General features: G+C 45.5%; 1 protein-coding gene and 1 long non-coding RNA gene across 3 annotated transcripts; one reads left to right on the top strand and one right to left on the bottom strand.

The window, feature by feature from the left end:
- Window positions 1-26,124: 26,124 nt before the first annotated feature.
- On the top strand, window positions 26,125-52,637 carry MINAR1 (membrane integral NOTCH2 associated receptor 1). The gene is made up of 4 exons (XM_083411938.1): window positions 26,125-26,294; window positions 38,228-40,576; window positions 44,918-45,172; window positions 49,453-52,637. Exons 2-4 carry the CDS (start codon window positions 38,279-38,281, stop codon window positions 49,648-49,650), a joined length of 2,751 nt encoding a protein of 916 aa, XP_083268064.1. The 5' UTR covers window positions 26,125-26,294; window positions 38,228-38,278; the 3' UTR covers window positions 49,651-52,637.
- Window positions 52,638-53,293: 656 nt separating this feature from the next.
- LOC310663897 lies at window positions 53,294-71,011 on the bottom strand. Of its 2 annotated transcripts, XR_014504645.1 has the most exons (4): window positions 70,034-71,011; window positions 63,364-63,454; window positions 62,167-62,333; window positions 53,294-54,375 (listed from the first exon to the last, which is right to left on the bottom strand). It is a non-coding gene; the product is annotated as an uncharacterized lncRNA (long non-coding RNA). The 2 variants fall into 2 exon arrangements; XR_014504646.1 differs by lacking the exon at window positions 53,294-54,375 and having other exon boundaries at window positions 60,927-62,333.
- Window positions 71,012-71,776: the final 765 nt, after the last annotated feature.

Here is a 71,776-nt window from a genome sequence, read left to right as displayed (position 1 = left end):
ACAGTGGGTCTGTAAGTGACTGTGGAGGCCAATTCTGGATCCACACGTCCTTCCACAGTGGGGACATAGGTTTCTGGGCAGGAGTTGATCACAGTGGGGGTTTTCCAAGCACACCTTCGTCTTAGCACCTTTCTCCCTTTCTTCCTGAGTTTGAGCATCTTCAAAACCCATGATACCTTTGGTAAAAGCTGTTCTCCAGCTGGCGCACTCGCAGGCCAGTGTTTCCCAGTTGTCGGTGTTTATACTAATTTTTTTAAAATTTGCCTTTAGAGAGTCTTTAAACCTCTTTTGTTGACCACCGGCATCACGCTTTCCATTTTTAAGTTGAGAATAGAGTAGTTGCTTTGGAAGACGATAATCAGGCATCCGCACAACATGACCATTCCAATGAAGTAGATGTTGAAGAATTATCGCTTTGACACTGGCGATCTTTGCTTCTTCCAGTACACTGGCATTGGTTTGCCTGTCTTCCCATCAGCCATAACCACCACCATGAAACCACTAGCTAGGAGACGCCTTTATTTATCACCTAAGCAGTAAAACAGCACAACAGTAAACACACCAAATAAGCAAAAGACCCATTGCTGATTATAATAACAGTTTGCAAACAGGGCAGAAAGCAATTGTTTAACTCAGCTAATGTTGTGGATTAACTTGAACAAATTCCACTACCGTCACCCAGTCTCCCAGAGGAGAAAGGGGCAAGCAGCAGGAAAGAACAGGCAAACCTCCTTTGCATTTGGAAGGTCCCAGTTTTAGTCCTCAGCATCTCCAGGTACTTATGGGAAAGACCCCAAAGAACTGCTACTAGTCATTGTAGACAACAATGTGTAAGATGGACCACTGGTGCAACTTGGTCAGTGGTGTAGCATGGGTTGTCAGCTCCCAGGACCACACGGAGGGGTGGTTGGGCGGGAGAGAAATAGACAGAGTACACATGCAGATTCAACTGCCTACGGTGTCCGCGTCACCCAGGAGATCACAGCTGCATAGATAAGAAGAATTGTCCCTGGATCAAATATATGTTGGAAATGCAAGGGAAAAGAAGGCACCTTTTATCATATCTGGTGGACATATAAGGCAGTAAAAGGATTTTGGGAAATGATATATTATGAACTGAAGAAAATGTTTAAAATAACTTTTTCTAAAAGACCAGAAGCCTTTCTTTCAGGAATTTTAGATGCCAAAATCCCAATGGAGCAGAAAAGACTATTTATGTATGCAACCACAGCTGTGCAGATGTTATTGGCCCAGAGATGGAAAGAAGACAAAGTCACTACTGGAGAAGAATGGCAGGTGAAGTTGATGGATTATGCCGAAATGGCAAAAACAACCGGAAGAATCAGAAATCAGGAAGACCAAAATTTAAATAAGGAATGAGGGGAGATTATAATTTATCTTAAAAACCATTGTAAACAGTTAAAATCGTTAGCAGGATTGGAATAATACTTGTAGTTTAGCGGTGAACTTTGGAAATAATGGAGATGTAAAAGATTTGGATTATTATAAAAGATGCAGGAGGAAATGATTAACAACAGGACCCACAAAGGGCAGGAGGGAAGTCCAGGAGATTCTTTGGAATCTTGTTTTTATGTTGGATATATGATTGTAAAACTTTAATCTGAAAAATCAAATAAATAAACTTAAAATAAAATAAAATAAAATAAAATAAGAGTTGTTCCATTGTCTGGAAAGGTCATAGAATCATAGAATCATAGAGTTGGAAGAGACCACAAGGGCCATCGAGTCCAACCCCCTGCCAAGCAGGAAACACCATCAGAGCACTCCTGACATATGGTTGTCAAGCCTCTGCTTAAAGACCTCCAAAGAAGGAGACTCCACCACACTCCTTGGCAGCAAATTCCACTGCTGAACAGCTCTTACTGTCAGGAAGTTCTTCCTAGTGTTTAGGTGGAATCTTCTTTCTTGTAGTTTGGATTCATTGCTCTGTGTCCGCTTCTCTGGAGCAGCAGAGAACAATTCCTGGTTCACATGGAGATGATGGAAGCATGCAGCTGTATTGAGGCAGCACTGGGTGTTGAAATTTTCCACCTCTAAGAATTGTGCACCTGGGGCAACCACCCCTGTGGGCCTCACCCCCTGCTAGGCCACTGCTTGGTATGCAACTTCCTGTGTCTGCTGTCCCAGATGCAAAACCTAAACACAATTAACACACTAGTCCTCAGTAAGAAGATCTCAGTGGATTTGGAGATCAGGAAGTTTAACATGCTCTGTGTTAGAAATGCAACCTATCTGTGCTTGCTATATAACACCATGTCAAGGATTATTATGGTTACATAGATCAATGGGACTAAAGCATCTGTTGCGACTACAGGAGAGAATCATTTGGGTGTAACCAAAATGAGTAAGATTTTTATTTAAAAAGAAATAATTTCTTCTTCTTTGCCATAGTCACCTTCTTCCTGGTCTTTGAACAAAACAGGATGGCACCATGCCAAGAAACATTGCAGCTTAATACCGCTGTTTGCAAGCATGAACTTATTTTACTTTAAAGAAATCCCACTGGTCAAAATGGCACTTCTCCAAAATGACTATGTAAAAGCTATGCTGGCTTCGATACCGCATTTGAAGTCTGGTTTTTCTGAATTTCCAAACTCTGTGATGTTCTGGACACATTCAGATAAGCTTATGTTTAGATACTGAGCCAAACAGCAAAAAAGATTGAAAGCTAGGGGGGGGGGGGGGGAGAATGTGTGTACGTAGAAACTGTTACTGTTTGTAACAGAAATTAGCTCATAAATTTGATGGTGTACATTGTTTTTGTTTATTTAATTTATATACCGCCCTATACCCTGGGTCTCAGGCAGTTCACAGAATAAAATCAAGACATAAAACCACAACCCCCCCCAAAAAATAAAACAACAACACAATAGCCCCCCCAAAAAAACACATTTTAAAAGGGCATAGGATGTAAATCGCATCAACCAAAGACCTGGTTGAAAAGGAATGTTTTTGCTTGGCACCTAAAGGTGCATAATGAAGGCACCAGGTGAACTTCCCTAGGGCGAGCATTCCACATATGGGGGGCCATGGCAGAGAAGGCCCCGTTCTCATGTTGCCACCCTCTGGACCTCTCGAGGAGGCAGCACATGAAGAAGGGCCTCAGAAGATGACCTCAGGGACCGGGTAGGTTCATGTGGGAAGAGGCAGTCCCTGAGGTATTGCAGTCCTGAGCTGTTTACTATGTTACTATGCCATAGGAAGACATAGATACCCAGCACCTATTTGGGCTTGGATCAATATTCTACTGGTTTGTGTTAGGATGTGAATTTGCACTGATCTATCTCTCTGATAAGGGGCGTGGGTGGCGCTGTGGGTTAAACCACAGAGCCTAGGGCTTGCCGATCAGAAGGTCGGCGGTCGAATCCCCGCGACGGGGTGAGCTCCCATTGCTCGGTCCCTGCTCCTGCCACCCTAGCAGTTCAAAAGCACGTCAAAGTGCAAGTAGATAAATAGGTACTGCTGTGGCAGGAAGGTAAATGGTGGTTCCGTGCGCTGCTCTGGTTCACCAGAAGTGGCTTAGTCATGCTGGCCGCAGGACCCGGAAGCTGTACGCTGGCTCCCTCGGCCAGTAAAGCGAGATGAGCACTGCAACCCCAGAGTCGTCCATGACTGGACCTAACGGTCAGGGGTCCCTTTACCTTTTTATCTCTCTGATACTGTAGAGCAGAGAATTTCAGCTTGTGTGCCACCTCACCTTTGGGTGCCGTAATGACTGGTCAGGGGTGCCATCGGCCCACCTTCTCTCTCTCCCCTTCTTCGGGTCAGCTGCCCTTCCAGGATATCTCCAAATCTGCACCCTCCCTCTCCATGACTCAGCCAGGGTCCTACTGCATATCCTCCTGCTGTTTGCTCCTGGGAAGGAGTTAATTCTGCAGAGATGGCAAGAGCGCCTTTCCAAACCCAGCTTGTTGTGGTGAGTTTGTTTGAAGCGGGAACTTACTGCCCTCATCTCCTGCTGCCTACTCCATGTGGCCTTAAACTCGTTCCTCCCTCCCTCCTGGTCAATTCTGGGAAGGAGCAGGGTGAATCACTCTAGGGGCATCCACAAAACACCCTCCCTATCCTGAGTAGGCACATACAGAACTGCAGAAGGATATTCCCTGGTGAGCTCTTTAAAATGACTATTGATTGATTGATTGATTGATCGATCGATCGATCTACAGTGGAACCTAGGTTTTTGAGTGTCTCAGAAGCCGAACATTTCGGAATCCGAACTCTGAAAACTTGGAAGTAATTGCTTCTGTTTTTGAACACGCCTTGGAAGTCGAATGGCTTCCGCTGCATGTTTTTCCATTTTCTCAATGGAAATTGCCAACATTGCCTTTGCGCCTCGGTTGTCGAACGTTTCGGAAGTCGAACAGTCTTCTGTCTCTATCTATTTTAAAAAAGAAATGACTCACTCAGGAGATCCATTTCCAGACTGCTCTGGTTAACCTCAGAGAAGGGAGATAGTGAGATGCTAGAAGCAAGGATGGCTTTGAGACAGGGAAATATGTTTTCTATTATTGGCTATAGTGCTGGATGCTCTTCAAAAAGCCACTTAGGTCATAATCCCATAAATGTTTTTCTTTTTTCTTTTCTTTTTTAAATAGCAATGCAGCCTAAATGCTATTACACACAGATAATGCTCCCGACTTTCTGAAGCCTAAATCATATCAAATGCTGGAGGGATACAGTTTAAATCCACTTACGCTATCATTTATCAGAGTCATGGGCACCACAGGAATGCTGGTTGCTTGGTCCCCAAGTGCTCATCATTCCGAGTCCATCGCTGCCGGAAAAGCAGAAGATAAACAGGCTCACCTTTTCCGACATGGAAGCGCAGTGCAAGGAAAAGGCATAGATCTTGAATTTATTCCCAGAGGGGCAGGTGCGTTAGTCTCTTTCAGCAAAAACAGCAGACAGTCCTTAGTCAAAGAATTTATACACGTTCATGGTGTGTGTGTGTGTGTGTGTGTGTGTGTGTGTGTGTGTGTAGAATTGTAAACAGTGAGGTGAGAAGGAAATGAAATTCAGAAAAGTACAGATGGTGATAATTACGTTATTAACAATATGCATCCACACAGAGAGAGAGCTTTGTTGATAACACAGACATCCTGGCACTGGTAAGCCAATTAATGTATGATAAAACCCATTGTGTCAATCCATTCCACAAGTGACAGCACTGAACCTCTTGAGGAATTGCAATTCAGTGCTTTCATGTCGTGGTCTCTCTTTGAAGGTAAAGGTAAGGTAAAACGGGACACGGGTAGCGCTGTGGTCTAAACCACCGAGCCTCTTGGGCTTGCCGATCGTAAGGTTGGCAGTTTGAATCTGCGCGATGGGGTGGGCTCTTGTTGTTTTGTCCCAGCTCCTGCCAACCTAGCAGTTCAAAAGCACACCAGTGCAAGTAGATAAATAGGTACTGCTGCGGTAGGAAGGTAAATGGCGTTTCTATGTGCTCTGGTTTCTGTCACAGTGTTCCTTTGTGCCAGAAGCGGTTTAGCCATGCTGGCCACATGACCCAGAAAGCTGTCTGTGGACAAACGCTGGCAACCTCATCCAAGATATTAATGCAGCTGGGATTCCGCCACCAGGATCTTCATCCCCTGCAAAGCAGCCCTGCCAGCACTGAACATGCTCAGTGAGCATGGATGGTTGGGGATAACCCCCCCCCCCAAAAAAAAGTGGAACGTGGATGGGATATTGGGGTCTGGCTGGAATAAAAGACCAGATCAGACTGGTCTTCAGTATCCTGCTCTCACAATGGCCATCTGTATGCCAGTGGGAAGTCCTCAAGCAGGACATAAGCACAACGCTCTCCACACTTGTGGATGCAGGGAGCGCTGTGGTCTAAACCACTGAGCCTCTTGGGCTTGCCAATCAGAAGGTCGGTGGTTTGAATCCCTGCAATGGAGTGAGCTCCCGTTGCTCTGTCCCAGCTCCTGCCAGCATAGCAGTTCGAAATTATGCCAGTGCAAGTAGAGAAATAGGTACTGCTGTGGCAGGAAGGTAAATGGTGCTTCTGTGCGCTCTGGCTTCCGTCACAGTGTCCCATTGTGCCAGAAGCAGTTTAGTTATGTTGGCCACATTACCCGGAAAGCTGTCTGTGGACAAATGCCAGTTCCCTTGGCCTGAAAGCAGAGATGAGTGCCACACCCCATAGTCGAATTCAACTGGACTTGACTGTCCATGGTTCCTTTACCTTACCTCTCTTTGATGTCCCAGTATGGACACCTCAAAGTCAGTATAAGTTTCCCTCCCCACACTAACACATGCACATCAGACCTAATTTCCATCTTGCATCCAGAAAAAACATACATTGCCTGCTACTTTTTCGACATCGACACATCCCCCAAAGCCCCCCCCCCAACCATCCACCCAACTTCTCCAGCATTTCCCTTTCAGACACCAAACTTCTATCCCCAATCACTCCTTCCAGTCTACCTAAAATATCCTGCACTAACAGAACTGGAACTTTTCAATCCAGATTTGGACCCAGACAGTCCTTCATTCGATAGTCTGTTTCTGTGTGAAGTAAGTGGGACCAATGACCGCCCCACCGCTCTATCACAAATAAGCTTGTCGGAAAGCTTTGGATTTGGTGAACATTTGAAAAGGATTGTGGATATACTGTTGACTATTCATAAGCAAAGAATGAAATGCACAAATTAGGTCAATGAATCTGAAAAGCCTCGTTCATTACAGCTCAAAAAGAGGCCGTCAAATTAGCCCGGGCTCCCTACTTAGCCATCTGTCTGCCTCTCCACTAAAACAGTCCTCTCTCCATATCTGCTCAGAAACTTAATTATACTTGCAAAGTTCTCTATTCCGAGTGATTTAACTCAAGTTTGTGCAACTTCTCATTCAACATCTGGGGAATTACCTGAGCTCTACACATAAAGACGCAGGAGTGTGCATGACCAGATGACTTTATCCATAGCAGTCTTGAGCCATGTGATAGTTTAGAAGCAAAAATTGGCACAGCAAAAGCATTCCACCTAGCAACAAAGAGAAATGTGGTGGTTTTTATATCAGCAAAGCCAGTTGAAGTTAAATTAAGAAGTTTGATTCAGTGGTTAGAGGGAATGTACTCTCAGAAAACAAAGTCCCATATTCATGGCAGCAGAGGAATGGAGTTAAAAGGTAAAAGTAAAGGGACCCCTGACCGTTAAGTCCAGTCGCGGATGACTCTGGGGTTGCAGCGCTCATCTCGCTTTATTGTACAGCTTCCAGGTCATGTAGCCAGCATGACTAAGCCACTTCTGGCAAACCAGAGCAGTGCACGGAAACACCGTTTACCTTCTCGCCGGAGCAGTACCTATTTATCTACTTGCACTTTGAGGTCCTTTCGAACTGCTAGGTTGGCAGGAGCAGGGACTGAGCAACGGGAGCTCACCCCGTCACGGGGATTCAAACCGCTGACCTTCTGATCGGCAAGCCCTAGGCTCTGTGGTTTAGACCACAGCGCCACCCGTGTCCCTAGGAATGCAGGAAGCGGCCTTAAATCAGACTATCGGCCATCTGGCTCAGAAGTGTTTCCACTGACTAGCAGAATCTCTCCAGGATTTCAGATAGGTGTCTTTCCCAGTCTACCTTGAACCCAGGACTTCATACATGGGAAACAGGTGCTCTGTCAGTGAGCCATAGACTATGCAGCTCAGCTCTGAATGTGTTTTCTTCTTTTTGTTTTGTTATGGTTTAAAACTAAAGGAATAAACAGCTCTGGACCTTCCTCCTGAAGATAGATTCTATTGCTTTTCATGCAGTCCATATAATCCTCTTCTTCCAGTTCAGAATCCGTCTCTCGAGAAGCCGGAATTTGTGCTCTTCAAGTCACACAGCGTTTTTAATTTAAAATGCACCGATTCAAGATGGCGTACAAATAATAAAGGCCGAGCTATAAATCAAATCGTATCACTAAAGCTTTTGTCTGAACCTTTGACTGGCGTCGCTGGGAAAGGGGTGGGGGAGGGAAATCGGTGGGATACGTTTGAAGAAACCCACGGCAGCCCCCACTTTTCATATCACCCACAAGGCCAGTAATTAAAGCAGAGCAGCCCATATGCACACACAGGCCTCTGCTATTCGTCAAACGAAAGCTGTGAGCCAACCAAGGCTTCACAGACCTGGTGTGATAGATGAGCACGTTGTAATTGAATTAGTCGAGAGGCATTGACCTTTCTGATGTATCATGCCCCGAAAAATGAACAACAAACCCCAAGTAATGCTTTTATGAATGTGTTGGCTAAGGCAGTCATCAGTTGGCTGATGATAAATAAGGTGGCACGCATTTTCACAAGAAACAAAGTGTAATACACAGGCAGCAATACGCTGAACTGAAAGTTTCCGGGCTTTCTCTGAATCGGAAATTCATCCACAGGAACTTTTGACAGGTGAAGGTTATCTAGGGCTGTGGCAATCAATTAAAGGATTTTTTTAGTTGATGAGGATGGCAATCATTTCCTCTGTGGGAATGTTCAGGGATGCAGGAGAGGATATATTGTCTGATTATATCCTTATCCAACTTGTGTTAACAAGTTCCACAATTTCAGCAGAGTAACATTCCCCTTATTTTAAACTTTGCAGCGGCTGCGTTTGCTCAGGCTCGCTAAAGCCTCTATAATAACTGTTCTGTTATTTTCCCCATTTTCCCTCATAAAAGATAAGACACGACACAGTCTTCTACAAAAGTATAAAAAGAGTTTACTCACATTCTGTTCACAATCAGATACCAGAAGGCAGACTTAGCTTAATGAAGTAACATACACTTGGAATCTATCTCATAAGAAGACAGTCCCTTTGTCTTCTCGTGGCTGGATGCCAAGAGGGCATCTTTGGCTTAGTGGATGTTGTTTCTTCGATGCATGTGGTGAAAGAGAGAGAGATGGCTGCCCTGCCCTGTGCTTTTGTCATTACCTGCACAGGTGAGGCCACACCCACCTCTAGTCACATGCAGAGGAAGTCTGTCCCAGCCCAGAAGGAAACAGGAAGTTTACCTGCTGGCTGGACAAACATTCCTCCCCATGTGCAAACATGTTCACTCTAGGAATGTTGTACTTGACTGCTCTTGTGTTTCACATCCTACATCCTCATCCCCCAGGAGGGCATCCTAGGGACCCTGTTCCATTGGGTCTCCCTCTCTGAGGTGGGAGAAGGAACTCTGATCTTGGAGAGAGAGATCTGAGTGGAGTTCCTCCTTCTTCACTGCTGTGGAAAGGCCTGCAGTTCTGGCCTTGCTGGTGTGAGAGCTTAGTTGGGCATGTTAGGAGTGGGTTGGGAGTGTGTTTGTGGTGGAAGGGCCATGGTTGAGTGGTAGAGCACAAGTTTGGTGTGCAAAATGCCCGGGTTTAATCTCTAGCATCTCCATATAGGGCTGGGAGAGAACCCTGAAGAATCAGCGGTCATCCATTAAAAACATGTTCCGTGCCCTCCAAAATCTGGGGTGTCATCTTCCTGGAGGCCATCTTCCCTTTTTTAATCATGAGAGTATGGCAGCCATTTTGGTTGCCATGATCTCGCGCTATTTCATGTATGCTTTGGGCATGGCGCTCAAAAACATGTGTCTGGGGGCACTGCGCAAGATCGCAACACTTTTTCAGGGGGGAATCGTGCCATGAAATCGCTTGAGATCACAGCAACCAAAATGGCTGCCGTACTTTTGTGATAAAAAACAGTATGTCCTGGTTTTTGCAGGACACTTGTGGGGTATGCATGTTCTCGGGGTGGTGTACTGCACCAGGCAGTGGGGCAAGGAATAAACTATAAAATATAAAAAATATGGCAGGCACATTTCATGCATTCATTCTTAAATCTATAGCGCAGCCTTCCTCTCAAAAGGCCCAGGTTGGAAAACAACAGAAATACATCTTTTAAAAAAACTATTCCAACACACAGACAGACTGGGAAAGAATTCTGCTTTAATAGGCTTACTGGAAGAAGAAGGTCTTAAGTAGGCACCAAAACGACAACAGAAATGGCACCTGCCTAATATACAAAGAGAGGGAATTCAAAAAGGTAGGTACCACAACACCAGACCTTCCAAGTGTCCCTATTTTCCAGGGACAGTCCTGGGTTTACAGAAGCCTTCCTGGTTTCTGATTTGATCCTGGAATGTCCCACCTTTTCTGAGGACGCCCCTATTTTCATCGAAGAAATGTTGAAGGCTATGGAGTTACGTGACCTCCGAGCCATGAAATTAAGTAATTATACAACCTTTAGAATACATCTGTAGAGGGAAGTTTTTAATGTTTAATGTTTTAGTGTGTTTTAGTATATGTTAGAAGCTGCCCAGAGTGGCTGGAGCAACCCAGTCAGTTGAGCGGGGTATAAATGTTGTTGTTGTTGTTGCTGTTGTTGTTATTGTTGTTGTTGTTGTTGTTATGGAATTGGACATCCCTATTTTCATCAGAGAAATGTCAGAGGGCATGCAACACTAAAGGCCTGATTCTTACGTTGTGGGTATATAAGGGCTGAGATGATCTTTCAGGTATCCTGCTCCCAAGCTGTATACAGTAGTACCTTGGAACTCAAATGGAATCCATTCCAGAAGTCTGTTCGACTTCCAAAACGTTCGGAAACCCAAGTGTGGCTTCCAATTGGCTGCAGGAAGCTCCTGCAGCCAATCAGAAGCCGTGGAAGCCCCACTGGACATTCGGCTTCCAAGAATAGTTCGCAAACCGGGACAGTCACTTCCGGGTTTGCAGCATTTGGGAGCCAAAACGTTCCAAAACTAAGTTGTTTGAAAACCAAGGTACGACTGTACACAGAAAAGCAGGACCTTGAACATAAAATTGAAACTCATTGGGATAAAACCAGGAGGGTGGAAAACAGGAATATAAAGTATATCTCTGGGCTTATGAGTTTGGACTCAGATATCAATCCACCTTGTGAAAGAACTTCACACTTCCCAGCTAATGATAAGGAACATGGTCAGAAATCTAGGTTCATAATTTCTCCCCGGCTGAGTTGCCATATTAGCTGACAGTGTCTCGGTGGGGCTTCCGATGCTCTGCTAGCATCACTACATGTCAGAATGGATGTTAGATCAATAGGTGTTGCCTTCCCAAGCAACATACGGAACAGAATTAGATGGAAGATGTAATTAAAGGAGATGATAGCACGCAGGCCACTGTTGATCCTCCATCACTGTCTCCTCTTTGATCTATTTGGGATGCAGCCACAAAGTAGCAGAGGGACAGCGGAGGAATTTGATTTGGTTTGACTTTTAGTGGGAAAATCACCTCACTCTCACTTTTTGAGCCAACTGGCAAACCAAAACACAATTATGCCCCAAAATTCATGCACCTATGAATTTTGTGATGTTCTCTGTAAGTCGACATGAGTTTTCCTGTCAGGGGGAAAAGGCTGGGTATTCATAATCATCAACATCATCAATCAATCAATCAATCAAATAATATGTTAAAATGCATGTATTAGGGGGAATGTGCATAAAGATGCATGTATTATAGTAACAAACAAATATGCACTGTATTAGGGATAACTGCTTGCAGAAATGTGCCTATTAGTCAGAACTGCATAAAACACACATATTTGGAGAAATCTGCACTTAAACATTGACATTTTATCACGATAGGGGGTTTTTTTGTAAAAAAAAAATAGCAGATTGCTGCAGAAACATAGCTGAATTTCAGATCGGGGAAATGAGAAACTGAGAGAAACTGAAATTGACAGGTTCGTCAGTCTCATTGCTACTATGGGCCTAGAAAAGTGCAAATACAACATACTAAGTGCTTGCTTGTGCCTGTTTCCCTTAGGCTAGTGGCTGATCTTGCTCTGTGGGATCTATTAGCAGCAGTGGCATAGCGTGGGTTGTCAGCACCCGGGGCAAGGCAAGTAATTTGCGCCCCCTAACCCGTGGATTTTAGTAGGGGCAGAGAGCTGCGAGTGCGAGAGCGCCCCCCCCCCCCCCCAGATCTTGCGCCCGGTGCACCCGGCACCCCCTGCACCCCCCACGCTACGCCACTGATTAGCAGTTAGTGGATTAACCCTAGGCTTGCTGCCTAGGCGTCTTGTTTTATAGCACCAGAAACCAGCTCTCAGTTGTTTAGCCCAAAATAAGGCACCCTCCCTCTAGTGATCATGTGACACCACTGAGATCAGGAGGTCAGGAAGAAGAAGCTCTTCCATTGGGAAGGAGCCGGCCACAGGAACTACGATGCGCTCAGCTCCACGCTTCGCCTCTGTGCTTTTTGGATGTTGGGGGACCCAGCCCTCGCCCCCAAAATATTTGGGGGCCAAAAGGGCTTGGCCCCCAGGAGCTGGCACCCCTGGCCCCAACCCACATTAACCCTATTTATATTTACAGCAAACTCTCTTCAGCTGGCTTTTAGCTTGCTTGCAACGTTTGTCAAGCCAGCTGGAAGTTCCCATTGATCTTCTTGATCCACTGCTCTTGATCTCAGATCTAAAGTGGTCTTGCAACCTGTCAGTCAAGATCTTAAATAAATGTGTGGCCTCAGCAGCAGAGATAGCTGAGATAATAGCAGTATGAATAGCCCTTAAGTCACCTGTATGAAGAAGGCGAGTCAGTGCTATATCGAGTACTGGGGTCCACTTAATTCTGTTGCCCGCAGTCAACACCTAAGTTTGCATTAGAGGTCAATGGAGTTTTGGGGGAATAATTGCTAAGAATTTCTGGGTCTACTAGTACCATTGATAGAGGTAAATATGAGGGCGATCTGGCTGCGACATCTGTCACCCCATTGATCGCCAGGGTTGATTCGGCTGATTTCGCTGGCTAGGCTGGTGTCCCCATTCTCCATGTACATCTCTCCTGAAGCTGCGCACTCAGTGGAAGAGGACACCCATCCCAGACAGAAGGAGTGTACCATTCTTCGGTCAAGGGTATACGATAGCTGTGTTCCCCTGCTAGAACCTCCAAACAAGCTCAAGGTCCACATTAACCCTCCTTTAACCTAAGAAGAGAGGGACGCGGGTGGCGCTGTGGGTTAAACCACAGAGCCTAGGACTTGCCGATTGAAAGGTCGGCGGTTCGAATCCCCACGATGGGGTGAGCTCCCATTGCTCAGTCCCTGCTCCTGCCAACCTAGCAGTTCAAACGCACCTCAAAGTGCAAGTAGATAAATCGGTACCGCTCCGGCAGGAAGGTAAACGGTGTTTCCATGCGCTGCTCTCATTCGCCAGAAGTGGCTTAGTCATGCTGACCACATGACCTGGAAGCTGTATGCCGGCTCCCTCAGCCAATAAAGCGAGATGAGTGCCACAACCCTAGAGTCGGCCATGATTGGACCTAATGGTCAGGGGTCCCTTTACCTTTTAACCTAAGAAGAGCCCTGCTTTATCAGGCCAAAGACCCATCTGGTCCACTTCTCCCAGTGGTCAACCAGATGCATATGGGGAAACCCTTAAGCAGCACCCAAGTGTGACAGCACTTCCCTATCCTAACAGAACTACAATTCCCAGCTTTCCCTGGAAAGAGGGAGAAACCAATTAACTGGTGTGATTCATATATGCCCAGGCTATTTGTGTAAAACCACAATATCTGGGGATGTGCTCGAGATCTTTTCCCTTCTCCCTCTGCAGCCAGGAAGGAGGGAGGGGTGCGCAAGAGAGACCCATTTGGAAAACTGCAGCTGCTCATTCCTTTCCGAACTCTTGCCGGATGCTGCTCTTTAATTTTGCAGAGTATCAGCGTTCAAGAATCAATGGCATGGGGCCCATAAAGTGCATGGAATAGGGCTGTAAGCAAGAAATACAGTGGACAGGGATTTTAAGGCAGTTTCAGAAAAAAGCTACTCCGATACATAATTTAAAAGGGCACTCTGCAGTCGATCGGTTTGAGATGGCTTCTGCCGACCACCAAGCCTCTTAGAACTACTTAGCTCCATTACAGGGCTGGCTAATATGTCAAAAGACAATAAGTGGGTTTGAATTTCTTTATTCTGGGTTTCCGGGGATTTATTATTATTATTATATATATAAGTTCAAATTTCTTTGAGCTGATGTTTAGCAACAGCACTAGACTACAGCCCAACCATGGCAGGGGGCGGTGATGGGGGGGAGGGCATTTTATCCAGGATTGAGATCATAAAAAGAGCCTGCTGGTCGGGTCAATGGCCCATCAAATCCAGCATCCTGCCCCACACATGCCTATGGGAAGCATCCATCCAGTTTCAATTGCCAGCAACTGGTATTCAGAGACATATTACCATCAATAATGGAAGCAGAACGCTGCCATTGTGGCTAGTATAGCATTGCCCCCTTTGTTCTGGCAAAATACAGGGCAGGGCAATGGCGGGTGGGGGCACGATTTTGTTTTTATCTGGTGCTGAAGTGACTTCAAAGCAATCTATTGCAGCACAACAGGATGACCTCTCTGGAATTTGTCACACACGCTGGAAGCAAGAAGAATTACCGACAGAAGAAGAATGGTGGATGAAACTGATGGACTATGCGGAATTGGATAAATTAACAGGAAGGATTTGAAACCTGCGGGACCAGAGCTCCTTAGAAGACTGGAGTAAATATATGAACTATTTGAAAAGTAACTGTAATGAACAGATCACGCTAGTAGGGCTGCAAGACGTTTTGTAAGGAGGATTATTTGAAATATTGCAAGAAAGACTATTCGTTAATGATAATTAAGAGTAATAGAGAAATGCAGAAATACAGAATAAGTGATAAAGAACGAAAAATCATCAGAGGTGTTGACGGAAGTCTAAAACATTGTATAAGATAAGAAGTTATGTTGTTGGAAATAGTATTTTAAAATAGCATGTATATATACAGTGGTACCTCGGGCTAAGTACTTAATTCGTTCCGGAGGTCTGTTCTTAACCTGAAACTGTTCTTAACCTGAAGCACCACTTTAGCTAATGGGGCCTCCTGCTGCTGCCGTGCCGCTGGAGCACGATTTCTGTTCTCATCCTGAAGCAAAGCACTGTTCTCATCCTGAAGCAAAGCACTATTTCTGGGTTAGCGGAGTCCGTAACCTGAAGCATACGTAAGCTGAAGTGTATATAACCTGAGGTACCACTATATATATATGAATTTGTCACGCACACATACACAAGAATTTGTAAATCTGTCTGTGTGTCAGGGAATGGTCTGAAGACGAGGACTGGGGAATGCATTCCTTGGCAGACCAGCTTCTCTCCGATGGAGAGTGGTGAGGGAAGAGTCGCCCCCCCCCCTTATCCACAGTGTGTTCAGTAGCAGAGAGCAGCTTAGGGAGGAGTTACCCAGTTATGATATAATGACAAGGGAACTAGAAGGGAGGGGGCAGCTAGTGGAGACGTCATTTGAGAGTGTGGGGGACCTCCCCTCCACAGACTCGGAGGTCCGAACGTATCAGAGAGCAAAGGAGTCAGAGGGAGGGGGGAACTTCCTGTTGGCACCCAAAATGCTGGAGAAGTCGGGGGGGGATTTAGAGTAGCCAACTGCCCTCCTTGCGGAGAGCTGAGTATTTGTGCTTGCAACATGACGCTGTAATAAAAAGACTATAAATCTATCAACTGCTCATTAATTCTTATCTGTGAAGACACCGAAGGGAGGGCAGGACTCTCCACGCCTGACACTGTGCTTGGCTACCCGGAGCTTAAATACATGACTTTCACACACCCTTTGCATGCATTTGGACAAGATCCCTAATTGGGGGGGGGGGGAGAGACCAAGAATACAGGACAAAACTCTATTATTACAGGATGTGGCATTTTACATTCAAATACGGGACAACCCTGTATTATACAGGACAAATGGCAACCCTGGAGTACAGCCTTTGTTGTTGTTTAGTCGTTTAGTCGTGTCCGACTCTTCGTGACCCCATGGACCAGACCACGCCAGGCACTTCTGTCTTCTACTGCCTCCCGCAGTTTGGTCAAACTCATGCTGGTAGCTTCGAGAACACTGTCCAACCATCTCGTCCTCTGTCGTCCCCTTCTCCTTGTGCCCTCCATCTTTCCCAGCACCAGGGTCTTTTCCAGAGAGTCTTCTCTTCTCATGAGGTGGCCAAAGCATTGGAGCCTCAGCTTCAGGATCTGTCCTTCCAGTGAGCACTCAGGGCTGATTTCCTTCAGAATGGATAGGTTTGATCTTCTTGCAGTCCATGGGACTCTCAAGAGTCTCCTCCAGCACCATAATTCAAAAGCATCAATTCTTCGGCCATCAGCCTTCTTTATGGTCCAGCTCTCACTTCCATACAGCCTTATCTTCCATCAATTTGTCTAATATTTTTCAAAAGCCTTTGACGTTGGTGACCATCATTATTTCTTTTGGAAGCAAACTGCATAATTTAACTACGCACTGTGCAGAAAACTTCTTTCTTTCTTTCTTTCTTTCTTGTCCTGAATCTTCTGACTTTCAGCTTCACTGGACACCCCCAACTTCCAGCGTTATGAGAAAAGCCTACCCACTTTCTCGCCCTTTCTCTAAGCTGAAACCAGCCCAAGTGCCATAGCTGTTCCTGATGGGGGAGCTTTTCCATCTCACAGGATGGGAGAGAAGGCTGGGAACACTGACCTCTAATTTGACTTAGATATCATCACATAATCAAATCTCATAAAGTCACAAAGCCAAAGTGGAGCAAGGACATTGCTTCTTCGCCACACTCTGACATGTTGTGGTTTTTATTTATTTCATTAATTTTTTTAAAAAAAAGAATAATAAGAATATAAAAAGTATTCAGCAGTAGTGTAGAAGGTGATCATCACTCTGCCTTAAAAGAGAATGTTATGAAGATGGTCTATCGTTGGTATCTCACTCCCACCAAATTGGCAAAAATGTACAGAACTAGTAGTAAAACTTGTTGGAAATGCAAGGGAAAGGACGGCGACTTCTACCACATGTGGTGGTCATGTAATAAAATAAAAGAGTTTTGGGAATCGGTCTATAATGAGTTTTAAAAAGATGTTTAAGTATAAAGGTAAAGGTAAAGGTACCCCTGCCCGTCCGGGCCAGTCTTGACAGACTCTAGGGTTGTGCGCTCATCTCACTCTAGAGGCCGGGAGCCAGCGCTGTCTGCAGACACTTCTGGGTCACGTGGCCAGCATGACAAGCTGCATCTGGCGAGCCAGCGCAGCACACGGAACGCTGTTTACCTTCCCGCTAGTAAGCGGTCCCTATTTATCTACTTGCACCCGGGGGTGCTTTCGAACTGCTAGGTTGGCAGGCGCTGGGACCGAACGACGGGAGCGCACCCCTCCACGGGGATTCGAACCGCCGACCTTTCAATCGGCAAGTCCTAGGCACTGAGGCTTTTACCCACAGTGCCACCCACGTCCCTGTTTAAGTGTAGTTTTCCCAAAAAGCCGGAAGAATTTTTGCTACGCTTGGTGGGAGAAGATATTAAGAAGATAAACCAAAGACTATATCTATATGCAACAACAGCAGCTAGAGTTTTGATAGCCCAAAAGTGGAAGCTACAGGAGATTCCGACGGTAAGAGAATGGCAGATAAAGCTGGTCGAATACACTGAAATGGCAAAATTGACACACAGAATTTGCAATCAGGAGGAGACGAAGTACCAAAAAGAATGGAGTAAATTTATGGTTTATATAAGTGAGAACTGTAGAAATATGAAAACGTTGGCAAGATTGAAGTAAATCTTATGTCATGGGGTAATTTTTAATTAATGAAACTGTGAATTATAGATTGGAATAGGAAAGCGTGTGGAAGGGAAGGACAGAAGTCAACAGCTCTATGGAGAATAAAGTAGGATATATGTAATAAGACCTGATGTTTTTGTTGGTTGGTGTTGGTGTTCTTAAATCTCAATAAAAATCATTTGGGGAAGGAACTTCAAAAGCGCCCACCTACCCAGCTCTCTTTTGAACCGTATCCATTAAAAAATGTGCTTACAAAATAAAGTAGCTCATTGCTGACTTAAGAGGTGAATTTATTTATTGTGTGGCAATGGCAGCTCCTGAGGGGCTAAAATGTGGCATCCGTCAAGTGGGGTCAGCCACAAATGTCGAATCTCTAGCCACCAAAAGGCCAAATGCGATAAATCAGTGGCTCAGTGACAGATGGTCTTCTGCTGACTTGGCAACTTTCCATTGGCCACGGCACATCAATTAGTGTCAGTTTTCTTGCAAGGCAGTTGTTACAGACATATTGGTTGCCGACTAGGTTTCTGGAAGTGGTTGCTTTCCATGCTGTGAACCGGACAGAGAGGACACAGGGGCAAGCTGTGCAAAGTATATGGACTGACATCTTGATGAATCCTTTTGGAAATGTTGTCCAACATGTCATGATGTTGGAAGAAAAGAATATGTAAAAAAAAATAATGCTGATGGAAATGAAAATATGGGTTGCTTTTATCTTCAGGGCAGCTCTTCCGGGGATCCAACAGAGCTTTTCCTATTCTTCATTTATCTGTTATCTTCTCTGCAAGATCTGATTTTAGACATTATAAGGTCATGGTCCAAAGAGGGATGGGAGAGAAAGAGGGTTTGGTTTCTAATGCGAACCTAGCTAATTTGCAGTCTCTGTGAAACGTTACAAGAAATGAGCTTTGGAATTTGCACTAAATAATTTGCACTAAACGATGGAGCAGAAAAAACTTTCCATGTATGGAACAACAGCCACTCGGATGTTATTAGCCCAGAGATGGAAAGAAGACAAAGTCCCTACCAGAGAGGAATGGCAAACCAAGCTGATGGACTATGCTGAGATGGCGAAACTGACTGGAAAACTCAGAAACCAAGAGGACAAAAACTTCATAAAAGAATGGGGAAAAGTTATAAGTTATTTCGGAGACCACTGTAAGCAGATGGCAACATTAGCAGGATTTTGATTCCACTTGTAGTGTAACAATTACCATGGATAATATGGATTGATATAAAAATTAGAGTATGGAAGAATATGCGGTTTTAAATGTTTAAAATGGGTCCCCATGGAGCGATGGAAAGGCAGAAAAGTGGATCAGCTCAGAAGATGTACAGCATGAATGCACCCCATGCCTTGCAGGGTTGAGAAGTCAACACAAAAGCAGCATTAGGAAACAAATGTTAAAACAATGACTTTTTTTTAAAAAAAAAAATCAGCATTCATAAGAGAAAGTCCATCTCCGCCCCCGCCCCCCCCCACCGCCCCATTACTTGCCCAACCAGAGTTCGAACTCCCATGTTGTTCATAAACCAAGTTCAAAAACTCATTCGTTTCTGCCTAGCCCTGGCACTGAGTCCTATAACTTTCAATAATTTGGTGTATTTTTCATCAGTACATCTGGTAAGGGAGGATTGATTTCTCCCAGGCAACCCTGTGCCAAAAAGCCTTTAGCTGAACAAGAATTTGTGCCCATAATCAGTCATTCACTGATTGCCACTGCCAGCTGAAAGGCACACCTTTCCGGGCACACAGCACTCGTACAAACTGGCAGCAAAAGCATATTTAACTATACCTGATATACCTTAAGCGATAGAATTTGGAAGAAGTGCGTATATGAAATGATTGATAAAAACTGCAGAGGGCAGGATGAATCAGGAAGTGCAGCTTGACTCTGGATGAGCGAACCCTTCTGTTGATTCATGAGTTTGCTCTGCCTTGAGTTTCAGTCTTTATGGGAATCTTGTCTAACTTGGATAATGTCTAAAATTATGTCTGGAATTAGAGTATGCCCAGTTGGCCACAGTTTTCTTTTGCACCTTTTCTCTTCTCCCCTCTCAAAGGCTGTATGTTTAAATCACACACCCCAAGAACCCTGGGAACTTTAGTTTGTTATGGGTGTTGTGATCTGTAGTTCTGTCAGGAATAGACAGTTCCCAAGCTTGTGTATGTACCGTATTTTTCGCTCTATAAGTCACACCTTTTCCCTCCTAAAAAGCAAGTGGAAATGTGTGTAAGTCTTATGGAGCGAAGCCAGAAGACAGAACAGCTGCACAGCGATCCCTCTCACTTTTCTGGCTTCTGGCTTAGCTGCGCAAAGCCTCCGCAGGGCAGCGGGGTGCCTTCATCCAGGAAGCCAGGGATAGCCGTGCTCCCTTTAAAGAGCGCTCGGCTATTGCGGGAGGTGGGGGAAGTGGCAGAGCCGCGCACTCTGTCACTTCCCCCACCTCCCGCAAAAGCCCCCAAGAGCCGCGCTCCCTTTAAAGAGCCACACGGAGTGTGTGTGCGGCTCTTGGGGGGCTTTTCTCTGAGTGACGGGCTGCCCTTCTCCCTCCTCAGGGAAAAGCCTGCAAGCGCCGCACACACGCTCCACGTGGCTCGTGAAAGGGAGCGCTGAGCAGAGCTTGGCACGCATACAGGCTCTGCTCAGCATTCCCTTTAAATAATATTTTTTCCTTGCATTCCCCCTCTAAAAACTAGGTGCGCCTTATGGTCAGGTGCGTCTTATGGAGCGAAAAATGCGGTATTTTAAATGTGCTTTTAACACATGGAATCTTTGAAGCAATCGCTGATTGCACATCTGCTTGGGGGGAAAAACAACATAACAACATTCCCCACACACAATCCTTATGCATCAAGATTGCATCAACATTCTTTGAGTGGTGTTTTCCTGCGCCTTCGTATCACACGTCAAAAAAAGAATTTTCACAGCACTGCTACCCTAATCCCCTTTCTCTGAGCAGTGGGAAATTCCAGAGGACGCCACACAATTTTGGTTTCCTTTGGAAGGTCGCTGGAAGCTTACCAGCATTTTATAACAACTGAATTTACTTACAAAGGTCATATCCACCCATACCTTAAAAGCGCAGGGCGTCCCCAAAAGATTCCTGGGAACCATAGCTTAAGAGTGCTGGGAATTGCAGCTTAGTGAGAGGTAAACTACAGTTCCCAAAATTCTTTGGGGGAAACCATGACTGTTAAAGTGACATTGATATGCTATAAATTTATGGTGTGGATGGGACCAAATATATAGGTGAAGCGTAGGTGGAGGCACAGCTTAAACCAGCCTTCTCCAAACTAGAATCCTCCAGAACTTCCATCTACCTCTCCCAGCTGTTTGGCTAGAGCCAATGGTAAAGGTAAAGGGACCCCTGACCATTAGGTCCAGTCGTGGCCGACTCTGGGGTTGCGGCGCTCATCTCGCTTTATTGGCCGAGGGAGCCGGTGTACAGGTCATATGGCCAGCATGACTAAGCCGCTTCTGGCGAACCAGAGCAGCGCATGGAAACACTGTTTACCTTCCCGCCAGAGTGGTACCTATTTATCTACTTGCACTTTGATGTGCTTTCAAACTGCTAGGTTGGCAGGAGCAGGGACCGAGCAACAGGAGCTCACACCGTCATGGGGATTCGAAACGCCAACCTTCTGATCGGCAAGTCCTAGGCTCTGTGGTTTAACCCACAGCGCCACCCACGTCCCTAGAGCCAATGGTAGTCATAGCCCAAAACACCTGCTGATCACTAGCCAGACAAGCTCTACCATTAGGCAAAGTGAGGCAACTGCCTCAGGCAGCAGATGCTGGAGGGCAGCAGTGGCAGCCTCCTGGCTCTCCTTCCCATCTATTCCTTTCTGTTGGAGGACAGAAATGTACATGCTATGTAGCCTGCCCTGGGCTCCCTAAAGCAGCCTGTCAAGGATTGCGTCACCAGGGTGGAAGCACAATCCTACCATCAGTCTGGCTGGCTTCTGTACATGGGATGGCAAAGGGGTGCCATCCTGTCCTTTGCCACAGGTAGCAAAATGCTTTGGGAAAGACTGCATTAAATGTCTGAACAAGCAGTTGATGTCTGCTGCTTTCACAGCCTTCCCCAGCCTGATATTTCCTTCAGATACTGCTCCCTTGGGAGGCAGCGATGGCCACCACCAGCTGAGATGGCTTTAAAAGAGGATTTGACAAATTCATGGAGGGCTGTTGGTGGCTGCTAGCCATAACGATTATGCTGGGTCTCCACCACTGGAAGCAATGCTACTGAATACCAGTTCCTGGGAACCAGGAAAGAGGAGGAAGTGCTTTTGTGCTCATGTCCTGCTTCTAGGTTTCCCACAGTCATCTGGTTGGCCACTGTGAGAACAGTATGTGGAACTAGATGGCCCACTGGTCTGATCTAGCAAACTCTTCTTATGTTCTTACAGTGGACTACAACTCTCATCCTTCCTGACCATTGGCCATGCTGCCTGGGGCTGATGAGAGCTGTTGTCCAACACTTCTGGAGAGCATCAAGTTGGGCTCCAGGGAGACAGACTTTACTCAATGGTGCTGCTTACAGAGCCCAACAAAACAACTACACAACACAACAACAAAACACCACTGCAACCCCTATGATGCTATAAGAGCCACTATCCTGTAACATTACATATGAGCCTGTACTGTTGATGAAAGCTAGGATGGTGAAACAAGGCTAATATTCTGGAAATCCTTGTCTTAGACTCTGTGAAAGGATTCTGTGGAACTGTAACAACCCTTCATGTGAATTATTGGACTCTGTGAACAGACAGGTGGAATAGACACTTATACATGTATGGACCTTATGCATGAACGGAATACAGAATGAACTGATCCACTGGGTCTTCTGCTTTTTTCGGTGAACTTTATGAGACTTCCGATGAAATCTACAGTTTGATACAATGAATAGCATACCTTATTTATTCAAAAGTACAGCCGGTTACGTCTTGTGTGTTTATTGCTTATAGAGCCCAAGCAAAACTCATTCTGTTTGTGTGCATCCCCCACATAACCTGCTGTTTCTTTTCACACAGACACCTGGGTTACATCATCCTTAGCTGTGATGTGGGAAGAGTTATGCCCTGATTCCAAAATGGCTCTCAGGAGACTCTCCAACTATTTCCTTAGTCATCATGGGCCAGCAATTGAGAGCAATCCACCATTCTCTCCAAGAAAGGGGTGCCATTTGGCATCAATTTAGCCAGGAGGACTATTAACATATTCACCAACCATGTCCCCGGATCCATTAACCTTCTGCTATCTAACCCCCACGAAACTACAATTTCACTGAGACTGCAGACCCTCTAAGTGTCCCTATTTTCCAGGGACAGCCCCGGATTTACAGAAGCCATCCCAGTTTCTGCTTTGATCCTGGAATGTCCTGCTTTTCCTTAAAGGTAAAGGGACCCCTGACCATTAGGTCCAGTCGTGGCCGACTCTGGGGTTGTGGCGCTCATCTCACTTTACTGGCCAAGGGAGCCGGCGTACAGCTTCCAGGACATGTGGCCAGCATGACTAAGCCACTTCTGGCCAACCAGAGCAGTGCACAGAAAGGCTGTTTACCTTCCCGCCTATTTACCTATTTATCTACTTCCACTTTGACATGCTTTCGAACTGCTAGGTTGGCAGGAGCAGGGACCAAACAACAGGAGCTCACCCAATCACATGGGATACGAACCTCCGACCTTCTGATCAGCAAGCCCTAGGCTCTGTGTCCCTTTGCTTCTCCTTAGGACGGCCCTATTTTCATTGGAGAAATGTTGGAGGGTATGGAGTTATGTGACCCCCGAGCCAAGGAGATAAGTAACTATACAACCTTTAGAAGACATCTGAAGTTGGCCCCATATAGGGAAGATTTAAATGTTTAATGTTTTATTATGTTTGTATATATGTTGGAAGCCACCCAGAATCATTCAAGCAAGATATGAGCCACTGCCTGACTTGAAAACAATCCTCCCTGTAGCTCCGCAAGACTTTCCTTTAGTCCACATACTATGGAAACTCTTTTATTTTAATTTCCCCCCAAAATAAACTTTTTTTCAATCTCTCTCTCTATCTCTCTAAGGGTTCTATCCAATGCAAGTTCCCCCAGACGCCATTAACCTTTGTGATGGCTTCTCTCAACTATTGGGTTGTTGCTGTTGTTTTCCGAAAGCTACACAAGCCCACGATTTGACTAAAATTGGGGTGGAAACAGGAGGTGGTGTTCATGGCTTTCTAGCATTCGATCCCATCATATGAGCACTGGATAGTTTTAAAAGCTTTTTAAAAAACTCATTTTTTAAAGTCTATGTAAACTTAAAGACAGCATCTGGTGGTCTCCTAGGTAAAGATAAAGGGACCCCTGGCCATTAGGTCCAGTCGTGACTGACTCTGGGGTTGCAGCGCTCATCTCGTTTTATTGGCCGAGGGAGCCGGCGTACAGCTTCTGGGTCATGTGGCCAGCATGACTAAGCCGCTTCTGGCCAACCAGAGCAGCGCACAGAAACGCCGTTTACCTTCCCGCTGGAGCGGTACCTATTTATCTACTTGCACTTTGACGTGCTTTCGGACTGCTAGGTTGGCAAGAGAAGGGACCGAGCAACGGGAGCTCACCCTGTCACAGGGATTCGAACTGCTGACCTTCTGATCAGCAAGTCCTAGGCTCTGTGGTTTAACCCACAGCGCCACCCACATCCCTTCCGGTGGTCTCCTATCCAGCACTAATTGATGTCCATCACATGTACCTCCTCAGCCTCACCACTGCCCTAGAATAAAAGCATCCCAAGCCTTCCTTTTGTATCATCCCTGATAGTAGGAATCAGCTGTAAAGCTGCACATTGTCATTTAAAATGCATCAAATAAGAGCACAGCATACAGGTTTTGGACGACCTCCAAGCAAGCCGTATCATACATCAAGTGCATTGGCAATTTAATTCTGCAGAGGAAGTGACAGGCAGTGACAGAGAGAGGATGGGGCAGCTGCAATACTGCCAGGAAGTAAGAAATGCCCTACCAGATCAGGCCAAAGGCCCACCAAGTCCAGCATCTGGTTCTCACAGTGGCCAATCAGATGCCTCTTCAGGGAAGTCTGCAAGCTGGACCTTGATTCTTTGTTTTCCTGATGGCACATTCTCCCAGGCTATCACCTTATGAGGAAGTTAGCTTTTAACATCTGCTGATTCCAGGGGGTTAGCATTGTCTAGCACACAGCTTAGAACACAAGGGTCTGGCTTAATACACACGAGTCTGACATCCAGTTTTAACACTCCAAGCATTGATTAAATTCTAACACCCAGGATGATTTCCCCACCACCAGCACCAATTGCAAATGGGGCAGAGTGGGACAGAGACAGAGAGAATATGCTTGCAACAAAATAAATATCGAAAAGCCAGCAAATGCAAGGAAACCAAGATTTATCGATGAGTAAACACTGTGGTGCAGTTAGGCAATTTTCATTCCATCCTAGTTTAATGGGGAAAGGGGTCTGCTGAATGTTGGAAGATTCAGAACAGCCAAAAGTACTTTTGCCTAGTTAAACTATGGAACACTTCCACATGTGATAGTGATGGCTATCAACCTAGATAGCTTTAAAAGAGAAATAGACAAATTCATGGAAGAGACAGCTATTGAGGGCCAGGACAGCTATTTTCTACCTCCGAGTCCACAGTTGCTGGAAATCACCAGAGGGCAGAGTGCTCTTGTGTTTTAATACTGCTCGTGGGTTTCCCACAGATATCTGGGTGGCCACTGTGGGAACAGGACGCTGGACTAGATGGGCCTGATCCAACGGCGCTCTTCTGATGTTCTTACGGATGGGAATGTGCATGTCTTTCCTCAGCCCTACCACCACGTTTTTAGGGGTAGCCTTCTGCTGCGTGGGCCCCTGACCCCACAAAGTACTGCTTCCCGGAGTAGCACCACCATGGGAGTAAACGCGCCGAACATCGCCTTGTGCGCCCTGGGGAGTTTGCAGCGGCTCCAGAGACTGGGCTTTTGCCTGCCCACCCCCCCACTCCGCCTATATCCTGTGGGGCTTCTTGGCCAATGATTTACGAGCCACTCTTGCAGGGGGAGCTTTGGAGACGGGAGAAAAGGCCCCGGAGAGAAAGAGAGAGAGGATGAATGAACGAATGAATGAATGAAGGAGCGTGCATGTGCGTGTTTGCTGGCTTGCGCGCAAAGGAGACTGTGCACAGCAGCCTCCGTCTTGCTCCTTCTTCCGGGCTCAAACGAGGGTCCTGACGTCTCCAGGCTGTTGGGGAGCGGCACACCCACAGACCCAGGAGGCGGGGGGTGCAGAGAAAGAAACATCCAGGAGGGAGCGACCCCCCCCCCCAGCAGCAGCGGCAGCAGAAACGTCCCGAGCCGCCCGCAGTGTGCGTTTTGCGTCGCTAGTTTGCAACGACGGGGGTTGACCATTGCAGTTGCGCCCCCTCTCCAATGCCGGAGGAGCGCTGGCCTTTTCTTGCTTTGCCTTTTTTTATTGGATTGCAAACCGACGCTTGGGGGGGGGGGAGACTCTGCGGGGGGGGGTTGCTTCCCGTTCGCTCCGCTTTCCCTCCTCTCTTCCTTCTTCCTCCTCCTCCTCCTTGCAAGGTCCCGGCTGCAAGAGCCGCGGCAGAAGAAGACCCTGACGTGAAGGGGACATTGAGGGGAGGGGAGGGGGGAGAAGCAGGCGCCGATCATCCCTCCCCAACTCCGCCACAAGACAACTTCGAGGTAAGAAAGAGAGGATCCGGGATCCTGCAATTCCAAATGCGTAAATAGCCCAAACCGCCACAGTTGGCTTGGACAAGGCTTGGTTTGCTTTCCTGAGGAGTGCTCCCTCCCTCCCCCCACCCCACCCCAGACCGCATTTATAAAGTAGGGGAGAGAAATTTGGGAGAGGTTGGAAAAGGACAATGTCAAGGAAACCCGTGTGGGAAGGCCAGGGCCCCCAGTTGGGGAGGAGAGGGGGACAGAGGTATTCATGAAGGCATCCTTTGCCTCTTATAGATGCTTATTTTGGAAAGAGGATTTTGGCAGGTATGGAGCTGGGAGAAAAGCTATACCTGCTGAAATTCCCCACTCTTAAAGGCACAGAAGTCCATTTCCTCCCTCTTGATTGAGCCACCCAAGGCTGAGTCTGGCTGGATCAAGTAGGGAGACTTTTCAACTGACACGGAATAGATTTGGAGTAGGAACACTGGGCTGGCTCTGCCCGCTCCTGCCAACCTCTTTCTCTTTTTATCCTGGCTTCCCCATGGAGCTGTGAAGTGGGGTCCTGCTGTTTCTTGGTGCTTCAGACTCCCAGGGAGGCAAAGAGAGGGAGGGGGATACAAAATTGTTGCAACAACTTCAGCTTTTGTTGGTGATACTTCTCTGACTGCCTGAGTTCCGTAGGAGCCCAGCAGAGGCGAGTGATAAGTTGATGGCAAGAGAAAAACAACAACCCAAACCCTGCTGCCACCGCCTTTCCGGATGGGCAATGGCAATGGCAGTACCAGAAATCAGAAATGTGGGGGCTGTAGAGGTCTTGGATGAGTGGGTAAACATTGCAAAAGAACCTGGCTTGCAGGAATGAAAAGACTGTTGTGGATGGGATAGTCAATTCTGGCAAAGTCATCTTTGTTTTGCTTTGTGAAATGGAAACACGGGGAAATGGGCTTCAGGGAGGGAGGGGTGCAATGTTTTGGAATCTACAGTGGGATTGTATGCTTTTCCACTTGTTCCATGCTGCAGATCCTCAATATTAAAAACAACAACAACAACACAGAATTAAGGTGACCATGTTTTAATATCTGTGTGGGCAGGAGAGTCATTCTTGTGCTGAAACTGTGTCTATCTGTGGAAGGATTGTTCCCAGGGTGTGAGGGAGTCAGGAACCAAATCACAACATTCTGTGAGGTTTTATTATGGGTTTCTTTTACTATCATAATTTGCCCTGCTTCCCCCCCCTCCCCACACATGTAGATCACTTACCTAATACAGGGGGTTAGTTGCATAACACAATAACAACAGGTATTAATTTAAAGTGTTCTGTAAGGCATTAAGCATTCTTTGAACTTGTGCAGAGAGAAAGAACCAGGGAGGGAATGCTGTGTGGATATACAATGCATCCTCTTTGAAATGTGTGTGTTCAGTCGTGTAAGAGGCGGTATGTTTGACAACATGGCAATCGAGCCAGCACAACCTTCTTTTTTTTTCCTGTGTAGGAAGCCGGGTTTATATAGAGTTTTTATCCCTGTTCCTATATCAGAGAAGAGACATAAACCTCGCAACTTCCTTGGCATCCACCTATGCTTTTTTGTGTGATGGATGCTTGATGAGAGAGATGAGGAAGCAGATCCACCGAGTGTTGTTCTGTGCAAAGCTTGCTTTTCTTCCCCTTTTCTCCTGCTGCGGAGAATGCAGACTTGCAGTAAACTGTTTGCTGATGAATAAGCCTCTAGCAAATTGCATTGCTTTTTGCTTCCAGGCTGCAGGGCATTGTCCTCACCTCACCACCACCCGGAGCTCCCCATTGGCTTGAGGAGAGTGAATAAAAATCACATTAAGGAGGCGCCTTGCCAGCAAAGTATCTCATACCTGCCCCATGGGGTGGGGATTTGCAGAGAAGCTGAAAGCACAAGCTGGTGGCCCTGGCATTGTGTTCCATTGTGTGTCACACAAGGCTGGCTAGAAGCAGAACTCAACCCCCTGCCCTCCACCTCCTCGCTTTGTAAGAGAATGGGACAGGTTGGATTGGAGTGAGCCTGCATGGGGCTCTCTACCTCCTAAGTGCTTTCTTCTCTTCTTCTCCACCAATTCAGAAAGCAAATGGGCAGTGGCATTGTTTGGCAACATGTGAAGCCACAGAGTAGTCAGGTCTAAGAACTGGCTTGCAGCCTGGTCTTTTGTATGTTTACTCTAAGCATTAATGCTTATTTTAATGGGGCTTCTTCCTAAGCAAATATACCCAGGCTGTTTCGATCACGTTTGGGAGAACAGCCAAGAGTCTTGTGGGATCTTAAAGGCAGTGTTAGAAGCTCAGATATATAAGCTAATCACCAAATGGTACCTCAAACCTAGGTTACACTTGCCACAACAGAATGTCTAGGCACCATTTTTTCCTCAATGAGTTTTGTTATTATTATCTTTCATTTCATTTCTGTACTGCTTTATATTTTAAAGGGGGGATCTCAGAATGTTTTACAACACATTAAAGCATCAAATAAAACAATCCAGGATAAAATAAATTCAGCCTTCGAGGGAAATATTTCAAAGTAACATTTTGCTTTCCCCATATTTATTTACCTGCTTAATTTATGTAGCTTCCCCCTAGCAAAACTTCAGGTTTATTGCGGCATACGTTTTCTGTGTAGGGCTTGTTTTGTGAAATGCTTTGGCTGTTTTATTCATGGATACAGTATATGTGTGTGTGTGTGTAAATAGTATGGCCAAGAGGCTATGGCATAAAAGGGAGTCTCTAGGAACAGGAGCAACCCCACCCAACACAACTAAGCTGCACTCAGAGTAGACTAGTTGGACTTAATGGACCTAACAGAATCATGTTGATTAATGCCACTGGGTAAAACTTGGTTGAATGCCACCCACTCACTGTTTAAACTCCTGTTGTTTTGGCTATTTAATTTATTTATTCTTCCATTTATATCCTACCTTTCCTCCCAGGTAGCTCAAGTTGGCTTACATGGTTCTTTCCCCCCCACCCTTCATATTATCCTTGTAACAACCTTGTGAGGTAGGTTAGGCTGAGAGTGGGTGGTGATTGGCCCAAGGTCATCCAATCAGCTTCATGGCTCGAGTGTGGGATTTGAACTCGTCTCGTCCGACACTCTAACTGGTTCTGTGCTGTGTGTATTGCTAACTGAGGAGAACGCTCCGTGTATTTGGCAGAGTGGACTGTCGTCAATGAAGGATTATGTCGCAATAACATCTTTTGGATGCAATCCTAAGCACAGTGACTGGGAGGAGGCCCCATTGAGCACAATGGGAGGTACTTCTGCTCAGACATGCTTGAGATTGCACTCTCCATCTCTAGGGTGCTACAATACCAATTTTATTTTGGCTCCACAGACTAACATAATCTGAATTTTGGAGGTAAGGATTGATGGCAATTAAGGATGGCCCTACTATTGGTCAGAGTGGGGCAGCCGCCTCAGGCAGCAGATGCTGGGAAGCAAGGAGAAGCAGTGAAATGTTGGAGATATTGCCGTTGTGGTTGACCCTCTGCCCCTTAAAGCTAACCTGCTGCCTTCACTTGTCATGCAATATGCTATCCCATCACTTGCACTGAAGTAAGATTCAGTTGCCAGGCCCCATCTCTGCTGTAAATTTAAAGCATTATTATAAAACTTTAAACAGCTATGGCTTCCCCCAAAGAAGCCTGGGAAGTATAGAGTGTTAAGCGAGCTGCGAGGAGCCCCCTATTCTCCTCACAGCTCCTAAAGTTCCCTGGAAAGAAAGGTTGACCGCCCAACACTGTTCAACGAGCATGGCGTAGTGGTTAATGCATCAGACTGGGACTTGGGAGACCAGGGTTCGAATCCCCGCTCAACCATGAAACTCACTGGGCGACCTTGAGCCAGTCACTCACTGCCTCTGAGCCTTGTTGTTGTTGAGTCATTTAGTTGTGTCCGAATCTTCGTGACCCCATGGACCAGAGCACGCCAGGCACTCCTGTCTTCCACTGCCTCCCGCAGTTTGGTCAAACTCATGTTTGTAGCTTTGAGAACACTGTCCCACCATCTCGTCCTCTGTCATTCCCTTCTCCTTGTGCCCTCCATTTTTCCCAACATCAGGATCTTTTCCAGGGAGTCTTCTCTTCTCATGAGGTGGCCAAAGTATTGGAGCCTCAGCTTCAGGATCTGGCCTTCCGGTGAGCACTCAGGGCTGATTTCCTTTAGAATGAATAGGTTTGATCTTCTGCCCCTGAGCCTAGCTTACCTCAAATGTTTGTTGTGGGGGGTTGAATGAGGAGGGGGGAAATCATTGATGCCACTTTGAGCTCCTTGGAGAAAAGGGTGGGGTATGAATTAGGTATATAAATAAAGTGTAGCTCTGTGAGGGGAATAGAGGCTCTCCTAACAACTGTCAACACCCTTATCAGACTACAGTTCCCATAATTCTTTGGGGGAAGACACAGGTGGTTAAATCGGTGTGATACTGCTTTAAATGTATAGTGCAGATTGTGCCTCAGCCTGGCTGGCTTCTGCATGTGGGATTGGAATGGGGCTCTTCTACGACTCAGGCAGCAAAATGTAGTGGTCAGCCTACCTCTCTGCACCTGCAAAACATGCTACATGAAAGTCAGTTCTTAGGATTTCTACGATTTGATTCCGTATTGCTTTGTTGTGAGCTGCTTTGGGCGTCCTTGTATGGTAAAAGTTCCCCTACAAGTTTTGATATTGATAATAGTGTTAGTAACAGTATGGCAAAAATGGGGCTAAATGATCTGAAATCCAAGTATGCTTTTCTTTTTCTTTTTTTATAATAATATTTTATTAAATTTTCCAGAAAAAGAAAAATAAGAAAAATACAGAAATAAGATAAAAAAACCAGTTAAAAACAATTCCATCTTTCATGACATACCTTGCATTTGCTTATTTCTTAAACTTCCCCACATCTCCCCTCTTTGTATTCCAATTCAATTTATTTATTCAGCAAATCCTTTCCCTCTTTACCTTTATCTTAATCTTGATCTTAATATATTATAGCTTTAACTTTCCACCTGTTAATATTCCATTTTTTCATATTCTTCCATAGCATTATTGCTAAAAAACCCTTAACCTCAATCCAACATCATTCTAATTTTCATTAATTTTGCAATATTTCTGTAGATAGTCTTTAAATTTCTTCCAATCTTCTTCCACCAACTCTTCTCCCTGGTCTCGGATTCTGCCAGTCATTTCCGCCAATTCCATATAGTCCATTACCTTTATCTGCCATTCTTCCAAAGTGGGTAATTCTTGTGTCTTCCAATCCAAGTTTGCTTTTCTTGGTTTTAAGACCACCGGTCTCAAATGCCAGGTTCTGAAGAGTTGCAGCAATTCTCAAAGAATGATAGGTGAATATTGTGCAATACCAACCCCCCCCCCTGAAGATCAAAGTAAGAGTGAAATTTTTAATCGGAGGTACTTCTCTAGTATCACAGTACTGCTTGTTTGAAGGTGATTGCATTATTTCTGTCCACACAGTGAAATGCTGGAATTTTGCATTGAAAAAGTAATGTATGGAATGCGTATTGGCTAAGGTTTCCTTAATATTGCCTAGTCCTGCAGGGTGTTTTGGGGGGTTTGTTTTCCCCCCCAAGATAATTTTGTATTGCTTTTCTTTTTTGAAGACAAAATAATCTCATTGCCTCAGAGAAGGTAGTCTTGGGAAGGTAAAATGGAATGATTAATGCCACGGTCTGATCTCCCAAGAGCTGAAATGCTGGGCTAAGGCTTTTTCCACCTTCACACAAGGAGTATGAAGCGTACTCAACCTGCTTTCGTAGAGGTCATGAAAGGATTGATCGGTAGTGAGCCCGTAGCTCGTCCTAAAGACCAACCCCGGTAGACTCTGGCAAGTTATCAGGTGGTGTTCTTGTGTGTGTGTGTGTTTTCACGGCAGTGCGATTGCTTTGTTCCAGTTGGGAAAATTGAATCTGAGGAAGACTGATCTCTCTTCAAAGACAAAGCATTTCCTTGATTGTTAATTGAACAGTCACAAGGCATTTCGTTTTGAAGGTGGCACGGAGCAGATAAGAGAATTTCCTTTGCTAAGTCCACCTCTTTTGACGTGTAATTCTGCAAGCTTTTGAGCTCACACAGGACTCTTCGGCAGGTAGACTAGGAAGGCATTTAAATGCCCAGCTGTTCAAAAACGCCCAAGTTAATTGCAATGAGGGAAATGCAAAGGTAACATACAAATAATAATAATAATAATAATAATAATAATAATAATGTATTATTTGTACCCCGCCCATCTGGCTGGGTTTCCCAGCCACTCTGGGAGGCTTCCATAGAAACAAAAATACAGTAAAATATCACAGATTAAAAACTTCCCTGAACAGGGCTGCCTTAAGATGTCTTCTAAATGTCAGGTAGTTATTTATCGCCTTGACATCTGCTGGGAGGGCGTTCCACAGGGCCGGCGCCACTACTGAGAAGGCCCTCTGCCTGGTTCCCTGTAGCTTTGCTTCTCGCAATGAGTGAACCGCCAGAAGGCCCTCGGAGCTGGACCTCATACATATTATCTTTGGAGATTAGATCAGCACTTGAGCTTCCCCTGATGCATTTTTCTATAGTCGATTGCTTGACTCACTTGCTTGAGATTTGGGAAACGGCCATTGCTGAAGTGGTAGAACATCTGCTTTGGATGCAGAAAGTTCCAGGTTCAATCCCTGGCAGGCTCATGTAAGGCAAAGGACAGAGAAGCCCCAGAAGCCTGTAAATTTATTTGGCAGGTGAGGTGGGCAGCATTCATGCCTTGGCAATAGCAGGGGCAGAGCTGGGTGCTCTGGCACGCAGAGTGGCACACATGATGTGCGCCCGGAGGCGGGGCGATCCACCCACAGGCTGATTGACGTGGCTGCACGATCCTCCCGTACAGAGAGCCAGGGGAAGGTGGAGAGTCGTAGCTTTGCCGCTCGCCGGGCTTGGGGGAGTCACAGGCGGGGGGGCACACCGAATGTCACCCCCCTTCAGGATGACACACGGGGTGCCCCTGAGTAGTAGAGCACATACTTCTCAAGGTCAGGCCCCAGTCAGAGGATTCATACTACAGTGGTACCTTGGGTTACGGACGCTTCAGGTTACAGACTCTGCTAACCCAGAAATAGTACCTCGGGTTAAGAACTTTGCTTCAGGATGAGAACTGAAATCGTGCTCTGGTGGTGCAGCAGCAGCAGCAGGAGGCCCCATTAGCTAAAGTGGTACCTCAGGTTAAGAACAGTTTCAGGTTAAGAACGGACCTCCGGAACGAATTAAGTTCTTAACCCGAGGTACCACTGTATAGAGCAGGGGTAGGCAACCTAAGGCCTGTGGGCCGGTTGCGGCCCAATTGCCTTCTAAATCCGGCCTGTGGACGGGCCAGGAATCAGCGTGTTTTTACATGAGTAGAATGTGTCCTTTTAAACAAAATTAATAAATTTTATTAGTATTTTCCAAACAACAACAACACGAAAAATATCGAAAAATAACAATACACAGCACACAAAAACCAACAATTGAAAAACTAAAAAAGCAACAACTAAAAAAAACAAAAAAACAAATCCATATCTTACAAGTTAATAATATAAACACTATAAAAACAACAACAAAACATTGACTTCCACCAATCCCACAACACCTCCTTTATGTCTCATTGTGTCTTCCTGTTTTCCTGTTTTCCTTATCATCTCTATCCTAACATCTAGATATAAATCCCTCATTCTTATCCTTTCACTTCACAAGGTTATTCCAGACTCAGCCAGATTTCTGTCCTCGAACCTTGACTTTTGAGGTATTCATTTAGGCACTCCCATTATTTTTTTTACTTCACCTTTTGGTTTTTGTCTTATTATGTCTGTCAATTTGGCTAATTCTAAGTATTCTGAAAGCTTACATAACCACTTAGAATGTGTCCTTTTATTTAAAATTCATTTCTGGGTTATTTGTGGGGTATAGGAATTTGTTCATTTTTTCCCTTCAAAATATAGTCCGGCCCACCACTTGGTCTGGGGACGGTGGACCGGCCCACAGCTGAAAAAGGTTGCTGACCTCTGCTATAGAGTATCCTGTAAGAATGACACCGCCGTTCCTTTCCTTAGTGTGTTTGTTTTCCGGCTTACCTGCTTTGCTCTGAGATCCACCTTCCCTGAATTCTGCTTTCAGCTAGAATCCCCACAATTAATTTTGGAAATGGGCCATTTAGAGATCGACAAAGCAGAGGGAACGAATCGCTGAAAGAAATGGACGAAGGCGGGACACAGGCTGCATAAAAATGTGCAGGCACTAATTTATACAGATAGATGCAAATATGAAAAATAATCACTACAGTTCGAATAGAGATGCAAGAGACATGCCTGCTCAGTTTGCTGTTCAGGTATTAACTGTTGATGGGAAACTTCAAGGCCCTTCCTCTCCTCTCTTATGGTCCTTTAATCTGTCAACCAGACAGGACTTCAGATAGAAGACTCCTTCAAATACAGGACTGCCCTCTGTAGAGTAGGATGCATGGCCATTCCTGAAAAAAGGCTGGAGGTATTGATGCCTTTCTTCTGCTCGTGTCATTTGCCCCTCGCTCCCCATGGGCATTGATAAAACGCTGGGGAAAGTCATCCTAAGGTGATGTACGGTCAAGATTCCTTTGATGCAGTTTTACTGAGACGTACGTACACTGCAAGCATGTTAGTAAAGCATATCTTGAAAAACAACTTGATGCAATCATTTTTTTAAAAAAGTTTTCACTTATACTTTTCAAGTTTGTGCATTTCATTAGTATTACAATCAAATTACCATTTCAAAGTGTGACTTCCTTCCCCCTCTTTCTGCGGTTCCTTAAATTTATTTTCTAACATCTTCTGCAGATCCAAATTCAGTGCTTTTTTTCCTGGTATGCATACCCCTAAACATTTTGTGAATCTAAGTTTGGCCTCATTGAGGGGCAGTATTTCAATATGAGTAGGAAAATGAGAGTACTCATAAACTTTTTAAAGAAAAAATAGAAAAAAGCAGTGTCCAAATTCATTTAATTTGCTCATTTAATTATCTACTTTAAAATATATATTCTTATGAAACTGCAGGTTATTACAATAATCCTGCTAATGTTTTTTATCTGTTTGCAATTTATCTGTAAATATTCAGTGAACCATTTCCATTCTTTTATAAAAAGTTTGTTGTCTTGATTTCTCATTCTTCCAGTATGTTTTGCCATTTCTGCATCGTGTGTAAGTTTTTGTATCCATTCTTCCTTTGCTGGGACTTCTGCTTTTTTCCACTTTTCAGCAAGTAGCATTCTTGCTGCTGCAGTAGCATACGTAAATAAATTTCTATACAGTTTAGGTAGTTCTGTCCCCATACAGTGGTACCTCGGGTTACAGACGCTTCAGGTTACAGACTCTGCTAACCCAGAAATAGTACCTCGGGTTAAGAATTTTGCTTCAGGATGAGAACAGAAATCGCACTGTGGCGGTGCGGCAGCAGTGGGAGGCCCCATTAGCTAAAGTGGTGCTTCAGGTTAAGAACAGTTTCAGGTTAAGAATGGACCTCCAGAACGAATTAAGTTCTTAACCCGAGGTACCACTGTAATTCTCAAAATTTGATGCAATCCTATTGCCAGATTGCTGACTGGGGTAAGGTATTCTGAGGACATAACACCAATCCTGGCATGGCTGTAATAAAGGTAAAGGTACCCCTGCCCGTACGGGCCAGTCTTGACAGACTCTAGGGTTGTGCGCCCATCTCACTCAAAGAGGCCAAGGGCCAGCGCTGTCCGAAGACACTTCCGGGTCACGTAGCCAGCGTGACATCGCTGCTCTGGCGAGCCAGAGCCGCACACGGAAACGCCGTTTTACCTTCCCGCTAGTAAGCGGTCCCTATTTATCTACTTGCACCCAGGGGTGCTTTCGAACTGCTAGATTGGCAGGCGCTGGGACCGAACAGCGGGAGCGCACCCCGCCGCGGGGATTCGAACCGCCGACCTATCGATCGGCAAGCCCTAGGCACTGAGGCTTTAACCCACAGCGCCACCCGCGCCCGGCATGGCTGTAATAGCCACCAGTTATATTTTGGACTACAGTGGTACCTCTGGTTGTGACCGGGATCCATTCCGGAGCCCCGTTCACAACCTGAGCAGAACGCAACCCGTGTCTGTGCTTGCGCGGGTCGCGATTCGCAGCTTCTGCGCATGCGTGTGACGTCATTTTGAGTGTCTGCGCATGCACGAGCGGCGAAACCCGGAAGTAACCCTTTCTGGTACTTCCAGGTCGCCGCGGGACGCAACCTGAAAAGATTTAACCCGAAGCATCTTTAACCCGAGATATGACTATAATTCAAAGTGCTGGTTTTGACCTATAAAGCCTTCTGCAGCTCAGGGCCTCTGTGTTTCCTCACACATGAACCAATTTTAACTCGGTATTTAGGGTTGGGTGATACAATATACCTATATATCATGATGTCTGGAATAAGGATGGAGCTATGTAGAGGCATTGGCTGGCTTCACGGTTTCCCCCTCATCGTGATTATTGCCTGCACCCAACATGAGGTCAGCTGGAGCTGCAGGGAATGAGACGCATTGGCTGGCTTCAAGGTTCTCACCACAGCCTGTTAACTAGTCATGGCTTCCCCCAAGGAATTATGGGAACTTCGTTAAGGGTGCTGTGATGTATTAGAGGGGCATCCTCTTTTCTTCTTCCAGAGATGGGGGGTTGAATGTTACACCGCTCTGGGAATTGTAGCTCTGTGAGGGGAGCAGAGGTCTCTGTATTGTGAACACTGACTGTCAACAATTCTCCAGGGTCCTCTCCCAGTGTTAAGTTGTGGGTGAACATATCAGACAACATCTTCAAACAGCTCTTGTTTATTCACAGGCCAGAACAGAACTGAACTGAAGGGTTCAGCCAACCTGCTTATATAGAGCTCCAGTACAACGTAACTAACAATTTTCTAAAACTATCCAATCACTGAACGCCACTTTCGATCCCTTATTTGCATAACTATCTACAGTATCCCCCTGCTGGCCCAGGGTGAGAACTTCAATACATAACACCCAGACCCACCTGGAAATGTTGGGGATTGAACCTGCACCAAAGCAGGTTCTCTTCCACTGAGCTATGTCCTTTCCCTACTACTAATCAGAGGCATTAACTCTATGATTGTATGTAATTGTGGTTATTTATGCTTTTAAATTTGCTATATCGTTGTTTATTGGATGCTGTGAGCCACTCAGGGCACATACAAACACAAATGTGAATTAACAAAAGAATTCCCAGTGTTTGCTACAGTGTGACTGAGAAATGCAGTGGTACCTTGGTTCTCAAACTTAATCCGTTCTGGAAGTCCATTTCAAAAGCAAAGCATTCCAAAACTAAGGCGCGCTTTCCCGTAGAAAGTAACGCAAAATGGATTAATCCGTTGCAGACTTTTGAAAACAACCTCTAAAAGAGCAATTTAATATGAATTTTACTATCTAACGAGACCGTTGATCCATAAAATGAAAGCAATAAACAATGTACTGCAATCATTCAGTCAGTAGGTTTCCACACAGTCGCAAAACCAAAAGAGCCACAAAAACACAAAATTAATAGCAAAAACAGACAGACCTCAGTGTAACACTGAAAACGGAAGTGTGGCACTCAAATCGGAAGCATAACACTCAAACCGGAGCACATTCGGCTTCCAAAAAAAGTTTGCAAAACGGAACACTTACTTCCAGGTTTGCAGTGTCTGGGTTCCAAGTTGTTTGAGTACCAAGGCATTTGAGAACCAAGGTACCACTGTACTGAGATAGATGACATGGTGTAGCTTCTTGTGTTCTTAGTGTACATCATTTTAAAAGAAAAAATCAACCCATAGAACACTTAATGACATGAATAAAAGTGTGATCATTATTCTTATTATTTTAAAAGTTGCTGTTTTGTTTTAGAGATTTTAGGTGGCTTGCGAAACACAGCTGACTTTGTTTCTCTTTCCTGTTGTGTGTTCATTTAGAACTGGAATAACGCGACTGGGATAAGCGGCAAAGCTTGATCTCCACCAGCCATGGAAACCAGTCAGGACTCTTCTCTGTTCCTTGTGAACATTTTGGAGGAGCTGGATACCAAACAAAACTCTGTCTCCTACCAGGATCTCTGCAAATCGCTATGTGCTCGGTTTGATCTGTCCCAGTTGGCCAAGCTGCGGAGTGTGCTTTTCTACACTGCCTGCCTAGACCCTAATTTCCCCGCCACCTTGTTCAAAGACAAAATGAGGTGCAGCGTGAACAACCAGCAGTCGAAGAAGATCATGGTTGCGGCAGACATCGTGACGATATTCAACCTCATACAGATGAATGGCGGGGTGGCCAAGGAGAAGCTTCCGGTTTCCCGGGGAAAGATGGGGAAGAAAGAGTCTCTGGAGTCCTGCCGGTCGGACACAGAAGTGTGCAATATGGTGGACTGCGTGCTCAACTGCGAGCTGAGGGATGGAGAATTTAACAGGGGGTATTCGAACAGGAGGTCGTCCAAATGCAGGAAAGGGGATTGCAAGGACTGTCCGCAGTTCGTACCTGCTTCCGAGCCCAACTTTCTGCTTGGGGTCAATAAGGAGATGAAAGGGCGAGCGGCTTCCCTCGACCGACTGCAGGCCTTGGCATCCTACACCATTGCCAGCTCTCCTCCCTGCGAAATGCAGAGCACATATTTCCCCATGAACCTCGAAACCGAGTCTATATCTGACCAGGACTCCTTGCCCATCAGCGCGAGCATCAAGGAGGCGTTCATTTCAAACGACGAGCCGTTTGTGATGCAGTCGTGCGTGCAGAAGCGGAACATCTTCAAGGAGGACTTCCACAACCTCATAACCATTTCGCCCAGCTTAATGTCGCCCACTAGCAAAGCAGAGGACGAGCTCGTCGAAGCTCCGGGCAGGAAAGAGACCTCCAAGCAGGCGTTTTTCAACCACAGCTTTGAGATGCCCTACAGCAGCCAGTACTTGAACCCGATTTATTCGCCTGTGCCTGATAAAAGAAGGGTCAAGCATGAAAGCTTAGACGATCTCCAGGCTTCTACTTACTTCGGCCCGACGACCGTTCTCGGACCGCAAGAAACCAAACGGTGGCTGGGGAAGCCGAGCAAACAAACTCCGTGGCCGGTCAAAAGCTGGAGTTTGAACACCGAAGAAGTACCTGATTTTGAAAGGTCCTTCTTCAACAGGAAACAGTCTGAAGAAAATCCACGGTACCAGGGTTCAAACAGCCAGCCTTCCAATTTCCCAGCCACAGAGAGGCGCCAGCCTTATCTCAACCCCAAGGATCAGCAGTCAATGATGCAGTCTGGCTACGCCATGAAACCAAACGGGCATAAACCCAAAGACATCCCCTCCATCTTGGAAGTGGAGAAACACGAGCCCATGAAGAAGTTTAAAGACAAGAGTATTAACTGCACCTCCATCCAGCTTCTCAGCATTGACAAAACGAACAGTGTTGGGACACAGACAGACCAACAGGGGCTGGAACACAAGATGTGCAAAGAGATGGTCCACCCCAGTCAGAATAAATACGGAGAGAGACATTCTCTTAAGCAGTCCGATGACGACTCTGAAATTGTCAGCGACGACATCAGCGATATCTTCAGGTTTCTGGATGACATGAGCATCTGTGGGTCTACTGGGGTGATGCAGTCGTCGTGTTACAATAGCACCGGCTCGCTTTCTCAGATACACAAATCGGACTGCGAAAGCTCCCCTGAACACCACTTAGCTAAAATCTCCAACGGCAATGCCGGCAACAAGCTGGAGAAAGTCTCGCGGCTGGAGATCAGCGGCACAGACGACGAGCTGAAAACCAGCGTCTGCAAACTGGTTCTAAGGATTGGGGAAATCGAAAAGAAACTGGAGTCTCTCTCCAGCGTCAGGGATGAAATTTCCCAAGTCCTGGGGAAGCTGAACAAGTTGGATCAAAAGATTCAGCAGCCAGAGAAAGTGAGCGTCCAACTGGATCTCAATTCCTTGACCAGTGAGGTTCAGTCTGAAGAAAGTACCTCGCCCAGGATCTTTTCGTGCCATAATTCTTCGCACGGAGGCAAACTGGAGAATAATCCGGACTGGTGTTGTTCGGATGCCAGTGGCAGCAATAGCGAAAGCCTCCGGGTCAAAGCCTTAAAAAAAAGCTTGTTCACCAGGAGGTCTTCGAGGTCCCTGACAGAGGAAAACAGTGCCACAGAATCCAAGATAGCTAGTATATCTAACTCCCCCAGAGACTGGCGAGCTATCACATATACGAACCAAGCTGGCATTACGGAGGAAGATATGAAAGACAGGGGTGGAGGCGAGAACAAAGACTGGCACAGAAAATCCAAAGAGGTAATTTTTCAATTTCTGCTCAGTGAATTATATTTTTAACTTGACTGCATGAAAAGGATCTGGTGTAATTTGTGAAAGGCTCCGAGGATTACAACATCTGCCTACTACTACACTACTGTTAGAATTGTTTTAATGAATTTCCCTCTGTTTTCTTAACCCACTTGTTTTTTTCTTCCCCACGGCAATATCCAGAATACATAAAGAGCTGCAGTCTAAAAACAACACTGATCGTATAATTTGAGATTGTCCCAAAACAACACTAGCCGCCCCAAAATGTAGATTTTTTAAATTTACATGGTGTACTTAGAATCATAGAATTGGAAAGGGACCCCATGGATCATCCAGTCCAACCCCCTGAAATGCAGGAATATGCATCCATACGGGCATCAAAATTGCCACCTTGGCCAACTGAGCTGACCTGAAAGCAAATAGACTTGTATAGTTCATTTGACAGTTCAGTTTGCATGTTAATTCTTTACAGATAGGACTCACCTGTTGGTGAGAAATGCCTTTAAGAAGTGTATACTCACATGTGCTCTTCCTCTGTTTAGATATCTTTGTATTCTGACATTATTATTATTATTATTATTATTATTATTACTATTATTATCTGATGTTAGTCTATAATTATAGGGCCGGACTCATGGCCTTATGTTAAGGGTAAATTGTCTGAATTAAATCCCACCATTATAATGAGAAGACAAGTTTCCCGGGAGTAGTTAGAAAATGGTTCATCGGACTGATTTGAAACTGGGCAGTGTAGGAGAGGCATTTTTCAGGATAGCTCAAACCAAATTTGGGGTAGAAGGGGTAAGAAATGGCTTATTCTGAAGAGGTTTTTTAAAAACCTAGACAAAATACCAGCTTCTTGATGGATACCTTATGTTTTTATTTCTTAGACTTTGCTCAGGTGATTTTTCCAGAAATATTTCTCCATTTGTACTGCATCTTTTCTGTTAGGTCAAAAGGAATGCCTAGAATGTGCTTTTGTCGAATAGTAGTGTAATATGTTTGTAGATTGGGTTAAAAATAAATAAATCAAAAAGGCATTTTTGTGGCCAGTCAAATAGTAGTGTAATATGTTTGTAGATTGGGTTAAAAATAAATAAATCAAAAAGGCATTTTTGTGGCCAGTGTTGGTCAGTGGGATTTCATACGGTTGTTCCTTGCACATGCTCAGTATGAACTTGTTGTGAGAGAAGGTTAGGTGGGGGAAAGCTGGATGGAGTGAGAATGTCTGTCAGACAGGTCAGTTGGAACATGCCAACACGGATATGTGAAGGACAGAAAAGAACTGCGAGAGGGAAATGAAAGTTTATTGTTATTTTTAATTATAGAGCCACAGCGGTTAGGGCTATGTGTGTTGACTGAATCGTGTTCCTCCATTTATGATGAGAAATTGGAAGGGCGGTAGTAGGTTCTACGACTTACAGTTTGAGCGTGTCTCAGCGGAATGATATGAAACTCAGCAGCATAGGAGAGACAGCTTCGAGGGCAGCCCATGATGAATTTGAGATGGACAGGATAAGAAATGGCTTTTTTTGGATGAATTCAGCATTTGGTGAGAGACTTCAGCTTGTTGACAGGTCCTGTGCATTGTTCTTTCATAGATTTTGCTGGGGTGTTTTTTCGGGGGGGGGGGAATTGTTTGTAGTGTGTGATTTGAGAAAACTAGGGATGGTTTAAAGATTAAGAGAGTATGTAACATGTGCTTGTCACATTGTGTAACATGTTTGTAGTTTGTGGGCATTTTAAAGAAGATCCTTCTTCTTGGTTGAGCGGCACAGAACTTTATGAGTATATTAAATAACTTATACAAATAACTTTCTTCTTGTTTTTAAACAGGCTTTAAAGTCTTTCTCGTTCACAAGGCTTTTATGAATGATTAAAGCCTTGGTTGCTCCTGTGTATACTATTATGCTTATGGGTTTTGTTTTAGTTATTTACCCTGTTTTGAACTGTAGAAGTTTTCTTTGTTTGTTTAGTTATGTCAGGTGCCTTGAGAATTTATTTTATTTCGAGAAATCCAAAGAAGATTGTTTCAATTTGTATATTATTTCAGAAGGTGCAAAATTGGTAAGGTAAAGGTAAAGGGATCCCTGACCATTAGGTCCAGTCGTGACCGACTCTGGGGTTGCGGCGCTCATCTCACTTTATTGGCCGAGGGAGCCGGCGTACAGCTTCCGGGTCATGTGGCCAGCATGACTGAGCCGCTTCTGGCGAACCAGAGCAGCGCACAGAAACACCGTTTACCTTCCCGCCGGAGCGGTACCTATTTCTCTACTTGCACTTTGACGTGCTTTCGCACTGCTAGGTGGGCAGGAGCTGGGACTGAGCAATGGGAGCTCACCCCATCACGGGGATTCGAACCTCCAACATTCCGATCGGCAAGCCCTAGGCTCTGTGGTTTAACCCACAGCGCCACCCGTGTCCCCGCAAAATTGGTAGATTCATATTAAAATGTGAACGGTATTTCTTACCCTGTTCCTAGTCACTTTCAGAGTCACTTCCCTCCTTCCGCACGTAGGAGGCAGAGTTTTAGGGAAGAGATGGAGGGAATCAACCCTCCCTAGCCAGCCAACCGACTCACCTGTGTGGAGTTTCATGAGCTCTTCTGCATGAAATTCCTGGTTGACTAGGGGTGCATTCAGAAATGGGGAATAGTGCATGGGACACGGCTGTCGCTGTGGTCTTAACCACTGAGCCTCTTGGGCTTGCCGATCAGAAGGTCGGCGGTTCAAATCCCTGCAACGGAGTGAGCTCCTGTTGCTCCATCCCAGCTCCTGCCAACCTAGCAGTTCAAAAGCATGCCAGTGCAAGTAGACAAATAGGTACCGCTGTGGCGGGAAGGTAAACGGTGTTTCCATGCACTCTGGCTTCTGTCACATTGTGCCAGAAGCGGTATAGTCATGCTGGCCACATGACCCAGAAAGCTGCCTGTGGACAAATGTCAGCTCCCTCAGCCTGAAAAGCGAGATGAGCGCCGCAACCCCATAGTCGCCTATGACTGGGCTTAACCATCCAGGGGTCCTTTTCCTTTTCACCTTTAGTGCATTAGTTTTCCTGATTATAACAGTAGTGCTACTGCCCCGTTCTCTAATGTTCCTTTCACACTGCAGTACCTGTTGTGTTATGGAACTGTAGCTTATTGACCCATAAACCAGCATGTTTGCATTGACTTTCATTCATACCACTAGACATGGTGTGACACAACCAACATCATTGGACAACTACAGAAGCTACATGTGTGCTTCTGTTCCTCCATGATAATGGCAGGAAAGAACTATATGCTGGTGTACTGCCCCAAATTTTGCCACTTTACTCCCACAATTTTTCCGGGTTAAGGGCTGCAAATGGTGCCCCCCACCCCGCAATCAAATAACACAGAAATGAGCACTAAACAGGTACTGCATTCCATTAGTTTTCCCATAAGTGGCTTCTGCGTTGTGTATAATGCAGAAATAAACAGCAAGGGAAACATTGGGGAAATGGAATAAACCAATAAGTTAAAGTATAGCTTTGTTGTACTTCTGTAAGATCAAGGTCCTGAATGATGGATGTGTATGTATATTTTGATGAACTGAATTGGCGGGGAAGTGTGTGTGTGTGTATGAAAATAGTAGCATTTAGCTTATTTTTTAGTAGTAGTATTTAGGGCTGAGCAATATCTGGTTTTCAACAGCAGCTAAACATCATGATTTTTATTATTATTATTATTATTTATACCCTGCCCTCCCCAGCCAAGGCCTGGTTCAGGGTGGCTAACAAGCAATAATGAAAACAAGTTGAATGAATACAACTGAAAAACAAGATTGAAATACAACATTAAAATAGTGAAACAGTAAAATATAAAAATGTTAAAATGCAGCCTCATCACAGGACGAGAAAGAAAAAAGAAAGTGATATAGATGATATAGTGATATAGCAGAATGTCTGAATGGTTTTTCCTGCATCGTGATTTTTGCGCAGCGCAGAACACACACACATCGTGATTCACAATAAAAAATTATGAAACCAATATCACAATATGGACTTCAAACCAGTCTTGAATGATATATTGATATATCACCCAGCTCTAGGTGTAATACATATAGTAACCATTTTATGGATGATATATAATACGACTTGTGCTGTACCTGTGATGTTCTATTATGTAATTGCCATTTGTTGTTTGCAAGCCGCTTTCGGATTTGTTTGAATGGAAAGTGGCATAGAAACACATTGAATGAAATTAAAAATGAATCGAATAAACAGCCATGTGGATGCAGCCAAGGCGACTGAGTTGTTGAGCACAAAACTCCTTTCTTTCCTTCTCTGAACTCCTTGTGCTACTCCCTGCAGGCAGATAGGCAATATGAAACCCCACACGCCCCAAGGCACTCCAAGCAACCCAAAGATGGCTTCTTGATTGAGCAAGTCTTCAGCCCCCACCCTTACCCAGCGTCACTCAAGTCGCACATGAAGACCAACCCCCTCTACACGGACATGCGGCTGATGGAACTGGCGGAAGTGAAGCGGGCTCAGCCGTCGTGGACCATTGAGGAATACACGAGGAACTCGGGCGAGAAAGGAAAGTTGGCCGCTCTGGATCTACAAGTGAGTCACGTTGGTTTCCACCGTGGGTGGCCTGTGCCAAAGTGGAACCTACCCAAAAGAAGGGGAAACCTGAATGTTGAAGGGTATAGAGATTCATATTGTCAGTAAGTATGTCAGACCCTCTAAGTGTCCCTGTTTTCCAAGGACAGTCCCGGATTTACAGAAGCCGTCCTGGTTTCTGATGTGATCCCGGAATGTCCCGCTTTTTCTTAAGACGTCCCTATTTTCATCGGAGAAATGTTGGAGGGTGTGGAGTTATGTGACCCCCGAACCAAGGAGATAAGTAACTATACAACATTTAGAAAACATCTGAAGGCAGCCCTGTAGAGGGAAGTTTTAAAATGTTTAATGTTTAATTGTGTTTTTTATATATATCGGTAGCCGCCCAGTCAGATGGATGGGGTATAAATATAAATATTATTATTATTATGGAATAGGACGTCCCTATTTTCAACGAAGAAATGTTGGAGGGTGTGGTAGGTTTGGATTGCAAACCTGTATCTGAGAGGTGCGGGAGCTTTTTCTTCCTATGAGCTGCATTTCCTCGGGAGAAAGTGGTCAGGGTCTACATACCAGGAGTGGGCGGGGCCCATTCCCATATTAATTAATTAATTAATTAATTAATTAATTAATTAATTAATCTCTATACCTCCCTATACCTGAAGGTCTCAGGGTGGTTCACATAAAGCAGGCATCCCCAACCTCGGCCCTCCAGATGTTTTGAGACTACAATTCCCAGCATCCCTGACCGCTGGTCCTGCTAGCTAGGGATCATGGGAGTTGTAGGCTAAAAACATCTGGAGGGCCGAGGTTGAGGAAGCCTGACATAAAAGGATCACATACATATAATCCAAATACAAACGACAACCCAATGGAACCGCCCTAAAAAGAGCCAGCATTTTAAAAAGTGTGTAGGATGTAAATCAGATCAGTCAAAGGCCAGGTTCAAGAGGAATGTTTTTGCCTGGTGCCTAAAGGTGTATTATTAAAGTGCCAGGCGAACTTCCTTGGAGAGAATATTCCACAGATGGGGAGCCACTGCAGAGAAGGCCCCGTTTTTGTGTTGCCACCCTCCTGACCTCTCGAGGAGGAGGAACATGAAGAAGGGCCTCAGAAGATGATCTCAGGGTCTGAGTAGGTTCATATGGAAAGAGGTGGTCCTTGAGGTATTGCAGTCCTGAGCCGTTTAAATCACATTCCCTGCGTCTAGGGGCGGAGGCAATAATGCAGTGATATCAATTGCAGGAAGCCACTGTTGTGCTTGGCTCCTACTTGAGGATTTCCTCCTGCAGGCATCTTGGGGGGGGGGGGGGGGCTGTGAGAACAGGATGGCTAGATGGGTCATTGGCTTGATCCAGCAGGTTCATCTCATGTTCACACAAATTCACACACATGTAAGGTGTGTGCAGGTGTCCGCATGAACACCTGAATGATCTCAAGTGTGGATTGGGGCACATCCTGGCTGCATGCCCAATGTCCTTGTGTGCATTGCCTGCCCCCACTCAGTCCACAGTCTTCCGCATGCCCTGGTCCTTGATCATTCAGAGAGTTCTACTAGCATTCAAAGGAACACAAGAAGAAGCCACACAGAGAGGTTCCTTGGACAACACAGGCAAGATCAGGGGCCAAGCAGGGAGAAGAAATGTACACAAGGACATTGGGGTGGGCCTTGTGTGGGCACCTGAACATGCCTTACATGTGTGCGAATCAGGTGCGTGCAATGATTGGGTCTCCCATCATTTAGCTTGGTCCCTGAGGTTGAACACTGAGGGCCTTCTGATGGTTCCATCACTGCAGGAAGTGAGGTTATAGGGAACCAGGCAGAAGGCCTTCTTGGCAGGGCGCCCACCCTATAAGATGCCCTCCCATCAGATGTCAAGGAAATAAAGATCTACACAACTTTCAGAAGACATCTGAAGGCAGCCCTGTATAGGAAAGTTCTTTAATGTTTTATTATATTTTTATATGTGCTGGAAGCCACTCAGAGCAGCTGGGGAAACACAGCCAGATGGGTGGGGTATAAATAATAATAATAATAATAATAATAATAATAATAATAATAATGTTGATCCCTTCTAGTTTTGGTATTACTTTGGACCACTTGCACACTCAGGCGACAGCTAACTATATCTCTAAATCCACCCACACTAAGTTCACTCACAACCCATTCTCAACACATTCACACCAACTGCTTGGCTTCTATGCTACAGTGCTTAGAGGGGGCTTCCTTTCTCAGCACGTAGTATGGAAATGTAGCAAGCTGCCCACAGAGATCAGGAGCAGTCTCTTACTCCATGACAGCCTCAGCAGCAGGAGAGCAATGGAACAAGTCCATGCTAGATAGGATTTTGCAGTCTAGCAGCAAACCACAGTGCAACAAGTTCCCCATCTCTCACTTTGCCTACTCTAAATCCTCAGAGCGCGTCATGCATATTATAACTAGGGTTGTAGCGTTCAGTCAATTATCTGTTTTAGAAACTGACCAACTGGAGAGGTGCAAATCAGCTAGCACGGTTGCTGCTGCTTAAAAATGTTGATTGCTTTGTTTTTGTTTGTTAAAACTCATTTATTCAAAAGTTACAATGCAGCTTTGTTCCCTGCTGTAATATCACAGAATGATCACTGCATTCCTCAATCCCTCATCACTGCCATTTTGGCTCGCTGGATACCCTCAGTAGGAACCCAACAACCAATCTGATTTCAATTATATTAATTGTTTTTAATAAGATACTCCCTTCTAGGTTTGAGAAGACCCAGGGCAAAACACCCAAATGGACTTTGCATATGGCGGTCAGTAGTCGCACTCCAAATCAGCACCAGATGCCATTTTAATTTCCCACGATGCCTGGTGTTGAAATAGCTCTGCTCTGAGATGTTGTGTGGGAAGCTAAATTGACTGTTCCACACCACCTGGCCCAGGAGCCTCAGAGCTGGCAAATAATATTATGGTTGGTCCCTGGCAACTGACCGAGGATTACGAATGCAGGTGTCAGGTCTGGTCGGCCTACGTGGCTGGTAGGCTCCCTTCGGTTCTGTGGGTCGCTTGTTGTGCAAGCCTGCCCTCCCTCAGAATTTTACACATGAGTTGTATTTTAAATAGTAATTTCCCCACCACCACCAGATGCTTTTCGCAGTTTCTGTCACACACAGGTGGCAAGATTCAGGAATAAATCAGCCGTTCTGAGACCCAAGAGACTGGAGGGGTTAGAAGATTTCAGTCACAAGGTGTTGCTAGGACTTGTCTTAAGGACATCTTGCAGTCTGTTTTTAGAGAGGCTGCCGAATTGAGAGCAGGAAGCGTTGCAACAGGGGAGCGTGAGGCAGCCACTTTATAATAAGCTTTGTTTCCTTGTTTGTTGCAAATTTGAGAGCGTGGCGACAGAGGAAGCCATCTTTGGGAAGCTGCTTGTCAGCCTGAATTTTTCAGCAGATCCAATACACTCTCTTATTATATTCAGTGGATGCTCGGGTTGCAAACGTGATCCGTGCAGGAGGCACATTCGCAACCTGCAGTGTTTGCAACCCACAGTCCCATGTCTGCGCATGTATGGGTCGCGATTCGGCACTTCCGGTCATGCAAAAACCACGATTTAGTGCTTCTGTGCATGTGCGATTGCCGAAACCCAGAAGTAACCTGTTCCAGTACTTCCGGGTTCGGCGCGGTGTGCAACCTGAAAACATGCAACCTGAAGCGTCTGTAACCCGAGGTATGACTGTACAGTCATACCTCAGCTCCCAAATGCCTCCCTTTATGTACGTTTCAGCTCCCGAATGCCGAAAACCCAAAAGTAAGTGTTCTGGTTGTCGAACATTTCAGAAGCCGAACGGGCTTCCAGAACGGATTAAGTTTGGCAACCGAGATTTGTCTGTAGATGGCTTCAAAGAAGAATCGCTTCTTGCCTGTGTCCGCTTCGCTATCACTAGCCACAATGTTTATGTTTTGCCTCCACTGTCAGAATACTGCTTACTGGGAATCAAGCAGGAAGAGTCTCCTCACAGAACTACAATTCCCAGAGTGGTTTAGCAATCAAGCCTTCTTCCAGGGAACTCTGGGAATTGTGGTTCTGTGAGCAGAATGGCAGTTTCCTAGCAAACTCTCAGGACCCTTAACAAACTACGCTTTCCCAGAATTATTTGGGGGAAGTCGTGACTGTTCAAGTGGTACAGCAGTGCTTTAAATGTATCATGCAGATGTGGCCTAAGTTGTGCGTATCCTTATTTAGAGCTGGAATTTAGAGAAAGAGTATCTTAATGGCTTTATTTTTCTTTTCACTTTCCAGACTCAAGAATCTTTAAACCCCAACAATTTAGAGTACTGGATGGAGGACATCTATACCCCAGGCTATGACTCGTTACTAAAGCGCAAAGAAGCTGAATTCAGAAGAGCGAAAGTTTGCAAAATAGCTGCCCTGATTGCAGCCGCAGCCTGTACTGTTATCCTTGTCATTGTCGTTCCCATATGTACTATGAAATCGTGAATTTGACGATGGATGAATAAATCCATCCTGTAACATTTCCATTCAGTCTTTTAAATAATCACCTTATGGCAAAAATTGTAACCGTGAACTGGGAAGGATGCACTGAGTGATCCCAGCGAGGGAGCATGTAAAGACATTTGGGGTTTGTTTGTTTCTGTTTCTGTTTTTTGTTTTTGTTTTTTAAAGAAGAGAGTCTTTTTAAAATAACAAAGCACCTGGCAGACAATGCTAACTAGGTTTAAATTTTTACACATTATTACAAGTGGAATTCTTTTCCTCTCTTTTTCCCCCACCCTTTCAAGAGAAGATAAAATATTTTGCAAGACTGGCTGTGGATGAAGAAAGAGGTTCCTCTCCCTCCTCTGTACCGAGCGAGATTTTATACTAAAGTTATCTAGATTGACTGCTAACCATCCTGTACAAATCTGCATCTCGTCAGACAGATAAGAGCAGTGATACTGCACTCCAAAGTATGAACAACCTGAATGTATTTTTGTGCTGGTTCTGTTACGTATTCCTCGTTTGTCCAGTTTTGAAAGCAGATTGGTTGCCATGGGACGGGTGCGTTCCTACATTTGGAATTGATAAGGGCTCTTTGTAACAAAGTCTTCCCCTCAGACCCTCCTTTGTTATCACTGAGTACTTTGGTGAAGCATCATCTGCTATAGACCAAAAAGATCCAAAAGGGTTTTTTATTGCTTGCATTAATAATCACATTTCCAAAAAAAAAGCCGGCATGTGCTTCCAGCCCAAAAAAAGGTTGCATTGTTGTTGTTTTACCTCCACCAATGGCGTACAAATGTTGCTCTTTTGTTCCGTTCCAGTCATGGCGAAATCCAACAAATTCAGGAGGTGTCCATTGTTCTTCTGCGATGGTTGGAATGCTTATAACCAGAATGGTTGTAACTTTAGAGAGGTTTGCACAGTTGCTGTTGGTTTCTTGGTGGGAAGAGGAAAGGCTCCATGTGCAGGCAACATAATTCCTGGCGACATGCATGTTGTCTGTGCAGCCCTATCACTTGTGCAATCGGTACACATGAGAAAGGCCATGTGCATGTGTCAGATGTTTGCGCATGGAGCTCCGACACATGAGGGCTAGTCTTGGACCCATCAGGATCCTCCATTGTGTGGAAAAGCTCTGTGCGTGTGCATTGATGTGGCACATATGCCCAGTGTACGTATGGGTGGCGGGACCTAGCCGGTTCAGTGCAAAGGCAGTGGGAGGCTGGCTATTGGCTGGATCCCCTGTCACTCTTCTCTGTTGAACTTGTGAGGAGGTTTGTCGGAATGTTACTTTCGCAACAAACATTTTGTGCCTTTTTAGAATGTAAACGAACAGGATGGGTCATTTGTGTTTTGTGGTGATTGGGTTGTCGTTGTCGTTTTAATACTTTTCATTTCATAACAAAGCGCTGCATGGGGCGGGCAGTGCAAATCCTGCATTATGTTTTTCAGATCTAGAACTAATACAGTATTTTCAGTGCATGCTTAAACGTGCAAACCAAGAGTTGTCTCCAACTAGGTCCTGCTCAGAGGAGACCCACTGAAATTAATAGTCCTGCATTAGTCATGTTCATTAACTTTGGCGAATATACTCTTGAGTAGAAATAGCACTGGCTACAACTCTCAAGTTTTTTGGGAGAAGTATTGTAGAAAGATGCTGAGAGGTCTTATGGGATCCCCATTCGCCTCTACAATTCTCTGTGGAAAGGAATTGGTTGTTAAACCACCCTGTGGAGAACAGGGTTCTACTAACAACTCTCAGCATCCTTAATGAACTACAGCTCCCAGAATTCTTTGGGAGAAACCATGACGGTTTTAAAGTGGTATCACAGTACTTCAAATGTATGGTGTGAATGTGGCCTAACTTAGGTTCATTGTTTTTTGTGCTTCTACTGTGGATTCCTATTCCTCTCAGAAAGCTACGTTTCCCAGAGTTCCCTGGGAAAGAGCATGAGCTGTTAAACCATTCTGGGAATTGTAGATCTGGAAGAAGATCAGTGGTCTCCTAACTACTCTCAACAGTTCCCAGGATTCTTTGGGGTTGGGAAGCCATGATTGAAGGGCAGTGCAGTGAACAGTGCAGATGGGACCATTGTTTTTAGGGTTGGATATTGCTTTCAGCTGTCTGTGGTAAGTGTTCCTCATATTTTGAAATAGTGGGTGCTATTTAGTCCCAACTACAGCTGCATATCCTGCACCCATGCGCTGTAATATTTTGACAGTGCTCAGATTGGCCCAGAAACAAAATGTCTCCTTTTGAAGCGATGACTCCTCTATGATGACTGTGAACCAACCAGTGTCTGGATCCGAGTGTGCAATTTGCAGCATATGACGTTTGCTCTGCTTGTTTGTTTTGGTGCCGGCCAGTGTCTTTTCAGACACTTCTTCAGGTGGTCTCCCTTTCCAGGATATGGAATGAGTAAAACCTAAAGGTTGCTTCAGACATTGTGACAAGAGGCTGTGCATTGGGGAAACCGCAGAATCAGGGTTTGCTGTTTGTAGGGATGGGCAAATCCTGTCAATTTCAATTTCTCTCGCTTTCTCATTTTTCCCATCCTAAATTCACTTCAGGGACGCGGGTGGCGCTGTGGGTTAAACCACAGAGCTTAGGACTTGCCGATCAGAAGGTCGGCGGTTCAAATCCCCGCGACGGGGTGAGCTCCTGTTGCTCGGTCCCTGCTCCTGCCAACCTAGCAGTTCGAAAACACGTCAGAGTACAAGTAGATAAATAGGTACCACTCCGGCAGGAAGGTAAACGGCGTTTCCGTGCGCTGCGCTGGTTCGCCAGAAGCGGCTTAGTCATGCTGGCCACATGACCCGGAAGCTGTATGCCGGCTCCCTCGGCCAATAAAGCGAGATGAGCGCCGCAACCCCAGAGTCGCTCATGACTGAGCCTAATGGTCAGGGGTCCCTTTACCTTTAAATTCACTTCTCCACATTGCTGCATCTGTTTATTTGCAAAAATTCATCAGTAGTTCAGTGTCCCCCCCCCTTAATGCACACGTTTTTGATACAATTGTGTGTCATTTCCTCCTTTTTTGCAAGCAGTTACCACTAACGCAATGCATTTGTGCATATTACTTTCACTAAGATTGATCCGCCACTTCCCCCTGGTAGATGCATTTTGGCTTAGATCATTTGGTAGGAGAACTTCACTGCAAAATTCAGAGGAGTGGGAATTTTGAAGGATGGCTTTTTTTTTGGTTTGCATATAGTTTCAGTAAGCACAGATTGTGTGTATTCACCTGCAAATGCAAGCCAAATCAGATTTCTCCCCCATCTTTAGGTGCTTAGGCCTCCGAAGCTTCTTCAAGTGTAGGAGGGAATAGGAATGTTCAGCAGAGGCTCCTGCAATTGGCAGGCAGTAAGAAACCCTGGATTGATTAAAACTGGGATAAGTACTAGGAGCCAAGTACTCCACACTTTCCTTACCTATAAGGTGTAAGGTACTGAATCTGGGTGCAGCCACACACAATCCTGACCTGACTCTGACACATGGCTTAGGAAGGCCACCTACGCATTGCCAAAAATAAAATAGAGAACACATTGCCATACGAAGCACAAAAGAGGACACTGATCTGCATCAGGTTTCCCCCACCACCACCACCACCACTTGATAATTTATACGCAGAGATGCCAGTTTGGAGAGAATTGCTATAATTTAAGTAGAAATGCCATGCATCTCAGCATAATGAGGGAGACTGTGATCAGGAGACCCATCTGCTTGCTCAGTCTGCTGTCCAGATGTTAACTCTCGGTGGGCAACTTCAAGCACCCTCCTTCCCTTTTTCATGGTTCTTCCATCTTGAAATGCAGACCTTGCCCCAGTAACCTTTCGTATAGAGGACTCCTTCAGCGAGAGCAGGGGTGGCCCACTCCCAAGAGACTGCGATCTACTCACAGAATTAAAAACTGGCAGTGGGGGATACAGGTCAAAGTTGTTGACCTTTCTGGGGAAGGAAAGCCCTGTTTTTTTGGGGGGGGGGATTCAGGTCAAAGTTGTTGAGCTTTCTTTAGGGAGGAGGAAAGCCCCCTTTTTTAGGAGTTCAGGTCAAAGTTGTTGAACTGGAGGAAGGTCCCTTTGGGGGGGTGACAAAGAGGAACAGCCACTCACCAACAGATTGCTGGGGAAACAAACAATCTCATTGAGGAAACTCCATCTTCCGTTCTTCAGATCATGCAACAATGGAGGGCAGGGCGAGGGGGCAGGGGCGGAAAGGGACTCAGCTATCGACCGCGATCTACCAAAACCTCCCGGGGATCTACCAGCAGATCGCGATCAACCTGTTGGACATCCCTGAGTTAGAGGATCGCCCTCTATAAAGTGGGACACATGGCCATCCTTCATGCACTGCCTCTTCTGCTGCTTGTACGTCATCTTGCTGAAAGGTCTGACGCCTCTCTCTTAACTGGCAGCATGCAGAAGAAGACCTGCTGGATAAGGAACCAAAAGAGCAGATCAACAAAATGCCAAACTGACTCCCCCCCCCCCCCTGTGTTGAGAATCCATCAGGTTTTCATTGTTTTTATTTGCCTCTTTTAGCATCTCACTTTGCAACGCTTCTTAAGTGAACTGAAGTCTTCACTTCGCAATAAGTTATGTGCAGCGCTCACTGTAGAAGGCTGTTGTCTCAAGCATGCTTTTTTGGGTGGGGGGAGTTGTCCTTGATTCCAGGATATCTCATGTCACGTGTTCTATTACTATTTCATTTTGGCGTTTTGCTGTTTTGGAAAATTCATTGTAAATGTTAGCTGGGTGTCATGTGGAGGTTGTTCAAAAGTGCATCTTCCTGGGCATAATGCCCACGGCGCCTGCTGTGTTGAAATGCCTGGGCATCAGCCCAGACTTGTGCAACACCTCTATGCCAGGACGATGCCTCCCTAGTGGCCGTTGGTGTATTCGGGTTTGTAACGTAACATGCCGTGTGGCACATTTCCAGCAAGACCCACAGAGTGGCCGTGCCACTTAAATTGGCCCTTGCCACAATGGCACAGAACAGAGGCAAACAGTGGCCTTGAATAGGGTCGATTGCCAGTGGAACAGACAGCCTCCTGACCTGATCACTGGTATACAAATTCTGGCCACTTACTTTCCGGTGGATTTCGTACATGGCCAGAGTTGTGACGTGGCAGTAGCTACCACAGATGAAAAGACACCAGCAAAGGCTAGGCCAATTGGCTTGGAGAGACCCTGTAAGTTTGCTCCCATTGAAATCAATTGCTTTATTCCAGCGTTAAGTAGTCGAAAACTGCAAATTCTGCCAAGGTATTTTTATTTTATTTTATTTTATTAGTTCTCCAAATAGTCAGCTGCTGGGTGCTTATATTAAGGACCCAGGTTTTAAGCACAAATAGGAAACATTGATATTCATGCAATATATACTTCAGAAGATGCTATTCTGTAATTTAAGTGAAAATGCTGCCAGGTTCCTGCAAATTTGCAGACCTTTGTATTGTGGGTGTGGATTGTTGCCTGTATCCCCTCTGCTGCTCAGATGATACATAAACAGGGTGTTCCATGGGGACGGCTGGTTTTGTGGAGGGTGCTGCTTGCACAATTTCTGACATACACGCACTAAAAGGGAGGCGGGGGAATGGGGCACTGTCATAGATCCCCTGGCTCACACATGGGTCGTGGGCAGGGAGTGTAGCACAGCTGGTCCTCCATGAGATGGCCTTGCAAGTTGTGTGCGCCGGAGCATTGTAACCGACTCAGCAAGAAGTTTTGCCAAAAACACTGGCCACTTCCAGACCAATTCAGGTTCAGCGGTTGAAGTGAATTTGGTGTTCTTCCTCAACAAAACCATTTCCATTTAAAACACACACACACACACACACACACACACACACACACACAAACTTTTTGTAGGAAGGTCCACGATGGCGAAATGTGCTCAGAAGTGTGGGGTAACGATTGTTTGCCTTATATAGCCTCGCCACAAACAAATGGGAAAGAGTGATCAAGAAGCCACTGGCATTATATTTTTAGTTTTATTTTTAATATTTAATATTTAATATAATATAATAATAATAATTTATTATTTATACCCCGCCCATCTGGCTGGGTTTTCCCAGCCACTCTGGGCGGCTTCCAACCAAATATTAAAAACAATACAGCATCAGACATTAAAAACTTCCCTAAACAGGGCCTCCCTCAGTTGTCTTTTAAAAGTAAAATAGTTGTTTATTGCCTTGACATCTGCTGGCAATTATTATTATTATTATTATTATTATTATTATTATTATTATTATTATTATTATTAACATTTGTATGCCACCCTATACCCGCAGGTCTCAGGGTAGTTCACAGAATAAAATCACAATATAAAAACACAAAATACATGATCGAAATAAAAAAACAAGAACAACCCTATAACACCCCCATATAACCTCCCTGCTAAGGTTCTGCAAACAAATCGGGATGAAGGCTCAATCAACAGGTTGTCTGGAAGTGACCAGTGACTGCAACCACAATTGCAATCATTGTGCATAATCACTGTAGCACAAGACATAGGCCTCCCCTTGAATGTTGGTGCACCGCATCTTGGACCCAGCCCCGAACATAGGGGTTGATCAGGGAGGTTTTCTTGCTCCACGTTGCAGTTGGCTTGTGGTAAAAGAGGTTGCATGGACGGTGTTTTAAATATCAGAATATTGCAGCGGCACTCATCCAGCTGCTTCATCTAGTCCATTGTAGAAGCCGTGTCCGTCAATGTCCCATCAGTGGCCAGCTTCCCATCTTGTCTCTATGCCCTATTAACAAGCTTCCAGGACATATATGCATCAACTTCAAGGGCATTTCTCTGGGTCTGTCAAGCAATATTTTGATTCCCCCTCCCCAATTCCCTTAAAAAAAAGGTTGCCGCTTCTGATCCAGCTACACCTGTGGGCAATTAGCATAACAAATTATGGCCCCAGATGGGGATACCCCTCCCCTTTCAAATTCCTCCAATCACTTCGGAAGGGAATATATGAACATCATGATACAGGTGAGGGGGGTTGCACTCACGTTGACTAAATATGCAGGCATCTGCACACTTGTGCAGATTTCCTTTGCTGGATCAGGGTGGTGATATTTAAAGAGTTGTAGTGCGATTCAAGCTCACTGCGAGCGTTGAAATTCAGGGAAGGTGGATCCTTATTATTTTTTGTATAGTAGAAATAATCTGGCAGCAGTAGCTGGCAAACTATACTGTGTTCAATCTTGTGTAACAGTTATTTTAACAAAAATGCTATAAACTGTATTCTACATTATAGACTTTTATATGGAGATACTACTACTACTACTACTATTACTACTACTAATAATAATGCAGCTATAGGTACATTATAATCCTTAGTGTGACTGAGAAAAAAAATGTACTAGATGGTATTACTTAAAATAATAATGATGAGCGTTATTTCTTTTTGTATTTATGCCTTATAAATAAAATGGTTATATACACAACGAAAGGGTACTGTGAAAATTAATAAAGTCAACAGACTGTTTAGAACCGATCCTACTTCTCTTAGTGTGTTTTAAGGGTTGCACTTGACTCAGCTGGTCACAATAAATGTTCCATCGCGACTAATTCAAGAAATTAGAATTGTAAATAACTTTGGTCCCATGGCTTGCCATGGGATGTGGTTCACACCAAATTCTTGCTGGGCCAGGACCACCATATGGAAATCATCCAGTTTACTTAAAAGAGTAAGGCAAGAAGGATGTTTCCACCCTTCCCAGGTTTTTAGGGTATATCTGTTTTAATTTAACTGGGGCATTTGGTAACTGTCAGATGTAATGATGCCTTTCTTTACAAAGTTACTGTACAATGTGGCCTTTCAGTTCATTAAATTGTGACATCCAATAAACTTTTAAAAATGGTGCACATCCTTCGAAGTCCGCTTAATTAAACAGAAATATTAATTCATCCCTCGGTCATGTTTCCTCTTCCCAGGGACATCCAAGACAATGCCGTAAGCCTGATTGGCGAAGGGTTGGCTTAACAACACGTTCTGTTTCGCATCGGCAGGGTTTTTCGTGGGACCTGCATCAGGGAAATGAGGAGATTGCTGTTGCTTATGGGGGAAATGGATTTTTAAAATTATAGGTTCTTGCCAAGGGATTTGCAGGTCTGCAGGAGGGATCACCTCTTGAATTCTCATTGGAATATTTTATAAGTTGTTTTGCAATTTGAGTGATGCCAAGTCAGTCATGAGCCGGGGCTCTGATTCCTTATCCTCAGGAGAAGAGGCCATGCAAACAGAGGACATCTTTGACCAACTTACATAGCAGTGTGCCTTATACAAGTCAGACGACTGGTCCTTCTAGCTCAGTGTTGTCTAAACTGACTGGCACCAGCTCTCTAGGATTTCAGATAGGGAGTCTTGCCTAGCCCTTCCTGGAGACGCTGGGGACCGAACCTGGGACCTCTTGCATGCAAAACAGATGATCCACCACTGAGCTACAGCCTGTCTTCATAGAGTGTTTAGGACCATAGGAAGCTGCCTTACACAGCTGCCATGGTTCACCTACAGTGACTGGCAGAAGCTCTCCAGGGCTTCAGACCAGGAGGCAAATTGGACCTTCAGAACCAGTCTTCAATGCCCCTGCTTCTTCAGGAGTTCTAACACCACATGGTGCCGGTGGTTGCATTGTTTACTGTGGACTTCAGAAGAAATAGCAGAACCACAGCCTCCTCCTCGCCACTGGAGTCAATGGTACTAAAATAGGCTGGGTCCCTTGATAGGGATAGAAGTTTCAGTCATCAGGAGCTGCAGTCCTACTTACAGCCAAGGCTTGGTTTGGTCGCCTGCCGGAGTCATACTCAAACTGGCCTTGTTTCCTTGGCTAGGCCCTCTTCGGAGCTGTCCAGGGTGCTACCTGCCTTCCTCTCTTGCCTTTTGGATCCTGAGCACGGCTTTGCTTGACCTCACTTACCGTATTTTTCGCTCTATAAGACACACTTTCCCCTTCCTAAAAAGTAAGGGGAAATGTGTGTGCGTCTTATGGAGCGAATGCAGGTGGGAGGCTCTGCTCAGCGCTCCCTTTAAAGAGCCCCGTGGAGTGTGTGCGCGGCTCTTGGGGGCTTTTCCCCGAGGAGGAGAAAGGGCTGCCCTTCTCCTTCCTCAGGGAAAAGCCCCCAAGAGCCGCACACATGCTCCATGCAGCTCTTTAAAGGGAGCACGGCTCTTGGGGGAGCCTTCATCCCACTGCCTGGGAGAGGCTGCGCACGGCTATCCCATAAGCCAGGACAGCTAGAGGAATCACTACGCAGCGACCCCCCTTGCTGTCCTGGCTTCTGGCTTAGCCGCATGAAGTGTCTTGAGGGCAGGGGGAGCCTTTGTTCCACTACCATCTTGCTGTTCTGGTTTCTGGGATTCAGAATATTTTTTTTCTTGTTTTCCTCCTACAAAAACTAGGTGCGTCTTGTGGTCTGGTGCATCTTATACAGCAAAAAATACGGTATATAGAACTACCCTCTGCTTACAGGAACCTAATTTGACTTTGTTTCCAGTATTCTGAAGTGGGAGTAGTGGTATGTGACCTTGTTTCCCAGCCATGTGCATCTGGCATGGTCTCCTGCCCCCGCCATTTATCTAAGCCACGCAATCGTGTATCTCCCACCAGTTCTGTTCAAATGAACAAGGGTACTTAGGATGCCTGCCTGGTAGAAATGGCATCCATAGTAAATTGACTGTGGTCAGAAAAAGCCAGAGACCACTCCCTCCACGGAGAGGGAAAAGAGCCTTTAAAAGTGGAGCCACCCTTACAGCTTTGTCCTTTGCACCAGATTTGGGCCAGATTTCCCATGCCACCAGGAAGCTGATCATCCCCACTTGTCTTGACGCTTGGAATCCATTCTACGAAATGTTTAAGAGCAGAGTTGTAATAAACCAGCATGTTCTTCTGAACTCTGGGAGAGGCTCGGGGAGCATGGGCTGCCTTTACACACTGAGCAAACTGGGAGGGAGTTCTCTGGGAAACTCAGGGGGCATTGGTCTCAGAGTTCTTGGGCTTTAGTATATCTGAAGGAGCGTCTCCATCCCCATCGTTCTACCCGGACACTGAGGTCCAGCGCTGAGGGCCTTCTGGCGGTTCCCTCACTGTGAGAAGCCAAGTTACAGGGAAGCAGGCAGAGGGCCTTCTCGGTAGTGGCACCCATCCTGTGGAACGCCCTCCCACCAGATGCCAAAGAGAACAACAACTACCAGACTTTTAGATGACATCTGAAGGCAGCCCTGTTTAGGGAAGCTTTTAATGTTTGATGCATTACTGTATTTTAATATTGTGTTGGAAGCCGCCCAGAGTGGCTGGGGAAACCCAGCCAGATGGGCAGGGTATAAATAAATTATTATTATTATTATTATTATTATTATTATTATGGAAGTTGGCTGGGGTCCCCAAGCTGCTTTGATCTCTTGGATGGGATAAGGCAGCTGGAAGACAGCCCCGATTCCCCCAGCAAGTTCTGAGCAGGTTGGGCCAAGGAGCGGAGGTTGCATCAGCATAGAGCAGGCATAGGCAAACTCGGCCCACCAGCTGTTTTGGGACTACAACTCCCATGATCCCTAGCGAACAGGACCAGTGGTCAGGGATGATGGGAACTGTAGTCCCAAAACATCTGGAGGGCCGAGTTTGCCTATGCCTGGCATAGAGCTGGGCCTCAGTGCAGCCCAGTCCTTCCCATCTGGGCTGTGAGAGTTGAGTGAGAGGGTGGCAGTGGCTGCTACTGGGTAGCAAGGCCCAGCAGGCAACACTGCAGGGCTGTTGTGCAGCAGCGGGGCAAGGAATGTGCTAGGAGAGACTTAGCTTAGCATCCTCTGTTCTCTGCATGCTACCTGCAGGCTGCAAACCTGGCTGGTGGCGCCGCCTGGCACAACAGGCACAGTATGCCAGTCACTGACAGCTCTAGGTGTTGGATAAGCAGGAGAAATGAGTCTACCCCGAAATATATCAAATGCACTGCAATAAGATATAATAGATTGGTTTCAGGCCAGCCAAGGATTATCATTAGCTGGCAAGGTGCTTTGCTTGAACAGTTTTGACTCTGATCCAGCTCTGCCTTGCTTCAGTAGCTCTGGAATCTCCATTTCATTCTTCAGCAAGGAAGGGGAACCTGTGACCTTCTGGGTGATGTTGGGCTGTCACTCCCATCATCCCTGACCCTTGGACAGGTGACTGGGGAGTCCAACAACATCTGCAGGGCCACAGGTGTCCTGTCCCAGACCTACAGGAACCATCAGTTCATTCTGGCTTGGATCCAGATTAACTTGGCAGCATTTAGGTCTAGTTGAATTCACCGGGACAAGTTATCCGTGACTTAGTCCCATTGATTTCAATGGGAACCAGGGGCATCTAGCTTGGTCTGGATCCAAGCTTCTCTGGGCTGTATTGAAACTTCACATGTGCTTTAAATTCTTGTGTATTCTGTACAGTGGTACTTTGGTTCTCAAAAGCCTTGGTACTCAAACACCTTGGTTCCCAAATGCCGAAAGTAATTGTTCCAGTTTTCGAACGTTTTTTGGAAGTCAAACATCTGATGCGGTTGTCGGCTATTGTTTCCGGGGCACCTGCACCAATAAGAAGCTGCGCCTTGGTTTCTGAACATTTCAAAAGTCAAACAGACTTCCGGAATGGATTAAGTTAGGCGCTTTTGTTTTAGCTATTTATTTTGCATTTTTGTTTTTGAGGCTTTTTTGGTTAATTTGTTTTTGTGACTGTGTGGAACCCAGTTCAGCTACTGATTGATTGTGTGACTGCGGAAATGGATAAAAGCCCCCCATCCAAACAATGACTGTCATCAGTGCAGGTAAGAAAATAATAAGAATTTTATTTTTTATCATCTACAATACTGTCTTCTTTATTTTATAGTACTGTACATTGATTACTGCTTTCATTTTATGGACCAATGGTCTCATTAGATAGCAAAATTCATGTTTAGGGGTTGTTTTTAAATGTCTGGAATGGATTAATCCATTTTGCAATACTTTCTATGGGAAAGTGCGCCTTGGTTTTAGAACGGACTTCCGGAACAGATTAAGAACTAGGATACCACTGTATTGCTTTTTCAGGCATCTCCAAGTAGGGCTGAAAGAAGACACTGTCTGAACACCCCTGAGAACTTCTGCCAATCCGTGTAATCCATGCTCAGCTAGATGGACCAATGGTCTGTCTTGTTATAAGGCAGCTTCCCGTTTTTGCATGTTTCCATTCATCATTCCAGGCCTCCATTCCCCATTCTGTGGGTGAGTGGATATCTGCAAAGGCTGCAACTTCCCTTCATCTAGAATCAAAGTAAAGTGTGTGAACTTCTGGTATGGGGATGTTGCTGCCTTGCTTCTCATTCTCAGCCACCAGAAAAGACTACTCAGTCATGCTGAATAATTACACCTTGGAAAACACATGGGCGATTCTGGGTCGTGCTAGCGACTTGAGAAATGATTAAATGGCTGCTCCGAAATAAGTTGCTCTAATTAAACAAACAGTGTTGACTCAGAGTTAAATTTCAGAGTTTTTAGTTGTGGGCTGACCTTCAGGAGAACGGCAATGGCTCCATGGGGAAGTATGCTTTGCACTGGGGACATCTGGCCAGATCTGACGACAGCGTACATAACTAAGATCATTAGTTAGGACTCTGGGTAGTTAGCCTCAATTCCATGGGAGCAGCAGAAAAATGCAGAATTCAGGTCCTTGAGAACTGCAGATTCCGATAAAACAAAAAACCTAAGATGCTACTCCTTATGACACCTGAAAATAAATGGTTGTTACCTGCTGGAATCTTGGGAGCCAAACAGGTATACAGTTACCAATGAATGATCCTTGGGGGGTCCAATGATTTATCTAGCAATCTGTTCTAAATTATGAAATAGTAAAACTTGCAGACCACTGGTCCCATCACCTCCTGGCAAATAGAAGGGGAAGAAATGGAGGCAGTGAGAGATTTTACTTTCTTGGGCTCCATGATCACCGCAGATGGTGACAGCAGCCATGAAATTAAAACGCCTGCTTCTTGGGAGAAAAGCATTGACAAACCTAGACAGCATCTTAAAAAGCAGAGACATCACCTTGCCAACAAAGGTTGTATAGTTAAAGCTATGGTTTTTCCAGTAGTGATGTATGGAAGTGAGAGCTGGACCATAAAGAAGGCTGATCGCTGAAGAATTGATGCTTCTGAATTATGGTGCTGGAGGAGACTCTTGAGAGTCCCATGGACTACAAGAAGATAAAACCTACCCATTCTTAAGGAAATCAGCCCTGAGTGCTCACTAGAAGGACAGATCCTGAAGCTGAGACTCCAATACTTTGGCCACCTCATGAGAAGAGAAGACTCCCTGGAAAAGACCCTGATGTTGGGAAAGATGGAGGGCACAAGGAGAAGGGGACGACAGAGGACGAGATGGGTAGACAGTGTTCTCGAAGCTACCAGCATGAATTTGACCAAACTGCGGGAGGCAGTGGAAGACAGGAGTGCCTGGTGTGCTCTGGTCCATGGGCTCACGAAGAGTCAGACACGACTAAATGACTAAACAACAACAAAACTTGCAGAAGGATTGATGGAAAACAAGAGATATCACTTGTATTTCTCAATTTGCAAAGTGCATTCAGGTTAGGAATGCAGGAATCTGTCTTACACAGAGTCAGACAATTCGTCCAACTCAGTAGAGTCTGCACTGACTGGCAGCAGCTCTCCAGGCAGGCTTTCAGACCAGGATCTTTCTGAGTCTTACCTGGTGATGCTGGGGATTGAAGCTGGCCCTGAGATCTCCTGCATAATTTCTCCACAGAAGGACCCTTTCCTTGAGGTGGAATTTGGATTATCTGGGTGCATAAATCAAAAAATGTTTACTTAAAGCAAACTACTTTAAAAACCGGTTAAGAAAATACACTGTTTGGTCTCATCAGTCCTGCATCAACTCATTAGCTCAGGGTTGAGGGCCCAAAACTCAGTTTTAGAACTGCTACTGTAAGCTCCGGCTCCACATTTCTCCTTTCTTTAATTCTCTGATTTGGACTTGTGAATGCCGATTGGTTGAGGAGAGATGTAGAGCAATCACCACAAAGGGATTTGCATAATCATGACACTCTTGTTTCTCAGCTCTCCTGATTGGCTATTGTCACTTCCTTGATTGGATGGGCTATTATAATCTTCCTCTTCCAACTGGTTCCATTATTAGAATCTCCCCGTTCCCCCCCTCCTTCTTAAAAAAGAACAGTTTTGCTAGCAGCAGCAGTAGCAACAACAAAAAGAAACCTTGTTTTCATTCTCTGAAGCTTAGACAGGAAGGTTTAAAACATACAGAAAGAGGGAAGGTGTTTAATACCAACAGAAAATCTCCAGTTGTGGGGAACCTTTTTCAGCTTGAAGGTCGGATTTCCTCTTGGATGACGTACTGAGGGCCGAGCGCCAGTGGTATGCGAGGCCAGAGACATTGAGGGTTTTTTTTTAAAAAAATGAACAAGCAGTGTATAAATTTTATTAAACAAACAAATCAAATAAATAAAGGCGGGCATGGCCAGAGGCGAAAGTGAGTGGAGTCAAAGAGGGAGGTTTTTATGCACCTGCCAAATACATTTCTCCACATGGGTATCGTAAACGCTTCTTTGCGTTTTTGTAAACGGTAATTGCTTCCCTCAAAGAATCCTGGGATGTGTGGTTTGTTAAGGGTTCTGAGTGTTGTTAGGAAACCTGTAGCCCCTCCTTGAGTAACAGTTCCCTGAGTGGCTGAACATGAATTCTCCCTTCCTAGGGAACTCTGGGAAGTGTAGCTCTCCACACCCTTAACATCCTGCCAACCTAGCAGTTTGAAAGCACGTCAAAGTGCAAGTAGATAAATAGGTACCACTCTGGCGGGAATGTAAACAGCATTTCCGTGCGCTGCTCTGGTTCGCCAGAAGTGGCTTTGTCATGCTGGCCACATGACCCGGAAGCTGAACACCGGCTCCCTCGGCCAGTAAAGCGAGATGAGCACTGCAACCCTAGAGTCTGTCATGACTGGACTTAATGGTCAGGGGTCCCTTTACCTTTACACCTTTAACAGCCTCCAGGGTTCTTTGTGGGAAGCCATTACTTTTTAAAGTGATATGATACTGCTTTAAATGTATAGTGAAGAAGGGGCTTGTGTGTGTGTGTGTGTTTTCTATTTTTTGAATCAGTGAAGCTGACAAAAGAACCACTGGCCAGTTCCTGAGACTCCTGTGCCTCTCTTGGTGTTTTTTTAATCAGAAAAAAAGCCCAGAATAATAAAATTGATGGTTATGGCTGACCATTCACTTGCTACCACAAAGCCCAAGGTGATGATCAGGGCAAGCCCTACCATTAGGCAAAGTGAGACAACTGCCTCAGGTGGTGGATGCTGGAGGGAAACACTGACAGCCTTACCACCAGCCCTTCTCAATCCCCTGGCTTTCCTTCTGTGCTGGAGGGCAGAACTGTGTGTACTGCATGAGCTGCCCTGCCCCATCTCAGCCTCAAGTGCAAGGAGAGACGCTATCTTGACACTGTTGTTCAAGGAAGATTCAACTGCTAGTCCACTTGGCCTTTGTTCGTGGGAGAGGGTTGCCATCTGGTCCTTTGACTCGGGCTGCAAAATGGCGTGTGCTTTGTCAATAATTCATTCAGTGACCTCCAGCAGAAGATTCGTTCATCCATTTCTTTTAAAGAAATGTTAGGGACTGCCCTTTGCAATGTATTTACCCAAAGCCTTGTTTGTAAGCAGAGTGGTTAAACCAGAGTTCCCTGGTTCTGGTGCAATGGGAAACAATGGTTTAAACAAACCACCACAGAAGTACCCAAGCTGCCTAGGATTCAACAAGGAAGGGACAGAGCATGCAAACACAAGGCTCCTGGTGTTTTACAACATGGTTGTCACATCTGAACTGGCCCCACTGTGTTAATGCATGTAAGTAAGGTAAAGGGACCCCTGACCATTAGGTCCAGTCGTGACCGACTCTGGGGTTGCGGTGCTCATCTCGCTTTATTGGCTGAGGGAGCCGGCATACAGCTTCCGGGTGATGTGGCCAGCATGACTAAGCCGCTTCTGGCAAACCAGAGCAGCGCACGGAAACGCCGTTTATCTTTCCGCCAGAGCGGTACCTATTTATCTACTTGCACTTTGACGTGCTTTCAAACTGCTAGGTTGGCAGGAGCAGGGACCGAGCAACGGGAGCTCACCCCATTGCAGGGATTCGAACCACCAACCTTCTGAGCGGCAAGTCCTAGGCTCTGTGGTTTAACCCACAGCGCCACCTGCGTCCCAAATGCATGTAAGTACACACCGATAAAGCATGGAGATAAAGAAAGCATGGAAGCATTACGAAATGTAGGAATTGAGTAGTAACAGAATAGTCATTAGAAGGTAAATATAGAATGAGAATGAGATGGCTGTTACTAGGGCAATAGTCCCCAGATAATAAAGGCGCTTTATATGAAACTATCCATCTGTGTGTGCTTTCTGTGCAAATACTATTTAAAGAGTTTCAGTTTGCTGGGGAATCTTTCCTCTTGGTTCAGCAAAAAAAAAGCACATGGCACTTTTGAAAAACTAAACTATTTTCCACCCTCCCCGTCTGTCATTTTTGCAAGGAAGCAAGAGAAGGCACGTTGCTTTTCTGATATATTGGAACAACACATCAGTTTCTTCAATTTTGTGAGGTAATAGAAAACCTCAGCCCTGACTGTGTCCATTACCTGATAAAACCCATCAATCCAGCTGAGGATCAAAAATCCGTAAAAGGCAGAGCTGCACCACAGAACTTGATGCTGTTTTGTGTTACTGAGATGGGAAGGGTGCGGGAACCTGCCAAAATTATTCCCCCAAAATTCACAACTCAGTTTACATTTCAGACTGCGGGCATCCATTTCACCTGTCTTTTGTAAAGCAAGATACTTCACCCTTCTCACTCTATGCAGTGTGCCAGTGTGGTGTAGTACTTAGATTGTCAGGCCAGGACCTAGGAGACCTGGGTTCAAATCACCACTCAGCCATGAAGCTCACTGGGTGACCTTGGGCCACAGTCACTATTTCTCAGCTTACCCTACCTCAGTCGGTTGTTGTGGGGATTAAATAAGGAAAGGGAAAACCAGGTATGCCAAACCCCTCAAGTGTCCCAATTTCAGCGGCCGGGTTGCTCACCGGAGCAAGACGGTTTGAGCATTTTACACCAATCCTGGTCCGACTGCACTGGCTACCAATTAGTTTCTGGGCCCCATTCAAAGTGCTGGTTTTGACCTATAAAACCTCAAACTGCTCAGGACCGCAATACCGCAAGGACCACCTCTTTCCATATAAACCTACCCGGATCCTGAATCATCTTCTGAGGCCCTCCTTCACGTGCCTCCTCCTCGAGAGGTGTGGAGGGTGGCAACACAAGAACGGGGCCTTCTCTGCAGTGGCTCCCCATCTGTGCAATACTCTCCCCAGGGAAGTTTGCCTGGCACCTTCATTAGACACCTTTAGGCACCGGACAAAAATGTTCCTTTTTAACCAGGCCTTTGGTTCATTTGACTGACATCCTATGCCCTTTTAAAATGTGGGGTTTTTTGGGGGGGGGTTATTGGGTTGTCGCTTTTATTTTTGTTATGTATTTTGTGGTTTTATACAGTGGTACCTCGGGTTAAGTACTTAACCTGAAGCGAATGTAACCTGAGGTACCACTGTATCTTGATTTTATTCTGTGAACCGCCCTGAGACCCCCAGGCATAGGGTGGTATATAAATTCTAATAATAATAATAATAATAATAATAATAATAATAATAATAATTGTGACAACCCAAATTTACAGAACCCACCCAATTTGGGATGTTCCAATTTTCCTGGAGGCCGCTCTAGGCTGAGCGGCATCTCTGGACGTGGCAGGGATTAGCGCAACCTTCCTGAGGCCGCTCTAGGCCTCTGAGCAGGGAGCCAAAACAGCAAAGGTGAGAGAGAAGGAAAATGGAGGGGCCGAGTGGATGAGCGACAAAGCGGTCAGTAGCAGGGAGGGGGCAAGCGTTGGAGATGGGGGTGCCCCATTTTTTTCTTGCAAAATGTTTGAAGGTATGGTATGCTGGGAAAAGATCGGGATATAAATGCAATCCATCAATTGTGGCACCCACGCTGCACTTGTACAGTGGTACCTCAGGTTACATATGCTTCAGGTTACATACGCTTCAGGTTACAGACTCCGCTAACCCAGAAATATTACCTCGGGTTAAGAACTTTGCTTCAGGATGAGAACAGAAATTGTGCTCCAGCGGCGCAGCGGCAGCAGGAGGCCCCATTAGCTAAAGTGGTGCTTCAGGTTAAGAACAGTTTCAGGTTAAGAACAGACCCCCGGAACGAATTAAGTACTTAATCCGAGGTACCACTGTATAGAGAAGCCTGTCTTACATAGGCATCATGCGCAAACTCTGAATGCCTAATTGCTCAAAACTGTGTAGGATGTAGAGGTGCCAGCTTGCAAGGGCAATCGGGGAGGCCAATGTCGTGCCCGTGATGTCAGGGCATTGGGAGGAGCTGGGGGCGGAGTTGAACATGGCGGCCTTGTGGCTTCGATAACTGGCGGCTTCCTCTTCCACTGGCGGAAGGCTGCTTCAACCCTCCTCCTCCTCCACGGCAGGAGAAGGAGGAGAAGGAGCTGGCCACTTCGCTCCATGCTTCTTTTATTGAAATTGAAAGACTGTACTTTATTGTCACTTGTACAACTTGTATACAGTAAGATTACACGAACAACCCCCCCCCCCACTCAGCTCTCTTAGTCTTAATTCCCCTTGTTTACTGACGCACACCCACCAAACCCAAAAGCCAGTTGCCCTGTTGTTATCTTTTCCTTCAGCAGCCTAACAGCCCATGGATAGAAGCTGTTCTTTACCCTGTTGGTGCGACTAATCATGCTTCTATATCTTCTGCCTGAGGGCAGGAGATCAAGAAAGTGCCGGCCAGGGTGTGAATCACCCCTGAGAATTTTCCTCACTCTCCTGAGGCAACTTTCTTCCGCTATTTCATCCGGCAGATTCACGGGACAGCCCATAATATCTTGTGCTGTATTCACCACCCTCTGTAGGCTTTTCCTATCAGTTGGTGTCAAACCAGCGTACCACGCTGTGATGCAGTATGAAAGGACACTTTCTATTGTGGACCGATAGAAGGAGATCATCAAATGTTGATTTCTTGGACTTGGGGGAGGGGCAGCCCCTACCCCCAAAATATAGGGGCCCCCCAAAAGGGCTTGGCCCCAAGGAGATGGCACCCCTGGTTGGGTGTGAAGTCAGACCAAGCATTCAGGGCTCACCAACTTGTTGTTGGTGCACATTTGGAATATGTCTTTTAGGGGAAATTCACATTAAATTGCAGACAAACCTCCATGATTTTTTTAAAAATAAAGATCATAAATTGATGGATGACCTTCTATCATATGTGGTAGAATTGTAAAATGATAAAGGAATTCTGGGAAATGACATATAATGAACTTTTTTTAAAAAAGTTTAAAATAATGGGTTTTTTTGAAAAACCAGAAATCTTTTTGTTAGGAATTGTAACCGAAGGAATTGAAAAGACTGCTCATGTATGCTACTACTGCTGCAAGGATGCTGCTTGCCCAGAGTTGGAAAGATGATAAGATACCTACAAAAGCAGATTGGCTACTGGACTATGCAGAGATGTCAAGATTGACCGGGAAAATTAGAAATCAGGAGGATCAAAACTTCAATAGAGAATGGGATACATATAGACTATATCTAAATGAACTCTGTAAACACTTGAACTCTTTGGCATGCTTTAAATAACTCTTGCAATGTGACAAAGACTTTTGATATTATGGAAGACTGAAATTTGGATGAATTTATAATATGCAGTTGACAGAGGTACTGTATTTTTTGCTCTATAAGACTCACTTTTTCCCTCCTAAAAAGTAAGGGGAAATGTGTGTGGTCCTATGGAGTGAATGCAGGCTGCGCAGCTATCCTAGAGGCCAGAACAGCAAGAGGGATTGCTGCTTTCATTGCGCAGCAATCCCTCTTGCTGTTCTGGCTTCTGAGATTCAGAATATTTTTTTTCTTGCTTTCCTCCTCCAAAAACTAGGTGCGTCTTGTGGTCTGGTGCGTCTTATAGAGCGAAAAATATGGTATTTAAAGAACCCACGGAGAGGAGGAGGGAAGTCCTAAGATTCGGCAGAATCTTGTTTTAATTTTAATATTTGCAAGAATGTTAGTTGTGTCAATGAACTTGTAAAACCAAATAAAACTTTTGGAAGTGCATCTGCCTGTCCCAAAACCTAGGAAGGATGGAAATCCTTGCATCCTTTCTGCCCAGCTTTGTTTCTCTCATCCCATCAGGGAGTTTACTGGCTTTCCTAGATGCTGATCACAGCTCAGGCTTCTGACAACAGAAATTCCTTTGGCTCGCAATTACTGTACTTACGATAGAAGAGATCCCTTCTGGCTTGACCCAGATTTTGGCTTCCATCTCACACTTGTAGGTATGTATTCCTATGCGGAATCCAGGCTCCAGGAAGGGGGCAGAAGACTGGTCTTTTTTCTAGCTTAGCCAGAGGCATCGGAAGGGGGGGTGAAGTGGCGGCAGCCCGCCCCAGGTGACATCCTGAGGGGGGTTGACATTTGATGTGCCCCCCACCCACATGCTGTTGCCCCCACTTCTGGCTGAAGGAGCAGGCAGGGGAGAGTATGAGCTGTGCAATATGTTCATCCCCAAGCCCCTGGCAATGCTATTGCAAGAGTTTTCTCCTGGATTCCAAGTCCTACTACAGGGGAGGGACACCCCAGGCCTTGGGAGCCAATCCTGGCCTCATGCCCCCAAAACATGGCTCCCCAGGGAAGGTGCCCCTCCTGCTGACAACTACCCCCAACCTTGCCCCACAGCCCAGCCCCCTGCTTCCTCCATCGGACCCCACAAAACAGGGTGGTTGGGTTTCCAGACGCTGGCCCAGATGGACCTTGGGTCGGATCCAGTCATCTGGCTCTGGGCATCTTTTGACTAGCTGCTCCCCTAGCCCATTCCTGCCCTCCTCTGTCCCAAAAAGAAGGGCCACTTGCTCACCTGATGCCACCGGCTGCTCTGGGCCTTGCGGGGGGGGGGGGGCACTCTGTTGCTGCGGCCGATCAGGCATCTTAAGCACCTGAACCTAGTAGAGACGAGCAGAGAGACCGACTCAGAAACTGGCAGCCCCAATTCTTGGGGGGTGTTTGTGTTTGAGGAGGGGCGGCTGGCCCAATTCCTTCCATCTCTCTGCAGTTCAGTGACCTGAAAGAGACCTGAAAGAGGAAAGAGGCAGCCCTGAGGGCTGGCAGAGAGAGAAAGGAGGCCCCAAGTGCTATGGGTTCAAGAGCTCCAGCCCAAAGAAAAGAGAAGCATTGCCAGCTGTTAAAGGGCTGCTCTGCCTCGTCTTCTTAGGACAGACCTACCCTTCCAGGAGAAAGGGACGTGGGTGGTGCTGTGGGTTAAACCACAGAGCCTAGGGCTTGCTGATCAGAAGGTCGGCGGTTCGAATTCCCGCGATGGGGTGAGCTCCCGTTGCTCGGTCCCTGCTCCTGCCAATCTAGCAGTTCGAAAGCACGTCAAGGTGCAAGTTGGAATGAAGTTATATGGCTTTAGTAGAAATGTTATAAGGAATTAAGTATAAATAGATTAATAGAGTGTTAAAGGAAAAAATAAGGTTAGAATGTCTTAAGATAACTATAGGATAGAAAACAGAGGAAGATGGAAAGGAATTGCTGAAATAATTAATAGAAGTGGAATACAAAAAGGGAGGTGTGAGGAGGTCGTTGAAATAAGTGAATGGAAGATAAGATATTGAAATTGTTTGATGTGTTTTAAATTGTTTTTGTTTTGTTTTGTTAGTTTAATGTGTTAGTGTTAGTGTTATGTAGTGTTTTTGTATTGTATTGTATTGTATTGTCCATTTTTATTTCTTCTATGTAGTCTTTTAATTGTTGGAAAAGTAATAAATATTATTTTTTTAAAAAGATAAATAGGTACCGCTCCAGCGGGAAGGTAAACAGCATTTCCATGCGCTGCTCTGGTTCGCCAGAAGCTGCTTAGTCATGCTGGCCACATGACCCAGAAGCTGTACGCCGGCTCCCTCGGCCAATAAAGCAAGATGAGCGTCGCAACCCCAGAGTCGGTCACGACTAGACCTAATGGTTT

The sequence above is a fragment of the Podarcis tiliguerta genome (genome assembly GCF_965153285.1).
Source record: "Podarcis tiliguerta genome assembly, chromosome: 14".
NCBI classification, from domain to species: domain Eukaryota; kingdom Metazoa; phylum Chordata; class Lepidosauria; order Squamata; family Lacertidae; genus Podarcis; species Podarcis tiliguerta.
Note: the sequence above shows the minus strand (reverse complement) of the source record. Positions and strands in the feature narration are given on the sequence as shown.

What these genes read in the sequence shown, in the direction of transcription:
- MINAR1 (XM_083411938.1), top strand. Translation starts at nt 38,279, where the DNA reads ATGGAAACCAGTCAGGACTCTTCTCTGTTCCTTGTGAACATTTTGGAG. An exon ending in GGCACAGAAAATCCAAAGAG is followed by an intron (nt 40,577 to 44,917) that starts GTAATTTTTCAA and finishes TACTCCCTGCAG; the next exon opens with GCAGATAGGCAATATGAAAC. An exon ending in TGGCCGCTCTGGATCTACAA is followed by an intron (nt 45,173 to 49,452) that starts GTGAGTCACGTT and finishes TTCACTTTCCAG; the next exon opens with ACTCAAGAATCTTTAAACCC.